The sequence below is a fragment of the Xenopus laevis genome, chromosome 7S (assembly GCF_017654675.1).
Source record: "Xenopus laevis strain J_2021 chromosome 7S, Xenopus_laevis_v10.1, whole genome shotgun sequence".
NCBI classification, from domain to species: domain Eukaryota; kingdom Metazoa; phylum Chordata; class Amphibia; order Anura; family Pipidae; genus Xenopus; species Xenopus laevis.
The window spans coordinates 39,864,927-39,937,015 of record NC_054384.1 but is presented as its reverse complement, the minus strand read 5'-3'; the positions used below and the strand labels follow the sequence as shown (position 1 = coordinate 39,937,015).

The following is a 72,089-nucleotide window of genomic DNA, read 5'->3' as shown; positions in this document are numbered from 1 at the left end:
GCCATTTACACCTTTTGATGCAAAGGACAAGACTCAAGCTATACTGCAAGTCCCTGGATGCAAATGCTGTATAAATGAGATCTATGGAGCTTGATTTAGTGTACAGGGCATTGATAAATGACCCCTTTAGATTTTATTTGTTTTCATACACATAATTCTTTGCCTAACCTATTTTATACCTAAATATTTTTTTTTTTTTCCTATTATAAAGGAAATAAAGAGGCCATTGGACCAAGGTCTAGAATGCTAAACTTTATGAGTAAGCATTTAAAATCTGACAATAAAACATTGCATCCAAGAGTTCATATTTTTGAAAGAACAATACCAAATTGATCTTAGCAAATGGTGGCCTTCTCCCTACCTGCATCACCTTTAGGTCCATTGACACCATCTCTACCATCTCTTCCATTTAAACCTGGAAGCCCTTGTACCACAGAGCACGAGGCTGGGGTTTCAGAGCCAGCTTTGGAGAACAGAGGCAGGAATATGGCAGTGATCACAGCAATAATCTGTTGGCAGTACCTCATGTCTGATTTGTTAACTGTAGAAAGAAAAGCAGCAATTAATTAATAATCAGTACCAATAGAATTTTGTGATAAATTTTGTTTTATGAGCATTAGGAAATGTTTCCAGTATTACCTCTGTGATTTTGTAGGTCGTGCAGGGCCGGAACTAGGGGTGGGCAGAGTAGGCACGTGTCTAGGGCGCAAAGCTTGGGGGGCGCCAGGCACGTACCTTCTAATACTGCCTCTGTGCCTCTGAATCCGGCTTTTTCCTGTGCACCTATGAGGTGAATGAGGTGGTTCAGCACTGTCACGATCGCCGCCCGGAGCAGGTCCTGGAGCTCCGGGCGGCGCGTCCTCCCCTGCCGGCGTCGCTCCCAAAATGGCGGCGCCCATGGCCGCCACGTGGGTAGCGGCGCCGGCGCGATGACGTCAGCGCGCCGACGTCGGCGCAAGGACGTCAATGACGTCACAATGGCGCCAAATTCAAAATAAAAACGCCATCTAGACGCCAGAATGGCGCCCAAGTATAGGAATACTTTCCCTAAGTGTATCCTGGGTTTCCTGTGAGCTTATTTGCTAAATCTTGTTCCTGATTGATATCCTGACCCTTTGCCTGGACTTTGGACTTTGCTGATTTCTGCCTGCCTGTGAACTCTTGCCTGGATCCCGACTACTCTTCTGATTAACCCTTTGGACACCGCGACCTTGCTCCCTCAAGAGGGCTTCCTCCTCGATCCTGACTACCTCCCTGGAGGGACCTCCCGGCTCCCTGACATTATACTTGGGCCATGGATCCTACTGAGGAAGCTACGCCTGATGTCGGACGAGTGCTCCGCGGACTGGCATCCCGCATGGAGGAATATGAAGCCCAGCAGTACCGCATAGGACAGGCACTCGATACCCTTCTCTCCCGAGTGCCTCCAGCGCCACCTGCTTCCCAAGCGGCTGTAAATCTTCCCATGGCGGACGTCTCGTCTAGCACAGGTTTCTCGTCTGGTGAGCCTCGTATTCCGCCTCCTCCTCGCTTCAGTGGGGACCCACAGGCCTGCAGAGGTTTCGCTACACAGTGCCAGATCCAGTTCGAATTTCAACCCTCGCACTTCCCCAATGAAAGTTCCAAGGTGGGGTATGTGATGTCTCGTTTGGTGGGCAAACCGCTTGAGTGGGCAACATCTCTTTAGGAGAAGAATTCTCCACTGACTTTTGATGCCAAGGCCTTTCTTCAAGCATTTTGTACTGTGTTTGATGCCCCGGGTCGGGTCACAAATGTCCCTTCTCGTCTTCTGCAACTCCAACAGGGAAACCGCAGTGTCAGTGATTATGCTATTGACTTTAGAACTTTGATGGCTGAGACTTCCTGGAATGACGATGCCTAAAAGGCCGTATTCTATCAAGGTCTGTCTATTCGCATTAAAGATGATCTTGTCTCCAGGGAGTTCCCTGATCTGCTGGAAGATCTGATTGCACTATCCATTAAGGTGGACACTCGTCTCAGAGAGCATCAAGTAGAGAGGGAGCGTTGTAAACGATTTCAACCCTTGTTGGCACCTCGCTTCCAGAGACCTCTCTTGCAAACTCCAGCTGCTCAAGCTTCTCCTTCTCCTCCGGAGGAACCGATGCAAGTTGGAAGGGCTCGTCTCTCCGAACAAGAAAGACTCCGTAGACGAATGGCTGGCTTATGTCTGTATTGTGGCGGACAGTCTCATTTTGCGAACTCTTGTCCGGTGAAGCCCACGAGTTCTGTTCCCCGAGGTATATCTAGGGTAACTCATGTAGGGGGCACTACTCCGAAGTCTCAAGAGAACACTCACAGGTTTCTCCTTCCTTTACAGATTCGCCTAGCCACGAAGACCATTGTCGGCTCATCTTTCATTGACTCTGGAGCTGCTGGACGCTCTTTTCGCCAAACACATGGAAGTTCCCTTATTCCCATTGTCCACTCCGCTTCGTGTCACTGCCATTGACGACAGACCCCTGGAGGCTGAATTTATCTCTAAGACGACTGGGGAATCGCCTGTGCAGGTTGGGACGCTGCATAAAGAAAGACTATCATTCCTAATTATTTCCTGCCCATCCGTTCCTGTTGTTTTGGGTCTCCCTTGGCTGCGCCTGCATAATCCCACCATTGGAGCCCATTTTGCCAGCAGCATTGTCTTCCTGCTGAACCTCTCCAGAGGGTGAATATCTCTATGTCTGATCTGAAGACTCTACCCTCCTTCTACAGGGAATTCTCTGATGTATTCTGTAAGAAATTCTTCCTCCACATCGACCATACGATTGTCCTGTCTATCTCCTGCCAGGAACCATGCCCCCTAGGGGTCGCACCTATCCTCTTTCTCCGGCTGAGACTTCCGCTATGAAAGACTATATTCAGGAAAATCTCCAGCGGGGGTTTATCCGCCCCTCTACTTCTCCTGCCGGGGCAGGTTTCTTCTTCGTGGAAAAGAAGGATGGAGGCCTACGTCCTTGCATTGACTACCGGGGCCTTAATAAGATCACTGTTAAAAACGGGTACCCCTTGCCTTTGATTGCTGAACTCTTTGACCAATTGAAAGGGGCTAAGGTTTTCACTAAATTAGATCTCCGTGGGGCGTACAACCTCATCTGCATCCGTGAAGGGGACGAATGGAAGACGGCATTCAACACTCGGGATGGGCACTATGAATATCTCGTGATGCCCTTTGGCCTCTGTAATGCCCCCGCTGTCTTTCAGGAGCTCGTGAATGACATTTTCCGGGATCTCTTGGGAAAGTCTGTGGTCGTGTACCTGGATGACATCCTAATCTTCTCGAAAGACCTTAAATCTCATCGCTCCCAGGTGAAAGAAGTGCTCTCTCGTTTGAGGAAGAACTCTCTCTTCGCCAAGTTGGAGAAGTGTGTCTTTGAGGTGTCTAAGATTCCTTTCTTGGGTTATATCATCTCCCCAGAAGGTTTCGAGATGGATCCCGTTAAGGTGTCAGCAATCCAAGAGTGGCCCCTTCCCTTGAGCACCAAGGCTATTCAAAGGTTCATCGGATTTGCTAACTACTACCGGCAATTCATCAGGGGGTTTTCTTCCCGTATTGCGCCTATCCTTACTCTCATCCGAAAAGGGGGTAATCCCAGGTCCTGGCCTCCAGTTGCTATAGAAGCTTTTCAGTCCCTAAAAGACGCATTTTCTTCTGCCCCAGTCCTCCATCATCCGGATCCTAACTTACTCTTTTGCATTGAGGTGGATGCATCTGAAGTAGGTGCTGGGGCTATTCTATCCCAGAGACATTCTGCTGATGGGAAATTGCACCCCTGTGCCTTTTTCTCCAGAAAGTTTTCCCCTGCAGAACAGAATTACGATGTAGGGAATCGAGAACTTCTGGCAGTCAAACTTGCTCTTGAAGAGTGGCGTCACCTCCTAGAGGGTTCTTCAATCCCGGTCACGATTTACACTGATCATAAGAACTTGGAGTTCATACATTCTCTCAAGAGACTGAATCCTCGTCAGGCCAGATGGACCCTGCTCTTCTCCCGCTTCAACTTTGTCTTGACTTTTCGCCCTGGCTCCAAGAATCGGAAAGCCGATGCTCTGTCTCGAAGTTTCACTCCGGTGGATCGTACTCCTGAAAGACAAGAGCCTATTATTCCTCCTGTCAAGATCATCGCTTCCTTGTACCCTCAATTCGCTGATCAAATTCTGGCTGGTCAATCTTCTGCTCCTCCTGATACCCCCATTGGGATGGCGTTTGTTCCCTCCGAGTTATGTCTGCCCATTCTTCAACAGACCCATTGTTCCAAGCAAGCAGGACATCCTGGTCCTGAAAAGACTCTTGAACTCCTTCGACGTTTAGTCTGGTGGCCGACTATCCGAAAAGATGTCAAAGACTTTGTTGCTGCTTGTACCGTTTGTGCTACATCCAAACCTAGCCATTCTCGCTCCAGTGGGTTATTACAACCATTGCCTATCCCATCTCGTCCATGGACTCATTTAGCAATGGACTTTATTGTTGAACTTCCCCCCTCTGGTGGTAACACTGTGATTTGGGTGGTGATTGACCGCTTTAGTAAGATGTCTCATTTCATTCCCCTGCGGAAGCTTCCCTCTGCTGTGGAGTTGTCTCAGCTCTTCATCCAGTATATTTTCCGTCTGCATGGTTTTCCTGTGGAAGTGGTCTCTGACAGAGGTTCTCAGTTTACTGCTAAGTTTTGGCGTTCCCTGTGCAAAGATCTGGGTATTACTCTCCAGTTCTCCTCCGCGTAAACCAAACTTTGGAACAGTTCTTGAGGAATCACATCTCCCTTTGTCAAGATGATTGGTCTGATCTCCTCCCATGGGCGGAATTTGCTCATAATAATGCATGCCACACTTCCACTGGAAGGTCTCCATTCATGTCGGTGTATGGTCAGCATCCTCAAGCCTTCCCCCAAGACTTTGTGTTGTCTGACGTCCCAGCTGCTGATGACCATGCAGCCCACATGTTAATTGGGCTGCAACCAAGTCGAACTTAGAGAAGAGCGCTCTGGTTCACAAGACGTTTGCAGATCGTAGACGTAGACCCTCTCCTCCCTACAAGGTTGGTGATAAAGTCTGGTTGTCTTCCAGGAACATTCGGTTGAAGGTGCCATCTCCTAAGTTGGGTCTGAAGTTTGTGGGTCCATTCTCCATCTCGGAGGTGATCAATCCTGTGGCTTTCAGACTTCAGCTTCCCCCTGAGATGCGAATTCCCAACGTGTTTCATGTCTCTTTGCTGAAACCCGCTACCTCCAACCGCTTTTCTGTGAATCAGTCTCCCCCTCCTACTATTTCTGTGGATGGTCAACAAGAATATGAGGTGGAGAAGATCCTTGACTCCAGAATCTCCAGGGGCTCTCTTCAGTACCTCATCAAGTGGAAGGGCTTTGGCCCTGAAGAATGCTCCTGGGAAGGACACTCTGATGTGCATGCTCCTCGTCTTGTGAGGGATTTCCACTCTAAATTTCCCCAGAAGCCAAGTCCTGGTGGTCCAGAGGCTCCCCCGTGAGGGGGGGGGGTACTGTCACGATCGCCGCCCGGAGCAGGTCCTGGAGCTCCGGGCGGCACGTGGGTAGCGGTGCCGGCGCGATGACGTCAGCGTGCCGACGTCGGCTTGGCACTTTTCAACTATCGGTAGCATTTAAAAAAAAAAAAACATACGGGGGGCGCATGCGCGCGCTGTCCAAGATAGCCGCACCTTGAGGCAGCTCCGCGCCAGCTTGGCACTTTTCAACTATCGGTAGCGTTATTAACGGTTTGAAGAAGTCACCGGCGACATTCTATTATCCCTTGAATCCGGTCTGGTATATGGCAAGTCAGCGGTCCAGACGAACCTGACGAAAAGGGGCTAAAACTCAACCATCGCCTACGACGTCACAATCTATGTCGGACTTTCTATTGCCGCAATAGCTCAGCAGGCCTCTCTGATGGCATTGCAACCTAGTCTATTTGACAGCCAACCTACATCAGCCCAGGAGGGTGAGGAAGCAGCTTGGACTTCTGATGAGGTACTGTTGGGTAAATTTAAGCTCTTATTACAGCAGGACCTAGACGCTATAGCGGCTAAAATTACATCAGACCTCACAAAGCAGGTTGCAGAATTAGGCCAACGCACATCAAATATTGAGTCTAAGGTTGATGATATTATCACGGTTGTAGACTCTCACGAGCAAGACATTATCTCATAACAATCACAAGTTCAAGAGATGCAGGACAGGATTGAAGATTCTGACAATAGATAAAGACGCAATAACATAAGGATTAGGGGCATACCAGAGGCCATTACAGATCGGCAGCAGGCTGTTACTGAGTTAATTCAGGCCCTATTGGCAGAAACTCAAGTGGCTCGGCTGGAAATGGACAGGGTTCATCGCGCTTTAGTGCCACGGAGGCCGGAAGACCCCCCCAGAGATATTATCCTGAGATTCCATTTTCATCAGACGCAAGTGGCTACACTTAAGGCTGCCCGCACTGCCAGTAAGCTGGAATTCCGTTCCCACCAATACCAGATCTTTGCTGATCTTTCACCTCTAACCCTACAAAAGAGACACAATATGGCTCCTACTACAAAAATCATGTCGCAGCATAAGATCTCCTATCTCTGGTTATTTGCATTTTGCCTGCTATTTACATTCCATAACAAGCAACACACTATATCTACTCCAGAGGAGGGTCACAACTTGCTTCTTAAACTGGGCCTTTTGGAACCGTCTTCTAAAGTTTCTTCACCGGCTCAGAGATCCCAGACAAAATTAACCCCTCTCTGGGAAAAAGTGAGCTCTAGATCTCAGGAATTGCTTGCTCGTCGAGAGATTTTGACCTGATTTGAAGGTCTACTCCACTTAAGGATGTACACAACAAGATGTTTACCAAATTTTTCCATGTCCAGTGTTTTTTGCGGTGTTTACGCATATTGGGACATTGTTTATTTTCTATACCAGTAAGTGCCGGCTGAGAAGTTTCCCAGGCTGGCCAGGAGACTTTCTAAAATGGTTTCTCTTATCCTCATTATACTACGGAAGTATCTGGATCTTGTAAACTGTTGGTTTATATGTTTTTATGTGTTTACTAATCTTGACGACAACCTGCTCTTGGTCATAGAGAGTGTATTTTTACAATGGGTATGCAGACTGACTACTTTAATTGTGAATCTCCCACTGATACATATTCCAGGTAAATTTTCCTGTCCTAGGGATTGTCATCTGAAGCTTAATATCAAGTCCCATTATGACTACTAAAATCCTTAGTGTTAATGCCCAGGGGTTAAATTCACCAGTTAAAAGAACTAAAGCTTTTACTTATTTCGCTTCATTGCATGTGGATATTTTATGTCTGCAGGAGACTCATTTTTCTCACTCCTCATACCCGAAATACTTCCATAAATGATACCCACGGGTACTTCTTGCAAAAAGTCAAACGAAATCCAAGGGAGTTGCTATTGATTTCCACTCTAGCTTAGCAGTTACTATTGAGAAAACTATTGTGGACCCAGAGGGCCGTTATACAAATTGTTTAATAAATGTAGGGAGCTGCAGAAAGGGCAATTAATCTTGTGTGGTGACTCTAACTTAATTTGGGACCAAACTCGGGATCGTATGATGATTACTAGAGATCAGGAATGCACTAAATATTGTAAAGAGCCAGTAGCATTTAAATCCCTGTTAAATTTACATAACATGATTGATGCGTGGAGGGAACAAAATCCTGATGTACTCCAATTTTCCCATTACTCAGCTCCACACAAGGTGTCGACCAGAATTGATCACATTTTTCTTTCCTCCACTTTGGTGCCTTCTATTCACTCTGCCAAAATGTTAAATATAGGGTGGTCGGATCACTGTCCGGTTATGATTACCTTGTCTTATATCAAGGAGAGACCCAGGATTAGGTTTTGGAGACTTAACGAATCTATATTGAGTATTTCTGAAGTGGTCTCTACAATACAGAAATCCTTGGGCGATTACTTTAGTGAGAATGAACACTCGGTTTCCTCTAGAGTACTGTTATGGGAAGCACATAAACCAGTTATCAGGGGTACATTTATACAGATTGGCTCTAGGCATGAGAAGGATAGAGAATCTAAACTAAAAATTTTGACACAGGAATTGGATAAATTGATTTCCCAGCGGATAGAATCCCCCTAGTGGACTATACTATGCAAATTAAACAGCTACAGAAAGATTTAGATTTGTTAATGACAACTAATGCTGAGAAAAAATTAAGATGGGCTAAAAATAAAATGTACTGTTGTATTGATAAACCAGGTAGGATGCTAGCACGCAAGTTAAATGAGCGTAATACCCCCCCTCAGATTCATAGAATTAGGTCCTCTCACGGTCCCTTGACGGGAAACCCTAGTAAGATTGCTGCTGAATTTGCAAATTTTTATGAAAATTGTATTCTAAGCCTGGGAATATATCTAAGGAGAAATATGATACATTTTTTAGGGGATTTACGATTCCATCTTTGGCTCCCTATCAAGTCCAGTTAATGGAAGAAGATATCACATTGGAGGAAGTTCAATTGGCAGTAAAACAACTAGATACTTGTAAAGCTCCTGTGTGATATCTTCTTCTGGACTTGATGGCCTCACTGAGTTGGGTCCCCATTTAACTAAAATGCTAAATGAGGGAAATTACAAAGGGAGACTTTGAAAGCTAAAATTTCCGCTATCCCTAAGCCAGATACTGATCTGTCTGATTGCAAAAACTACAGGCCAATTTCAGTCCTAAACACTGATGTTAAACTTTTGGGGAAAATCCTGGCCTATAGAATTAATTCCTTCCTCTCCCTAATAGTCCATAAGGACCAAGTGGGCTTTGTCTCTGGTCGTCAGGCAACAGATGCTATTTGGCGCCTAATATTGCTAGCTCATCACGCTAAATTATCAGGACTGCTAAAATTGGATATCCGCAAAGCTTTTGACTCCCTTCATTGGGACTATTTGTATTATACACTAGTGAGATGGGGTTTTGGGGGGAACTTTATAACTTGGGTCAAATCCCTATATCAAAATCCATCAGCAATAGTTAATATTATGAGATTTTCATCCAATGTTTTTCAGATCTACCGGGGGACACGACAGGGGTGCCCCCTCTCCCCGATACTGTTTAACTTAGCTATTGAGCCATTGGCAGCGGCAATTAGAGCAAATATAGACATCAAAGGTATTGAAGTAGCTGGTATTCAACACAAAGTTAGCTTATTCGCTGACGACTTGACCCTGGCGATCTCTAACCCATTAACCTCCCTCCCAAACCTGTTTATGCTCTTGGATATTTTTGGTACCGTATCTGGTCTCCAAGTCAACCATAATAAGATGGAAGCTTTGAATATCAATTTATCTCCTGTGGCTGTTAAATTACTGCAACTTAATTTCGAATTTACTTGGCATCCACACATTATTTAAATTTTAGGAGTTAAGTTGACTAATACATATGATACAATGTACAAATATAATTACCCCCCATTATTCAAAACTCTGTTTACCCTACTTAACAAATGGAATCATCACCATATTTCGTGGATCGGCAGAATACATTCAATTAAGATGACAATTTTACCAAAAATGTTGTACTTTTTCCGGACGCTACCCGTGCCAATCTCTATCGATGATTTAACCTGTTTTAACTCTAAAGTTCTCCAATTTGTTTGGGCTAAGAAGTCTTCTAGAGTACACCAGTCGATACTAACGTGCCCAAGAAGTAGAGGGGGACTTGGTCTTCCTAACTGGATATTTTATTATAAAGCAGCCCAAATATACCAGATTCCAGCACGCCATTCTAAAATAGATAGTCACCTTTGGGTTTCTCTAGAAGATGCTTATTCAGTACCATATTCCCCAGCTGCCTTGATTTGGTGTTCTCCTAAATTATGACCAACTAATGGGAGTGTCTGCCTACATCACACGTTGAAATTGTGGGACTCTGTTAACAAGAAATACAAGTTACAAGCACCTCATTCACCTGCTATGCCATTAGTGGGCAACCCTTTATTTAATCCTGGATTGCAGAATAAGGTTTTTGCATGGTTGTCATTAGCAAATATACATAATTTGGGACAGTTGTATACATTAACAAGGCCATATACTCCCCAGAACCTTATAGATAAGTATTCGCTTCCGCTGGCTGAACAATTTCATTTGAGACAATTATTACACTTCGCTCAATCGCAGTGGGACCAGAGCCAATTAGCAAATAAGACTCCCACCTTTTTCGAACAATGGTGCTTTAAAAATTCTCACACTAAGAAAGCGATCTCAATGTTGTATAATAATTTCTATGATGATGTTGAACCTTCCCATTTGGCATACATTGACTTGTGGCAGAAGGACCTAAAGTGTCAACTAGATAGGGAAGAATGGCAATCAATATGGTTCAACACTATGAAATCATCTAAAAATGTTTCTTTATTGGAGATTAACTATAAAGTTTTACTTAGATGGTATTTGGTCCCAGCTGGTATTGCCAAATTTGCCCCTACAGCGGACCCTACTTGTTTCAGAGGTTGAGGGCAGGTGGGTTCTATGTTCCACATTTGGTGGGAATGTCCATGCGCTCAAAGGTTCTGGATTCGAATTTACACCATGTTGCATTCTATATTCCAGGTGGTGATCCCTAAACGTCCCGTAACTGCTCTATTAGGCAAAAAACCTGAGGTACTTTCAAAGATTCAATTCCAATTGTTTATTGCAATTATGACGGCTGCAAAGAAAACCATAGCGTGTGCTTGGAAAACCAAACAAGTATCTATTGAAATAACTAAACAAAAAATAGATTGTAGAATGTCGCAAGAGAAATTGACTAGAATTCTTTTAGACTTACATAGTAAGTTTTTGAAAACGTGAACATCATGACTGGAATATAGATATGGGACAGATGGTCGTATAGAATTACTTTAAGTATTATGGATATGGGTTCTTTCTCAATCAAGATCGTGAATTAATAGGACTAGAGGTTTGTCTTTTTATTTTCAGATTATAAGGTTTAAAGTGCTTCAGCATAAGGTATAGAGTACACAGGATTAGTCATCGTCAGGTGTAATCAAGATATCGGAAAGGAATGTATATGATTTTGGCTTTACACATATTTGATTGTATTTGCTAAATGTACATGATCATTTTATCTTGAACCTATTTCTAGATTATGTAACTTTCGCGTCACTAAATTTTTTCCTTTGATTGCTGATGGATGCCTGTGTAATTGTGTTTTCCTGTTTGTAAAGTACAAATAAAAATTATTGAAATATATAAAAAAAAAACAGTTTGAATTATACAATTTTTTGAATTGCCACCCAAAAAACTTTTTGCCATAAAAACTTTAGTTTATCGAACAAAACCCAACAAAAACAGCCCAAAACTGTAAAGAATTCTGAAACTAAAAAGCATGTTCCAATTGTTAAAGGAGCCATCTGCCATTAACTTTTTCATGATTTCAATAGGTTTTAGCTGGAGAATTTTTGGATTCTAATTTTTAGCATCTGCAGAGCATACTAAATGTAAAAACTCTTCCCCTTTAAAAACTTCACACAAAAAAATGGAGTTTTAATAAATAGGCCCTTAATCTCACCATTGAGAAATTTCTGGTTACATATCGACAACATATTGACAACTACACCTACAGAAAAAAACTGTAGTATTGGCTCAGTAAACCATGAATAACCATAAAGCTAATGGAAAATGGGTGGATTCTCTGCAACTGCTGCCTCCCAAGGCTATTGACTTCAATGGGAAGAGTGGGGAGAGGCACTAGTGGAGAAATGCTATGTTTAACACTAACCTTATACTTTAACATAGTGCTGTCCAACTGGCGACCCTTGGGCAAAAAAGTCAGCCTGTTGTGACTTTAATCTTGTTGGGGGTGCTGTGTTATCCACAGTGGAGGAGGATGCATATGGATTTAAGGGTATGTTTTAATATTACTTAAAAGTTTCATATACAGTATGAGTAATGATATCACCTTTAATATGGACATGGTCTTGAGTGATTAAATGTGTGTGTGGCTTAGGGGGAGGTCAACACTGGCTTCCATTATTAGCCCTCCACTATGTAGGCCAGAAAAATTCCACCCCTCGTTCCATTGTAATACAATAAACAATAAATAATAACAAGAATCAAAGTATTTAGCAAAGATCACACCCAGGAACTCACAAAGATGAGCCTATATTTGGGCAAGGTCTGAAATGTTCTGGCGTCTTAAATAGGCCAGTTTTCATGCCAAACGGATGCGCTGGCATTGTGACACTGCGTGCTGATGTTGCGCACCTTAACGCGCTGGCGTCCTGATGCTGCGTCCATTTTCACACGCTGGTGTCAAAACGTTGCGCACGTTTGATGCGTCAGAACGTGCCAAGAGGGAATCCTTGCCGAAGAGGACCGGAGTGGTGAGTATTCCTTTCAGTTGGACAACACTGATTTCACTGATAAAATTAAGTTTTGACATATGTCCTTGGAAGGAGAAGGGTGGATGTTGTTTAATAATAATAGCAACAACGAAAAACTTCACTGAAAAAAATTGCATCTAGCTTTTTTTAATGTGTTTTTCCAATTCATATTTTTTTTTGCAAATATGCTGGCTCTCAAGAAATTCTGAGGTTGAGTTAATTTGAGTTTTTTGCAAATTCGAAAAACTAAAAATTTTAATTCTAGTGAATCAGCCTCCTTGTTTGTTGTAAAAGAGCCTTGTGTTGAAATGTACACAGATGGCTATTGGAATGACGAAGTTTGTAATCAATATCGACTGACTGCGTGTGAGTTTTAAATTATATATTAATTTGCAATAATATTTGCTTGTTAAAATAACTTATATTTATATATTTAATGAAATTTTTTCTTGCAACAGCATTTTTTGTGGGATGCTCAAAATCTGATCTCTGCTGCTGTAATGTAAATCTGATAGAGTAGGAAACACAGTCGTCAAGTCGGATGCGACGGAAGTAAGGTAAGATATACAAATGTTGGATGGGGTCACAGAGTTGATCCGACGCGACACGACTGTCAGATGCAGGCGCTGCGTATTAACGTATTGTATGAGGAAAAATTACATTTCCTTTACCACTAGGCTCATTGTTCTCCCACTTTGTGTAATCAACAGAAGTTCCATCTAAATAATGGAGCTGGTTGGCAAGTTCCCCCACTGTAATTCCCAGGTATGCATATGTGTTGTATTGCTTCACAAGGGTTAGGATTACATTGTTCTCTGCTTCACTCATTGGGGTGGCAATACGTCCACCCACTTCTTTACATGAAGCCACAGAGGCTTCAAAATTCAGTTCATTCCACTGCTGGCAAACATCTTTCCTTCTGCTATCTGAATCTTTCCTTCTAAATGTAGAGCTAGAATATATGGAGACTTGGGTTTATCATCAATGATGTAGCATATATAGATACAATTTTCTGTCAGTGTAACAGTTACAAAACAATGTAGAATACATTTGTATTGGCAATTATCTTTTTTTTTTGTATCTCCCCATCTTCTTCTTGGGATGTTTACATCTTATTAAAATTATTCAGTAGTTCTACAGGTATGAAATATAGTATCTTGAAACATTAAGATTCCATTTATTTCCCATAGAATCCCATTTAAAAGTTGGTCTTTTTTTTGTTTATTTTTTGTTTACTTTTCCCATAATACAACTAAATTTTAACTAAGGTAGTATCAGACCATGTAAATAGTGCTAAATTCATGAAAGGGGAGTACAGGGACTTTCACTCCATTCTGGTCCTGTGGTTGCTATTATTGATTCAGTGTGCAAAAAAATGCCAGCTTGCACCTGTTTTTTTGCATTTTGCACAGACCACCCCCCCCAGTGGTAAGTGACCTCTATAGTAGAATCTGCATAATGTGGCACTCTAGCAACGTACATAACCAGGCATAGGGTCAAAGCTTTCTTTAAGAGCCTTAAGGCAAATATCCCACATTGTGTAAGATCTTTTTTCTGGTAAACTCTAGGTCCCAAGAATCAAGATAAAAAAACCTTATTCTCGTACTACAAATATGTAAAGGTTATGTAACTTTAGGAGTAAAAGCTGACACACGCCTTTTTGTTTCATAAAATCTGTTGTTTTTTTTAGATCAGCATTATTATTACTAATAGTATTATTATTATTACTATTATTAATATTATGATCAATAAGTTTAAATAATACTAACAATATGGAGCCTCTTCTGTGCTACAAGGAGAGTCCTGTCTCGCTTTAAAGGGTAAGTAAACCTTTAAAATAAGTGAAAATTGATGAAGTTGCTATTCTAAGAACTTTTGCAATATACATTCTGAAGGAGGGAGGGGGCGCCAGAGGATGCAGGCCTCTGGGGGCCCTTGGGGAAATCCGTCCCTCTGCATACACTTTTATATTCAAGTTCACAAAATGTAAATTTAATACATGAAAATAGTGGTATAAAAGGGATACCTTTATTGATATAATGATAATCACAGCCAGTTTTCAGAACATTTCAGTTCCATTTTCAAAGCTGATAGTAAACACAAAGTTACTAAGAGAAAATGCCTCTACAGTGAAAGAAAATATTGAAAATATGCTTAGCAACCAGTGTGCATGTATGTAGGAAAAATTGGCTCACCCAGGATTTTCTAAGCCCTTGTTGTACTGTACATATTTAGAATTTGTTGAACATACAGTTGGAACACTATATTCTGTGACACAGAAAGACAATTGAAATGCAGCCTGCATTTAGGAAGCCTGCAGAAAATGTTGTAGACATTCATAAACTGCTTGTGGAATAGACATGACACTGTGGCTTTTAACTGTGTAGGGTAAAGTATAGGCATGCTGCTTGGGTCAGTTGTCATAGTACAAAGGTTTTCTCCGGTCGCATCTATGGTTCCACCTGAGAACCATGGGTACCTTCCTATAACTTGTTCCACACATGCCTTTCCTGTAACTTTGTTCCACACATGCCTTCTTCCCAGTTATCAACATTGGTAGTACTGTTTTACTGGAAAAGCCAGTAAAATACAAGCCAGATGTCTATCATATTCAAAAACTAATGGGACCAATTAGACCAGGGGTCCCCAGCCTTTTTTACACAGCTGAATGTAAAAACTGTTTGGGTACCACACAAACAACATTTTGTGGGGATGCCAAATAAGGGCTGTGATAGGAAAATTGATAGCCCTAATATGGACTGATATCCAGCACAAGGCTCTGTCAGAGTACACCTGTGTCTTTATGCATTCAAAACTTGAATTTAAGCCAGGAACTTTAAAATAGGCACTTGGTATGAGGCCAGTGGAGCAATATAATTGGGAATAATGATCAGCATGTTGCTCACGATGGTTGGGGATCACTGCTGTAGACAAAAGTGGTGTTAACAGGTCACTAACTAAATATTCTACAGTATTGATCTGTTTGGGACATGCCATTTAATTAAATTGTATTTAACTATTACAAGCCCCAATTATGCACAATATATTGCAGTTAATATGAATAAATGTAAGTTTAACAGCTACCATAAATACTGTCAGCATTATGAACATGCCCAATAACAAACATTTATCAAAATATTTTAGATTGCTGCTATCACGAAAATTTTCAGTGCTAGGCAAACTCGCAAACAGTTAAGCGTTTTAGCTCACAGCTCATATCATTCCATGTTCCATCTATACGCATTTCCACACAGTCTTCCACTCCATTGTGATCGTTGGGTTCACCAGGCTTCCAGTTAGAAAATCCAATTTTATCATTGTTTGAGTATGTAAAAGTGCCTTCCTTTTGTTTGTCATGAATACCAATGACTGGTGCTTTATTGTACAGCAAAGATAAACTTAATACAGCTTTGTTTTCTGCATCATTCCTTGGTGTTGGCAGCTGTCCCCCAGCCTTGGAGCATGTTGACATAGCATCCTCATATGTGGCCTCTTCACCTCTGGTGGCATACAATTTTTCACCAACACTTGCTCCTTTTGAAAATACCAAGGCTGGGAAAAAAAAAAATACAGCCATATGATTGTATATAAAAGTACATAGTTCTGCACTTATAAGGTCATCCTAAAGGTTCATTTATTTTTTAAAAAAAGGCTTTTTAACAAATCACTTAATATCTAAATACCCACCCCTGTAAATATGACACAAACAATTCAAGCTCTCATAGAAATACCTACAAACAGTTAAACGCAGTAGGGGCAAATGCACTAAAATGTATGCAATGTAGTGCGCATATCAACACAATTCAGGTGGAGTAAACCCTCCCCAAACCCCCAGAGTTACACAGTGGAGTTCACATGCCATATTTCTTATCCTGTCAGTTTGTCAAGTTGAAGTTAGGTCTGGGAGAGGGTTAGGAGAGGGTTTAGTTTTCCTTGAGCCCAAATATGCTCCTGTACTTCCACATTGGGCCCATCCTGTCTATTCTGATGAAAGGTATATATCTCCATATGCTGAAGCTGGGAACCCTGGAGCTACAGCCACCCTGCATCTGGTGGTAGCTGCAGGGTTCCACCGCTTGTTGTATTAAAAGGAGCACCTAACTGGTGCCCAGTGAATTGGATGTGAACACTATTTTAAACACTCCAAAAGTGTTCTTGGAACACTTCATTTCAGGTCTCAGCAGTTCGATTGACCCCCTGTACTTTTTTCCTCATGCCAGTTTTCTTCATCTGGCGCAAGATTTACAGTGACAACTAATAGATGCACTAAGGAAAACATTATTGTGCTCTTGCACTCTTTCTGGCGGAAACTAAAATAAACCCTCATGTGTTTAAACGGAGACAAACAATGTATTGGCAGAGGGTTATTCAGACTAACCTTATTATAAGAGTAGATTTTCAAAATACCGAATATATCAATTCTTTCATTTTTATTCAGTGGTAGATTAGTTATTTAAATATTGACTCTCTAATATTTATATTTCAAGACATTGAATTCAACAATTTTTTTAAACTTGAATATGCTTTTTAAGGGCAACATGTTACAATACAACACTAACCTTTCTTCTGTATGGCCACATTAAGTTTCAGATTTCTTAGTTCGGCCTCCATACTATTCACCTTGGCACGTAGAGTTTCTATTATAGAATCTGTAGGAAAAGATGTTTCTGAGAGTCAAAATATTTAATGAAAGTATTTATGGAGTTTATGCTAATTTTGCAATGCTATGTCGCATCATGTGGTTAATATTTAAATAACCCACCATTCCAATACTCTAATGCTTTACCTAGTTGAAAAAAAATGTTGCAAAGTTTACAAGTTTTTAGTTGTTTTTTTTTCTATTTTTACACAAATAATGTAATAGGTAATACATTTTAAAAAAATACTGCATTCTAGTTTAAATAATATTGTCTGTTTTTATTTTCCTGATAATGCTGCTTATCATTCCTTTTTAATGTATTGTAGTATGGTGACAAAAAGGTCCCCAGTTTCTTGGGGAAAAATCATTGATGGAATGTATGTTGGGCCACGGATTCTCAGATATTGTTACTGAGTTGAGACCAGTAGTGCTGTTAGCAGAGAAACACTATGGGACACATTTACTAAGGGTCGAATATTGAGGGTTAATAAACTCTTGAATTCAAACCTCAAAGTAAAATCCTACGAATTCGAATATCGAATTCGAAGGATTTACTGCAAATCCTACAATCGAATGATTTAAAGGATTTTAATCGATCGATCAAAGGATTTTCCTTCGATCAAAAGAACCTTAGAAAACTGATGGGGAAGGTCCCCATAGGCTAACATTGTACCTCGGTAGGTTTAAACTGTCGAAGTACGTATTCAAAGTTTTTTTTTAAAGAGACAGTACTTCGACTATCAAATGGTTGAATAGTCAAACGATTTTTAGTTTGAATCGTTCGAATCGAAGTCGAAATCGTAGTTGAAGGTCGTAGTAGCCTATTCGATGTTAGAAGTACCCAAAAAAATACTTCGAAATTATAATTTTTTTTACTTCGAATCCTTCACTCGAGCTTAGTAAATGTGCCCCTTAGTCTCTCTGCAAGGTTTTTGTAATGGATGATCCAGGACTGGTCTTACTGGGAACCCGCAAGAGTAGGGTGGGGAGGATTACCAAATCCGTAGGGCAGGTTTTCAAGAGGCCCTAGGCCTATTTAGTACACCTGATGCTGAGCAGAAGTGCTGAATGTGTGTGAGACAAACTGCTGGAGTGCTCAGCTTCAGGAGAGAAAGAAAAACATTCATTTTGTGTTAGCCAGGAGGCTGGATATTTCTGTTAAACTTCTGTTTTTCGGTTACCTTCCCCCTGCGAGGGGAAATTTCTGCAGCAGCTGGAAAATGAACGTGGGCAGGAAGCCCTTAAACCGATCCTGGTGCGTGTGTCGCCTCATTTGCAGCCTACCAGCGAGTGAACCCCCACAGTATATATATATATATATATATATATATATATATATATTTTTTTTTTTTTTTTTTTAATTCTTTATTTATGAATCATTGTAGGGAGGGGGTACAGAAAGCAGAGAGGAGGGAAAGGGAGGGTGGGGTTCATAATAACAAATTGACAAAGTAAATATACTAGAAGCAAGCAAGAAAACAGTAAGTCTTTTCTCAAAGCTTATGGGTAAAATATGTCCATATAACAGCATATGACAGCAATTTACATATTAAGTTTGGAGAAGTATGAGCAAAAATAGCATTGGGTTTCAATGTAGAAATTCCTGGTGCAAAGTGTTAAAAACCCAGAAGGGTCTTATTTAGACTCATGCATAAACCAAAGTTAAACTACTATCTATTGGTTAAAATCATAGACAGTGGGTCTTGCTGTTAATTTAATGACTTCAGGTAATTTAACCAAGGGAGCCAGATTTTCCAGTATTTTGCACTTTGATTGTGAATTAAGTGAGTGATTTCCTCCATCTTTCTCACTTCCTCTACCAAGTGTAACCATTCATTTAATGTGGGAGTTTCAGAAGCTTTCCACTTCTTGGGGATCAGTGATTTTGCTACTTGAAGCAGGTGCACAGTAAGAGGGTCTGAGATTATTGTTTTTGTATCTTGAAAAAAATTCAACATTATCACTTCTTTATTTTCAACCTTTATATTACTATTAGTCACCTGATTTATTACTGTTAATATTTCATTCCATAAGTTATGTATAATAGGGCACGTTAACCATATATGTGTATGGGATCCTTCTGAAGCATTGCATCTCCAGCATAGTCCAGAACTCGAGGGATACATTTTTTTAAGCTTTACCGGTGTATAGTGCCACCTCATGATTAGCTTATACATTGCTTCCCTAGTTCTAACTGCTCTGGAAGATTTGTGAACGGATTTAAGAATTTTAAACCATATGCTATCAGGAATTACCAAGTTCAACTCCTTCTCCCATTCTGTACCTATGGCTCTAGGGCTGGAAGATTGATTTTCTATCAATAAATTATACATTTTGGAGAGAGGTTTATGTAAGCCCGTTGATTGTAAGCCCGTAAAATTGTTTCCCAAGTTGTTTCAGGCCTATCCCAGTCCTTACTATCACAAGTTTGGATGTAAGCATGTACAGTAATTGGTTGTAACCCCAATTATCCCTTGGGTGGATACCCCACCTCTTTTGTATATCTGCTAAGGGGATTGTTTTATTATTTCTAATAAAGTTTCTGATTGTCGTTTGACTATCATTCCACTTACCCCATCTCTTAAATGCGCCTTTTTCCATACTAGGTTGAAATTCTGGGTTATCAATCAATGGTTGATGTATATACGGAAGTTTAATAAGACCAAGCTTTATTTTATTTTTATGCCAAGTTTGTAAAGTGGCCCGACCAGGGGGTGTTGTAACAGTTTTTTGTGCGTATTCTCTTTTTTAATCCATAGATTGCTAAGTAGAGTGAAATCCACTATCGTCTGTTCCAGAAAACGCCAATCTTTCTTATTTTCCCCATTTGACCATCCTAGTATCCGCACTAGGTGAACTGCTACATAGTACATGTAAGAACCTGGAAGGCCTAGGCCTCCTTTCTCTTTCCGAGAAGTAAGCAAAGTATGTTTTAGTCTAGGGTTTTTCCCTCCCCAGATAAACCTGGAAATCATCGATTTAACTGAGGCAAAGAAAGATTGGGGCAGAGAAATTGGTATGGTTTGGAGTAAATACAATAATTTAGTAGTCTTTAGTAGTTTTTGGAAGGATAGTAGAAGGGGCATGTAATTATCCTGGTAGAGTTCCCTAAGATCGGCCCTAATTTTAACTCCTAAATATTTAATTGATAGGGATGCCCATTTGAACGGAAAGTTTTTTTGGAGTAGTGTAGCCTTTGTGTCCGTAATGTTTATGTTTAACATCTCCGACTTTGAATAATTCACTTGAAAGTTTGAGAGGTGACCAAACTTTCCCATCAGGGATATTATTTTTGGGATAGAGATAGTGGGTTTTGTAATGAATAATAGGAGATCATCCGCAAATACAATTGATTTAAATTCTTTACCACTTGTTATAAGTCCTGAAATATCTGGGTCATTTCTTATATGAGCGAGTAGAATCTCCATAACCAAAATAAAAAGAATCGGTGACAAGGGGCAGCCCTGACGAGTACCATTGAATATTTGCACCTTGGGGGAAAGTATTCCATTAACTCTAATTCTCGCCGTAGGTTGATCGTATAAGGCCATTATATTATCTCGGGGCCGAAACCAAAACCTTTTAGCGTTCTATCAAGGAAGGGCCAGGACACTCTATCAAAAGCCTTTTCGGCATCGGTGGTAACAGAAGGTATCTTATGAAGTTTAGCATGTTCAATCAATGAGATAAGTTTAGTTGTGTTATCTTTACCTTCCCGTTTAGGTACAAAGCCTGCTTGATCACTGTGGATAATATTTGGTAAGTATACCTTTATTCTATTACTAAGCATCTTTGCATATAATTTCATATCTACATTGATCAAGGAAATAGGTCTATAACTTTGAGTTGGGGGTCCTTATCAGGTTTGGGTATTATGGTGATATGAGCTTCTTGGGCTTGTGCGTAAAAACTATTCCCATTTGTAACCCCATTGAAATAGTCCAATAACAGGGGAGTTAACTTGGTCTTAAATGTTTTGTAGAATAGAGATGTGTAGCTGTCTGGGCCAGGGCTCTTCCCGGGGGGTAAAGAGTCTATGCACTCTTCTAGTTCACTCATTGTAAAAGGAGTGTCTAAATTCTCCCTTATCTCTTGATTCAATCTGGTTATACCTGACTCATAAATGAAAGTATCCGTATCATTTAGTGTATCTGTGCTGGGGGTTTTTGATTTTAGTTTGTAAAGCTCTTGGTTGTATTTTTGGAAAGAATCAGCTATGCCCTTAGTATCATAATGAGTTATTTTTTCCCCATCTTTAATTGACATAACCTGTGTTTGTGGTTGGAGTTTTTTTAGTTTTCTCGAAAAATATTTGTTGCATTTATCTCCTAATTCATATGATTTCTGTTTTATTCTCATATAAGTTTTCTGAACTTTCTGATTGATTACAAAATACACAAAGTTTTTTGAGCTATGTTCTCTTTATGAGTTTGTTCTAGTTTAGATATGTCTTTTAATAAGTTGGAAATTTCTTTCTCTTTTTCCTTTTTCAGATGACTACTCATAGAAATTAGTCTGCCTCGGAGAACACAATTCAATGTTTCCCACAATGTCGCTGGAGAAATCTCCTCTGATTTATTATTGCTTAGTATTGATTCTATCCATGAGTGTATTTGGTTCTTCCTGTCTTCTGTGTGTGTAAGGAATTCATTTAGCCTCCATGTGAATTCTGCCCTTAATGTGCCTGGGATTGCAAATTTAATAAGTATTGGTGAATGGTCAGACAAAATGGTACTCCCTATATCTGCAGTTGTAAATAACCTTAACCAATATTGTGAGATGAATATGTAATCTATCCGAGAATAAACTAAATGTACTTTTGAAAAGTGTGTGTAATCCTTTTTCGTTGGGTTCAGAGCTTTCCATATATCCAATAACTGCATCTCAGCAAGTAAATTTTTAATTTCTTTTAAACCTTTGTAGGAAATAGACGATTTCTTAGACAAGGAATCAGTTAGCGGGTTCAAAGTTATATTGAAATCACCCCCTAAAATAGTGAGCCCTTCTCTGAAATTTTCAAGATTTTTTAAGAATTGTTTCAAAAAATTAACCTGCCCTGAGTTTGGTACATAAACGTTTGCTATCGTACGGATATGATCTGCTAGCTTCCCTTTTACAATAACATAGCGACCTTCTTTATCAGTGATAGAGTCCATGTATGTAAATGGAAGATCTTTGTGTATTGAGGTAATTACCCCGGTAGCTTTCTTCATTGGGTTATTACTACAAAATACATAGGGGTAGTGATGTAATTTCAGAATCGGAGTATGATTTTCTTTGAAGTGTGATTCCTGAATCAATACTATCTTGGCCTTATATTTAATACATTGGTGGAAAATTTGGGCTCTTTTAATTGGTTCATTGATACCATTAACATTCAGAGAGTAGATTACACCTTCTATATTATTTGTTTTAGCCATGGTCATGGAAAATTGTTAGATATATATGTAGTGATTGGTATTGACGCTTGCCAAAAGGAAAAGAGTAAAGGGGAACAAGAAAAGAAAAAGGCCACCTTAGGGCCTTGGAAAAGGGGGTTGTTGAGGGACAATTTTTGCCGCTGTAGACTTATCTTGGGAAACTCCAAATGCCGTGGTGTTGTAATTGCGGCGTGGGTGCAGTGCACCATGCTATAGGGGATGTGTGGCTGCGTGGGACTCAGAGGGATCACCATAGGTATCATTTAAGCTGCATTTTACCTGAACCTGTCCCAGCCAGAATTAAGCTAAAAATTATACCTTGTGTTACGATGGGGTCTTTTGGTTGAACTTTTTAATGACCCTTAAAACCAGTAGGTTAGAACTGAAGCCATAGAAATACCTGTTCAAAAGCCTGTAAAATAGCAATTAAAGAGGAACATAATCATAAAACTTCCAAACCATATAACCTTTGAAACTGTAAAGAAGCATTCTTTCAAAAATTATGTTCATTATAACACCTAAAGTATAACTACAATATAAATCGTTTGTCTTACGAAACAGTAGACGGCAATAACCATTATGACTTCTTGTGTCTTTATCAAAATGGGAAAGGTGAAGTGTAGATTATGAATAGGTATCCGTTTCACACACGTAGAGTCCAGTCAACTGAAGAAATGTAAAAGAGTCCATAAACATAAGTTCTTCATTGTGGTTCATATAAAGGTCCAATATTATATTGGTAATGAAGGTCGAAAGTCCTAAAATGTCTATTTCGATCTTTCTCTTGGGGTCCTTGGGGTCCTTGGGGTCCGAGGCATCTTTTTAGAATTGGGTGTGAGCATCCATTCTTCCTGTATGGAGAAGTCCAAATATTTAATCTTTCCAGAACTTGGAATCCATACTGGTAGTTCTACATCAGGTAAATGGAGTTTTTTCCGAAAATTTTCTGTGTCACTTGGATAACGCAGGATTGCAGTATAGCCGTCTTTATTGGCTGAGAGTGAAAAGGGGTATCCCCATCTATACAGGATATTTTGTTCTCTCAAAATATCTGTTAATGGCTTTAGCATCCTCCTCTTAACCAGAGTTATCCTGGAAAGATCCTGAAAAAGTTTTATATTATTATCCCCATAGGATAGTTGGTTCGCTTCCTTAGCGTTATTTAAAATTTCCTCTTTCAGTACAAAGGAGTGGAGACAACACAAAATGTCCCGAGGTACATTTAAAGGAGCCACTTTTGGTTTTTGGACCCTATGGGCCCTGTCAATTTTAATATCAGTATCAGCGTCCCTTCTCAAAATGGAGTTAAATATCTGTAGCAAGGCAGGACGAATTTCTTTAGAGTGAACGGATTCAGGGACCCCCCATACTCTAATATTGTTTCTCCTGCTCCTGAATAACAATATCTTGCTGCTGGATGTGCGTATATATGGCCTTTTGATTGTTGGTGCACTTACTTTGATTATGTTCTAAAGAGTCTGTGCGGGTAGCAAGGGTTAACAGATCCATTTTTATGTCTTTGATCTCCTCTTTAATTACTGCAGTAAAGTCTTGCAGCATTTCTTTAATATCGGACTTAGAAGGGAGATTAGCGATATAGGACTGCATGTCCATCTCTTCCTCTCCTTAACTGTCTGCCTCAGACTGTTCTCTATTATAGGCCGCCTCCTCCTCCTGGTCTGCCCTTGCGGCCGCCATTTTGGAGTCAGTACGGATCGATTTCTTTTTCAGAAATAGTGGGGCTATATCGCTGCTGGGCAGTTGTAACTTGCGCCCAGTACGTTTGCTCACCTCGGACCTGCTCCTGTGTGTTTTCCCCATCTGTGTAACTTCTGTGAGTGTCCGGTACAGGTCAGTGTGCACGGAGCGCTCACCTCACGCGACCATCCAGAGCCGCGTCAGGCAACGCCCCTAACCCCCACAGTATATTAATGACTATTGCTATCATGACCTTTGGAAAACAAAGTGAATTATCAGTGTTTATATCAATGCTTACATACACCATTAATAATAATAATACTACGCTAGTTTGTTCAAATGTATTTACATTGCAAGACAAAGAGACAGAACACAGGATCACCAGGAGACTTTTTTCTAGGACGTCACCATACCAGTGGTTTCTTTGAGTTTCAACCTCTTTTTAAACTGCAGCATTTAGTGTAGACTCCCTGACCATATAACAAGGTTGCAGTTATTATAAATATATAAATAATATATATAATATTATATATATAAGCCATTTGGCCATTAATATCTGATAAAGCAACTAAGGGGCAGATTTACTAAGCTCGAGTGAATAGTTTGAATGAAAAAATATTCAAATTTCGAAGTTTTTTTTTGTGTACTTCGACCATCAAATTGAATTGAAAGATTCGAACGTTTCGAAGTAAAAATAGTTTGACTATTCGATCATTCGATAATCGAAGTACTGTCTCTTTAAAAAAAACTTCAACTTCATACTTCGCCACATTAAAGCTCCTGAAGTACAAAGTTAGCCTATGGGGACCTTCCAGACCACTTTTCTACGTTTTTTTTTTTTGATAGAATAAAAATCATTCGATCGATCGCTTAAAATCCTTTGAATTCTATATTCGAATTCGAAGCATTTTACTTCTAGGGTCGAATTCGAGGGTTTTTTAACCGTTGAAATTCGACCCTTGATAAATCTGCCCCTAAGTGTTCACCCTAATTAGCATAGGTGGATTTTCATTAAGGCTAGGGGAGGCTAAGCGTCCCCAAAGGTATCTGAAACCTAAAACAAAAAAAACAAAAAAAAATAAAACCTGCTTCCTTGCTGCCTGCGCTGTTCCTTTAATTAGCGGTTGAAACTTAAGCTGGCCATAGACTCAAAGATTCGCTCGTTTGGCGACATCGCCAGTCGAGCGGATCTTTACCCGATATGCCACTAACGGCATGGCTATATTGTGGGTAATTCGAATGTTCGGCCATATGGCCGAACGATCTAATTACGATACACCAAGGGGCTCCAACGGGTCGGTTGGTTAAAAATCAAACCTTCCCAATTGATATCGTGGCCAGATATCGATCGGGAAGACCCTCGATCTTGGAACTTGGAATCCATTCTAGTAGTTCTACATCAGGTAAATGGAGTTTTTTCCGAAAATTTTCTGTGTCCCTTGGATAACACAGGATTGCAGTATAGCCGTCTTTATTGGCTGAGAGTGAAAGGGGTATCCCCATCTATATAGGATATTTTGTTCTCTCAAAATATCTGCTAATGGCTTTAGCATCCTCCTCTTAACCAGAGTTATCCAGGAAAGATCCTGAAAAAGTTTTATATTATTATCCTCATAGGATAGTTGGTTCGCTTCCTTAGCATTATTTAAAATTTCCTCTTTCAGTACAAAGGAGTGGAGACAACACAAAATGTCCCGAGGTGCATTTGAAGGAGCCACTTTTGGGTTTTGGACCCTATGGGCCCTCTCAATTTTAATATCAGTATCAGCGTCCCTTTTCAAAATGGAGTTAAATATCTGTAGCAAGGCAGGACGAATTTCTTCAGAGTGAACGGATTCAGGGACCCCCCATACTCTAATATTGTTTCTCCTGCTCCTGTTTTCTTGATCCTCCAATTGTCTCTGAAGCTCCTGAATAACAATATCTTGCTGCTGGATGTGCGTATATATGGCCTTTTGATTGTTGGTGCACTTACTTTGATTATGTTCTAAAGAGTCTGTGCGGGTAGCAAGGGTTAACAGATCCCTTTTTATGTCTTTGATCTCCTCTTTAATTACTGCAGTAAAGTCTTGCAGCATTTCTTTAATATCGGACTTAGAAGGGAGATTAGCGATATAGGACTGCATGTCCATCTCTTCCTCTCCGTAACTGTCTGCCTCAGACTGTTCTCTATTATAGGCCGCCTCCTCCTCCTGGTCTGCCCTTGCGGCCGCCATTTTGGAGTCAGTACGGATCGATTTCTTTTTCAGAAATAGTGGGGCTATATCGCTGCTGGGCAGTTGTAACTTGCGCCCAGTAGGTTTGCTCGCCTCGGACCTGCTCCTGTGTGTTTTCCCCATCTGTGTAACTTCTGCAAGTGTCCGGTACAGGTCAGTGTGCACGGAGCGCTCACCTCACGCGACCGTCCAGAGCCGCGTCAGGCAACGCCCCTAACCCCCACAGTATATTAATGACTATTGCTTTCATGACCTTTGGAAAACAAAGTGAAATATCAGTGTTTATATCAATGCTTACATACACCATTAATAATAATAATACTACGCTAGTTTGTTCAAATGTATTTACATTGCAAGACAAAGAGACAGAACACAGGATCACCAGGAGACTTTTTTCTAGGACGTCACCATACCAGTGGTTTCTTTGAGTTTCAACCTCTTTTTAAACTGCAGCATTTAGTGTAGACTCCCTGACCATATAACAAGGTTGCAGTTATTATAAATATATAAATAATATATATAATATTATATATATAAGCCATTTGGCCATTAATATCTGATAAAGCAACTAAGGGGCAGATTTACTAAGCTCGAGTGAATAGTTTGAATGAAAAAATATTCAAATTTCGAAGTTTTTTTTTGTGTACTTCGACCATCAAATTGAATTGAAAGATTCGAACGTTTCGAAGTAAAAATAGTTTGACTATTCGATTATTCGATAATCGAAGTACTGTCTCTTTAAAAAAAACTTCAACTTCATACTTCCCCACATTAAAGCTCCTGAAGTACAAAGTTAGCCTATGGGGACCTTCCAGAGCACTTTTCTACGTTTTTTTTTTTGATAGAATAAAAATCATTCGATCGATCGCTTAAAATCCTTTGAATTCTATATTCGAATTCGAAGCATTTTACTTCTAGGGTCGAATTCGAGGGTTTTTTAACCGTTGAAATTCGACCCTTGATAAATCTGCCCCTAAGTGTTCACCCTAATTAGCATAGGTGGATTTTCATTAAGGCTAGGGGAGGCTAAGCGTCCCCAAAGGTATCTGAAACCTAAAACAAAAAAAAACAAAAAAAAATAAAACCTGCTTCCTTGCTGCCTGCGCTGTTCCTTTAATTAGCGGTTGAAACTTAAGCTGGCCATAGACTCAAAGATTCGCTCGTTTGGCGACATCGCCAGTCGAGCGGATCTTTACCCGATATGCCACTAACGGCATGGCTATATTGTGGGTAATTCGAATGTTCGGCCATATGGCCGAACGATCTAATTACGATACACCAAGGGGCTCCAACGGGTCGGTTGGTTAAAAATCAAACCTTCCCAATTGATATCGTGGCCAGATATCGATCGGGAAGACCCTCGATCTTGGAACTTGGAATCCATTCTAGTAGTTCTACATCAGGTAAATGGAGTTTTTTCCGAAAATTTTCTGTGTCCCTTGGATAACACAGGATTGCAGTATAGCCGTCTTTATTGGCTGAGAGTGAAAGGGGTATCCCCATCTATATAGGATATTTTGTTCTCTCAAAATATCTGCTAATGGCTTTAGCATCCTCCTCTTAACCAGAGTTATCCAGGAAAGATCCTGAAAAAGTTTTATATTATTATCCTCATAGGATAGTTGGTTCGCTTCCTTAGCATTATTTAAAATTTCCTCTTTCAGTACAAAGGAGTGGAGACAACACAAAATGTCCCGAGGTGCATTTAAAGGAGCCACTTTTGGGTTTTGGACCCTATGGGCCCTCTCAATTTTAATATCAGTATCAGCGTCCCTTTTCAAAATGGAGTTAAATATCTGTAGCAAGGCAGGACGAATTTCTTCAGAGTGAACGGATTCAGGGACCCCCCATACTCTAATATTGTTTCTCCTGCTCCTGTTTTCTTGATCCTCCAATTGTCTCTGAAGCTCCTGAATAACAATATCTTGCTGCTGGATGTGCGTATATATGGCCTTTTGATTGTTGGTGCACTTACTTTGATTATGTTCTAAAGAGTCTGTGCGGGTAGCAAGGGTTAACAGATCCCTTTTTATGTCTTTGATCTCCTCTTTAATTACTGCAGTAAAGTCTTGCAGCATTTCTTTAATATCGGACTTAGAAGGGAGATTAGCGATATAGGACTGCATGTCCATCTCTTCCTCTCCGTAACTGTCTGCCTCAGACTGTTCTCTATTATAGGCCGCCTCCTCCTCCTGGTCTGCCCTTGCGGCCGCCATTTTGGAGTCAGTACGGATCGATTTCTTTTTCAGAAATAGTGGGGCTATATCGCTGCTGGGCAGTTGTAACTTGCGCCCAGTAGGTTTGCTCACCTCGGACCTGCTCCTGTGTGTTTTCCCCATCTGTGTAACTTCTGCAAGTGTCCGGTACAGGTCAGTGTGCACGGAGCGCTCACCTCACGCGACCGTCCAGAGCCGCGTCAGGCAACGCCCCTAACCCCCACAGTATATTAATGACTATTGCTTTCATGACCTTTGGAAAACAAAGTGAAATATCAGTGTTTATATCAATGCTTACATACACCATTAATAATAATAATACTACGCTAGTTTGTTCAAATGTATTTACATTGCAAGACAAAGAGACAGAACACAGGATCACCAGGAGACTTTTTTCTAGGACGTCACCATACCAGTGGTTTCTTTGAGTTTCAACCTCTTTTTAAACTGCAGCATTTAGTGTAGACTCCCTGACCATATAACAAGGTTGCAGTTATTATAAATATATAAATAATATATATAATATTATATATATAAGCCATTTGGCCATTAATATCTGATAAAGCAACTAAGGGGCAGATTTACTAAGCTCGAGTGAATAGTTTAAATGAAAAAATATTCAAATTTCGAAGTTTTTTTTGTGTACTTCGACCATCGAATTGAATTGAAAGATTCGAACGTTTCGAAGTAAAAATAGTTTGACTATTCGATCATTCGATAATCGAAGTACTGTCTCTTTAAAAAAAACTTCAACTTCATACTTCGCCACATTAAAGCTCCTGAAGTACAAAGTTAGCCTATGGGGACCTTCCAGAGCACTTTTCTACGTTTTTTTTTTATAGAATAAAAATCATTCGATCGATCTCTTAAAATCCTTTGAATTCTATATTCGAATTCGAAGCATTTTACTTCTAGGGTCGAATTCGAGGGTTTTTTAACCGTTGAAATTCAACCCTTGATAAATCTGCCCCTAAGTGTTCACCCTAATTATCATAGGCGGATTTTCATTAAGGCTAGGGGAGGCTAAGCGTCCCCAAAGGTATCTGAAACCTAAAACAAAAAAATAAAATAAAATAAAACCTGCTTCCTTGCTGCCTGCGCTGTTCCTTTAATTAGCGATTGAAACTTAAGCTGGCCATAGACTCAAAGATTCGCTCGTTTGGCGACATCGCCAGTCGAGCGGATCTTTCCCCGATATGCCACTAACGGCATGGCTATATTGTGGGTAATTCGAATGTTCGGCCATATGGCCAAACGATCTAATTACGATACGCCAAGGGGCTCCAACGGGTCGGTTGGTTAAAAATCAAACCTTCCCGATTGATATCGTGGCCAGATATCGATCGGGAAGACCCGTCGGAAGCCCTCATACACGGGCAGATAAGCTGTCAAATTTGTCCAAATGACAGATATCGCAAGCTTTATCTGCCCGTGTATGAAGAGATCATTTGCGCTCTGATTGGATATTTGTGGGTTTGCAGCTTGTCCAATCAGAGCACAGCTGACTTTACAGACAGGAAAATGGACCAACCAGGTACAGAGTAGACGGGGCTGGGAAAACTTCACTGATTGAAGGCATGGCAGAAGGAAGAAGCTGAAATATTGAACTGGGCATATTTGCAGCAATTTTCATTACATTCACAGGTACAATATACATTCTGAGGCACTATTCCACCAGCTCTAATAAACAAATTATTTTTCTCAGCCAGCATCAGTCCAATCCATGTCATGAATCTTTCCCCTGAAAAAAATGTTTTCATAGGTCTTCTTTTTTGCAGCTCTTCTTTTTGGTTTCTACTAGTTTTTCTTACTTTTTTCATGGTTGTTTTCATGCAGTTGGCACTGTGTTATTAAATACTATTTTTCCTGAGGCTCTTATATGTTAACTAGCACTTCATTTATCTTATTTTAAGTTCTGATGGTATGCCTACTAATATCAATACTGCATGTATGTTATCCTGTCATTTTTAAGGGGGTATTTATTTGCAATTAGTCACTCATTACTTTGGGTGCATCCAACCCTTATTTTCCACTGCCTCTCATAATGAGCCTGGTGCTGTCCCGGAGTAACAATCTGCAAGTTTTAGCAAATGCCAGAGGGGCTGCTGTAAGATGCCATAGACAGTCACTAATTATTGGGTTGGTGGGGGATGTTTGGGCTTCTGTGGAATGCCAGGGCCTGTTTTGATTCCTAGTCTGAACCTGGAATGGTGTGCCAGGAGCCACTGTCTACCACTGGGTATAATGTGCCAGGAGCCACTGTTTCCCTCTGGGTATAATGTGCCAGGACCCACTGTCTCCCACTGGGTATAATGTTCCCGGATCCACTGTCTCCCTCTGGGTATAATGTGCCAGGAGCCACTGTCTCCCACTGGGTATATTGTGCCAGTACCCACTGTCTCCCTCTGGGTATAATGTGCCAGTACCCACTGTCTCTCACTAGGTATAATGTGCCAGTACCCACTGTCTCTCACTGAGTATAATGTCTCTAACTGAATATAATGTACCAGGAGCCAGTGTCTCTCACTGAGAATAATGTGCCAGTACCCACTGTCTCTCACTGAGTATAATGTGCCAGTACCCACTGTCTCTCACTGAGTATAATGTGCCAGGAGCCACTGTCTCCCACTGGATATAATGTGCCAGGAGCCACTATCTCCAGGTGGGTATATTGCATATGGTGTTTTACTACCCACTGCCATACATTGTTTATAATGTGAATCTGACATTACCTGTAAAGGGCACCAGTCACCCTGAATTTGGTTGGCTGGTGGGAGCTATTTTTTTTTATTAGCTTGCACCTTTGGTTGTGTAAAAAAATTTAGGGTGATGGTTCCCTTTAAGTTAGCCAGTATATGGCCAACTTTAGCCTCTCCAGACAAAAAAATCACCCTCCGCCTATACTAAGTAGTCTTCAGTCTCTCTAGCCCTTCACCGAGGCACTGCAGTGAGCCTACAAACAGCTTCACAGTTTCAGAACTGTTGTCTTAGACTGACTGGTTCAACTTATGCTAGAGAGACCAGATATGCCTCTGTCATATTTAATAGATAGATGATAGGGGCTAGGGGTAGGCAAAAGAGGCATGAGCCTAGGGCACAATGCTGAGGGGTGGGGGGCTTTGGGGCACTAGGCATGTACCTTTTGCCTGTATAATCCTAGTCTAGGCCTCAAGTCCCTCCAGTACTGCCTGCTCCTCACTGCTCCTACTCCTTCATCTCTTCGCAGTGCAAGGTTGTCGACTGGGTTGCCTAGGGTGCCGAACCCTGTATGTGAGTGTATAGATAGGTTGTTATAAGTATGTGTATACTGTATATTTGAACTGGCGTTTCAATTGGAGGTGTTGTAAATACTTTTGTCAACCCAACTTAACTATGTAGCTATATGTCATTTCATTAATGGGTGATATTTCGGTTCACGTGACTCATTTTCACCAGGCTCTGCACACCTTCACTGCTTTGTAAGGATAAACTAGACTGGTGCTTTGCATTCTACTGTTATGTTATGTTCTTCCTCTAATTCATTTTGCTTTACAAGAAATTCACAGTATCATAAAATTATTTGCAATTGGTTTTCACATTTTAACATGTTAACAGTAACAGGGACTTATTTAGTAATGAACGCAAAAAACTTAAAAATATTGGCAGCATCAAAATGAGGTTTCCCCTATGTCATGTGCCTTTTACCTCTTTTTTCTGGGGCCGAAGGGTAGGGAGAGCATTTCCAGCATTCAGGGTCTGCAGGGTCATAAGGTCTGTGGCACACAGGGTTTTTTTCCTGGCATCCCAGTCCTACAGTGAACGGCACAACTGTCTAGTATTCCACTATTTCCACTAAAGTCTGTTTCTGTTATTTTATTGTATAAACTATTTGAAACCTCACTTACTAGACAACATTGATAATTGTATCATGTTAAAACCCTTCATTATAATTATTGACATGTTCACCAAACAGAACAACTATTATTAGGTTATTATAAGATTATTAATAATAATATTAAATATCACTTATATGTTTCAGTAATTAAACTTTACAGGTTTATTAATACACAGAAAATAAAGTTACCTGAATATCCCTTCTCTCCTTTTGGTCCAGGAACGCCTTGTGGGCCTGTAAATGTAAAGAATAGTATCACATTTTATGTTACCGAAGTTTAGATGACAGAAAATAAATGCTGGCAATATAAAGAAAATACAGGTATGGTATCTCTTTTTCCAGAAACCTGATATCCAGAAATGTTTGTAACTATGGGGAAATGTGTCAGTCACAGTTGGCTGAACAAAGCTAATCCTCTGGTTACTATAGGTCAAGTACAAATTTGGTGTGGTCAGGTACAATGTGGCTAAACCATTTCAAATTAACCACAATATGTCCAGCAACATTTCTGTAACCTCTATTTCGTCTCAATAACGGCCTTCGCAAAGTGGAAGAGGAATGTGAGGATGTACAGCTCTCATATGTGGGTATATTTGATCACTGATGCTATATATTGGCCCCTCAGTGTGTGTTTCCTCAGTGTAGTAGAAGATTGTTTATTGCATCCTTTTACATTTATCTTTCTTTCCCTTTAGTTTCATATTATAGGCATCTAAGCTTAAAAACAAGTGTCACTGGTTGTTTAAAACTAGTAGGCAATGGTCACCAATAGGTCTGGAGAAAAAAAAAACCTGTCATGTAGTATAATGTGGTAAATAAAAATGCACATTTACCTGCATTTCCTTTGAGTCCAGGCATTGCTGGAAATCCCTTTTCTCCCTTGTCTCCTTGGTTTCCTTTAGGCCCTACTTTTCCAGGAGGCCCAGTGTTGCCTCGTAAACCTGGGGTTCCCGGATCTCCAGGTAATCCCTGTGAGCCTGCAAATGTAACCCATAAAATAAATGACTTGTCTCTGTTTCACTTTTGACCCCAAAATAACCAGTTGAGTAATAACTGTAACATAAAGAAGTTATTTATTAAAGGGGAAACAAACATCCCACGCCAAGTTCTGTTTAACAGCAAGTAATGTACTATATGAAAGGCTTACCCAGTGCCATTTCAGTTTAAAAAAATCAATTCACCTTTTTGGTTTAGATACCATGTACTGTGAGTGCAAAGCTGCATGAAGCCCATAGAACTGCCATTTATACCTTTTGATGTAAAGGGGAGACTATTTTATACCTAAATATTTTTTTCCTTTCCTATTATAAAGGAAATAAAGAGGCCGCTGGACCAAGGTCTAGAATGCTAAACTTTATGAGTAAGCATTTAAAACCTGACAATAAAACATTGCATCCAAGAGTTCATATTTTTGAAAGAACAATACCAAATCGATCTTAGAAAATGGTGGCCTTCTCCCTACCTGCATCACCTTTAGGTCCATTGGCACCATCTCTACCATCTCTTCCATTTAAACCTGGAAGCCCTTGTACCACAGAGCACGAGGCTGGAGTTTCAGAGTCAGCTTTGGAGAACAGAGGCAGGAATACGGCAATGATCACAGCAATAATCTGTAGGCAGTACCTCATGTCTGATTTTTCAACCCTAGAAAGAAAAGCAGCAATTAATTAATAATCATTACCAAAGGAATTTTGTGATAAATTATGTTTTATGAGCATTAGGAAATATATCCAGTATTACCTCTGTAGGTCGTTGAAGAAAATGCATTCAGAATACAGTTGTTAGCAAGGACAAACCTTACCTATTAACACAGTGTGTTCCCTCCCCAAAAATAATAATTTATCAGCTTTATGTGCTAAAGCAAAAAAAAAAAAAAAAAACTAGAGATAACATCTATCTCTTAAATTAGAAGATACTGACTATTTGCCAGTATCATGTTAGTTTGGTCAAAGTTCAGTGTCAGGCCATACGCAATAAAATACACAATATTGTGAAATGGTACTTTGTGAAGCTTGTTTTACTTTGCTTATTTTTACATGTTTTTTTATTTTATTTGTATACTCTGCTTTCCCTATGCTCCGTGTGTGATAAGAGCCTTGTAGAGTTTGTTAGCATTTGATAGTTGTTGTTAGGGGCCCCTAAGGTGTTTAATTATGTGTTGGGGCTCCTGTGTTATCCACAGTGGAGGAGGATGCATATGGATTTAAGGGTATGTTTAAATATTACTTAAAAGTTTCATATACAGTATAAGTAATGATATCACCATTAATATGGACATGGTCTTGAGTGATTAAATGTGTGTGTGGCTTAGGGGGAGGTCAACACTGACTTCCATTATTAGCCCTCCACTATGTAGGCCAGAAAAATTCCACCCCTCGTTCCATTGTAATACAATAAACAATAAATAATAACAAGAATCAAAGTATTTAGCAAAGATCACACCCAGGAACTCACAAAGATGAGCCTATATTTGGGCAAGGTCTGAAATGTTCTGGCGTCTTAAATAGGCCAGTTTTCACGCCAAACGGATGCGCTGGCATCGTGACACTGCGTGCTGATGTTGCGCACCTTAACGCGATGGCGTCCTGATGCTGCGTCCATTCTCACACGCTGGTGTCAAGACGTTGCGCACGCTTGATGCGTCAGAACGTGCCACGAGGGAATCCTTGCCGAAGAGGACCGGAGCGGTGAGTATTCCTTACAGTTGGACAACACTGATTTCACTGATAAAATTAAGTTTTGACATATGTCCTTGGAAGGAGAAGGGTGGATGTTGTTTAATAATAATAGCAACAACGAAAAACTTCACTGAAAAAAATTGCATCTAGCTTTTTTTAATGTGTTTTTCCAATTCATATTTTTTTTTGCAAATATGCTGGCTCTCAAGAAATTCTAAGGTTGAGTTAATTTGAGTTTTTTGCAAATTCGAAAAACTAAAAATTTTTAATTCTAGTGAATCAGCCTCCTTGTTTGTTGTAAAAGAGCCTTGTGTTGAAATGTACACAGATGGCTATTGGAATGACGAAGTTTGTAATCAATATCGACTGACTGCGTGTGAGTTTTAAATTATATATTAATTTGCAATAATATTTGCTTGTTAAAATAACTTATATTTATATATTTAATGAAATTTTTTCTTGCAACAGCATTTTTTGTGGGATGCTCAAAATCTGATCTCTGCTGCTGTAATGTAAATCTGATAGAGTAGGAAACACAGTCGTCAAGTCGGATGCGACGGAAGTAAGGTAAGATATACAAATGTTGGATGGGGTCACAGAGTTGATCCGACGCGACACGACTGTCAGATGCAGGCGCTGCGTATTAACGTATTGTATGAGGAAAAATTACATTTCCTTTACCACTAGGCTCATTGTTCTCCCACTTTGTGTAATCAACAGAAGTTCCATCTAAATAATGGAGCTGGTTGGCAAGTTCCCCCACTGTAATTCCCAGGTATGCATATGTGTTGTATTGCTTCACAAGGGTTAGGATTACATTGTTCTCTGCTTCACTCATTGGGGTGGCAATACGTCCACCCACTTCTTTACATGAAGCCACAGAGGCTTCAAAATTCAGTTCATTCCACTGCTGGCAAACATCTTTCCTTCTGCTATCTGAATCTTTCCTTCTAAATGTAGAGCTAGAATATATGGAGACTTGGGTTTATCATCAATGATGTAGCATATATAGATACAATTTTCTGTCAGTGTAACAGTTACAAAACAATGTAGAATACATTTGTATTGGCAATTATCTTTTTTTTTGTATCTCCCCATCTTCTTCTTGGGATGTTTACATCTTATTAAAATTATTCAGTAGTTCTACAGGTATGAAATATAGTATCTTGAAACATTAAGATTCCATTTATTTCCCATAGAATCCCATTTAAAAGTTGGGTCTTTTTTTTTGTTTATTTTTTGTTTACTTTTCTCATAGTACAACTAAATTTTAACTAAGGTAGTATCAGACCATGTAAATAGTGCTAAATTCATGAAAGGGGAGTACAGGGACTTTCACTCCATTCTGGTCCTGTGGTTGCTATTATTGATTCAGTGTGTAAAAAAATGCCAGCTTGCACCTGTTTTTTTGCATTTTGCACAGACCACCCCCCCCCCAGTTGTAAGTGACCTCTATAGTAGAATCTGCATAATGTGGCACTCTAGCAACGTACATAACCAGGCATAGGGTCAAAGCTTTCTTTAAGAGCCTTAAGGAAAATATCCCACATTGTGTAAGATCTTTTTTCTGGTAAACTCTAGGTCCCAAGAATCAAGATAAAAAAACCTTATTCTTGTACTACAAATATGTAAAAGTTATGTAACTTTAGGAGTAAAAGCTGACACAGGCCTTTTTGTTTCATAAAATCTGTTGTTTTTTTAGATCAGCATTATTATTACTAATAGTATTATTATTATTACTATTATTAATATTATGATCAATAAGTTTAAATAATACTAACAATATGGAGCCTCTTCTGTGCTACAAGGAGAGTCCTGTCTCGCTTTAAAGGGTTAGTACACCTTTAAAATAAGTGAAAATTGATGAAGTTGCTATTCTAAGAACTTTTGCAATGTACATTCTGAAGGAGGGAGGGGGCGCCAGAGGATGCAGGCCTCTGGGGGCCCTTGGGGAAATCCGTCCCTCTGCATACACTTTTATATTCAAGTTCACAAAATGTAAATTTAATACATGAAAATAGTGGTATAAAAGTGATACCTTTATTGATATAATGATAATCACAGCCAGTTTTCAGAACATTTCAGTTCCATTTTCAAAGCTGATAGTAAGCACAAAGTTACTAAGAGAAAATGCCTCTGCAGTGAAAGAAAATCTTGAAAATATGCTTAGCAACCAGTGTGAATGTATGTAGGAAAAATTGGCTCACCCTTGTTGTACTGTACATATTTAGAATTTGTTAAACATACAGTTGGAACACTATATTCTGTGGCACAGAAAGACAATTGAAATGCAGCCTGCATTTAGGAAGGCTGCAGAAAATGTTGTAGACATTCATAAACTGCTTGTGGAATAGACATGACACTGTGGCTTTTAACTGTGTAGAGCAAAGTATAGGCATGCTGCTTGGGTCAGTTGTCATAGTACAAAGGTTTTCTCCGGTAGCAGCTATGGTTCTACTGGAGAACCATGGGTACCTTCCTGTAACTTGATCCACACATGCCTTCTTCCCAGTTATCAACATTGGTAGTACTGTTTTACTGGAAAAGCCAGTAAAATACTAGCCAGATGTGTATCATATTCAAAAACTAACGGGACCAATTAGACCAGGGGTCCCCAGCCTTTTTTACACAGCTGAATGTAAAAATTGTTTGGGTACCACACAAGGAAGAAAACATTTTGTGAGGATGCCAAATAAGGGCTGTGATAGGAAAATTGATAGCCCTAATATGGACTGATATCCAGCACAAGGCTCTGTCAGAGTACACCTGTGTCTTTATGCATTCAAAACTTGAATTTAAGCCAGGAACTTTAAAATAGGCACTAACTATGAGGCCAGCGGAGCAATATAATTGGGAATGGTGATGAACATGTTGCTCACGATGGTTGGGGATCACTGTTGTAGACAAAAGTGGTGTTAACAGGTCACTGGCTAAATATTCTACAGTAGTGATCTGTTTGGGACATGTCATTTAATTAAATTGTATTTAACTATTACAAGCCCCAATTATGCACAATATACTGCAGTTAATATGAATAAATGTAAAAAAGTTTTACAGCTACCATAAATACTGATAGCATAATGAACATGCCCAATAACAAACATTTATCAAAATATTTTAGATTGCTGCTATCACGAAAATTTTCAGTGCTAGGCAAACTCGCAAACAGTTAAGTGCTTTAGCTCACATCTGATATCATTCCATGTTCCATCTATAAGCATTTGCACACAGTCTTCCATTCCATTGTGATCGTTGGGTTCACCAGGCTTCCAGTTAGAAAATCCAATTTTATCATTGTTTGAGTATGTAAAAGTGCCTTCCTTTTGTTTATCATGAATACCAAGGACTAGTGCTTTATTGTACAGCAAAGATAAACTAAATACAGCTTTGTTTTCTGCATCATTCCTTGGTGATGGCAGTTGTCCCCCAGCCTTGGAGCATGTTGACATAGCATCCTCATATGTGGCCTCTTCACCTCTGGTGGCATACAATTTTTCACCAGCACTTGCTCCTTTTGAAAATACCAAGGCTGAGGAAAAAACAAAATACAGTCTTATGATTATATATAAAAGTACATAGTTAATCACTTATAAGGTCATCCAAAAGGTTCATTTATTTTTAAAAAAAGGCTTTACAACAAATCCATTAATATCTAAATACCCACCCCTGTAAATATGACACAAACAATTCAAGCTCTCATAGAAATACCTACAAACAGTTAAACACAGTAGGGGACATTTACAAATGCACTAAAATGTATGCAATGTAGTGCACATATCAACACAATTCAAGTGGAGTAAACCCTCCCCCAAACCTCAGGCCCCCAGAGTTACACAGTGGAGTTTACATGCCATATTTCTTATCCTGTCAGTTTGTCAAGTTGAAGTTAGGTCTGGGAGAAGGTTTGGAGAGGGTTTAGTTTTCCTTGAGCCCAAACATGCTCCTGTACTTCCACATTGGGCCCATCCTGTCTATTCTGATGAAAGGTACATAACTCCATCTGCTGAAGCTGGGAACCCTGGAGCTAAAGCCACCCTGCATCTGGTGGTAGCTGCAGGGTTCCACAGCTTGTTGTATTAAAAGGAGCACCTAACTGGTGCCCAGTGAATTGGATGTGAACACTATTTTAAACACTCCAAAAGTGTTCTTGGAACACTTCATTTTAAGTCTCAGCAGTTCCATTTACCCCCTGTACTTTTCTCCTCATGCCATTTTTTTTCATCTGGCGCAAGATTTACAGTGCAACTAATAGATACACTAAGGAAAACATTATTGTGCTCTTGCACTCTTTCTGGCGGAAACGTAAATAAACCCTCATGTGTTTAAACTGAGACAAACAATGTATTGGCAGAGGGTTATTCAGACTAACCTTATTATAAGAGCAGATTTTTACAATACCGAATATATTAATTCTTTCATTTTTATTGAGTGGTAGATTAGTTATTTAAATATTGACTCTCTGATATTTATATTTCAAGACATTGAATTCAACAATTTTTTTAAACTTGAATATGCTTTTTAAGGGCAGCATGTTACAATACAACACTAACCTTTTTTCTGTATGGCCAAATTAAGTTTCAGATTTCTTAGTTCGGCCTCCATACTATTCACCTTGGCACGTAGGGTTTCTATTATAGAATCTGTAGGAAAAGATATTTCTGAGAGACAAAATATTTAATGAAAGAATTTAGGTAGTTTATGCTAATTTTGCGATGCCATGTCGCATCATGTGGTTAATGTTTAAATAACCCACCATTCCAATACTCTAATGCTTTACCTAGATGAAAAAAAAATGTTGCAAAGTTTACAAGTTTTTAGTTTTTTTTTTTATTATTACACAAATAATGTAATAGGTAATACATTTAAAAAAAATACTACATTCCAGATGAAATAATATTGTCTGTTTTTATTTTTCTGATACTGCTGCTTATCATTCCCTTTTAATGTATTTTGGTATGGTGACAAAAAGGTCCCCAGTTTCCTGGGGAAAAGTGATGGATGGAATGTATGTTGGGCCACGGATTCTCAGATATTGTTAGTGAGGTGAGACCAGTAGTGCTGTTAGCAGAGAAACACTATGGGGCACATTTACTAAGGGTCAAATATCGAGGGTTAATAATCCCTCGAATTCGACCATTGAAGTAAAATCCTACGAATTTGAATATCGAATTTGAAGGATTTACTGCAAATCCTACGATCGAACAATTCAAAGGATTTTAATCAACCGATCAAAGGATTTTCCTTCAATCAAAAGAACCTTAGAAAACTGATGGGGAAGGTCCCCATAGGCTAACATTGTACCTCGGTAGGTTTAAACTGCCGAAGTATGTATTCAAAGTTTTTTTTAAAGAGACAGTACTTCAACTATCAAATGGTCAAATAGTTGAACAATTTTTAATTCGAAACGTTCGAATCGAAGTCGAAATCGTAGTCGAAGGTCGTAGTAGCCTATTCGATGGTCGAACTACCCAAAAAAATACTTAGAAATTATAATTTTTTTTACTTTGAATCCTTCACTCGAGCTTAGTAAATGTGCCCCTTAGTCTCTCTGCAAGGTTTTTGTAATGGATGATCCGGGACTGGTCTTACTGGGAACCCACAAGAGTAGGGTGGGACGGATTCCCAAATCCGTAGGCCAGGTTTTCAAGAGGCCCTATTCCTATTTAGTACACCTGATGCTGAGCAGCAGATTTTCCTTCCATCAAAAAAACCTTAGAAAACTTGGCTAACATTGTACCTCAATAGGTTTAAACTGCCAAAGTATGTATTCTATGTTTTTTTTAAATAGACAGTACTTCGACAATCAAATGGTTGAATAGTCGAACGATTTTTAGTTTGAATTGTTCAAGTCAAAGTCGTAGTCGAAGGTCGTAGTAGCCTATTCGATGGTCGAAGTACCCAAAAAAATACTTAGAAATTATACGTTTTTTTACTTTGAATCCTTTACTCGAGCTTAGTAAATGTGCCCCTTAGTCTCTCTGCAAGGTTTTTGTAATGGATGATCCGGGACTGGTCTTACTGGGAACCCGCAAGAGTAGGGTGGGACGGATTCCCAAATCCGTAGGCCAGGTTTTCAAGAGGCCCTAGGCCTATTTAGTACACCTGATGCTGAGCAGCAATGTTGAATGTGTGTGAGACAAACTGCTGGAGTGCTCAGCTTCAGGAGAGAAAGAAAAACATTTATTTTGTGGGAGGCTGGATATTTCTGTTAAACTGCTGTTTTTCGGTTACCTTCCCCCTGCGAGGGGAAATTTCTGCAGCCGCTGGAAAATAAACATGGGCAGGAAGCGCTTAAACCGATCCTGGTGTGTGTGTCGCCTCATTTGCAGCCTACCAGCGAGTGAACCCCCACAGTATATTAATGACTATTGCTTTCATGACCTTTGGACAACAAAGTGAAATATCAGTGTTTAAATCAATGCTTACACCACCAATAATAATAATAATACTACGCTAGTTTTTTCAAATGTATTTACATTGCAAGACAGAACACAGGATCACCAGGAGACTTTTCTCTAGGACGTCACCATACCAGTGGTTTCTTTGAGTTTCAACCTCTTTTTAAACTGCAGCATTTAGTGTAGACTCCCTGACCATATAACAAGGTTGCAGTTATTATAAATATATAAATAATATATATAATATTATATATATAAGCCATTTGGCCATTAATATCTGATAAAGCAACTAAGGGGCAGATTTACTAAGCTCGAGTGAATAGTTCGAATGAAAAAATATTCGAATTTCGAAGGTTTTTTTGTGTACTTCGACCATCAAATTGATCAAATTCGATCGAATTGAAAGATTCGAACATTTCGAAGTAAAAATAGTTCGACCATTCGATAATCAAAATACTGTCTCTTTAAAAAAAAACTTTGACTTCATACTTCGCCACATTAAAGCTCCCGAAGTACAAAGTTAGCCAATGGGGACCTTCCAGAGCACTTTTCTAAGTTTTTTTTGATAGAATAAAAATCATTCGATTGATCACTTAAAATCCTTAGAATTCGATATTCGAATTTGAAGGATTTTACTTCTAGGGTCGAATTCGAGGGTTTTTTAACCCTCGAAATTCGACCCTTGATAAATCTGCCCCTAAGTGTTCACCCTAATTAGCATAGGCTGATTTTCATTAAGGCTAGGGGAGGCTAAGCCTCCCCAAAGGTATCTGAAACCTAAAACAAAAATAAAATAAAACCTGCTTCCTTGCTGCCTGCGCTGTTCCTTTAATCAGCGATTGAAACTTAAGCTGGCCATAGACTCAAAGATTCGCTCGTTTGGCGACATCGCCAGTCGAGCGGATCTTTCCCCGATATGCCACTAACGGCATGGCTATATTGTGGGTAATTTGAATGTTCGGCCATATGGCCGAACGATCGAATTACGATACGCCAAGGGGCTCCGAAGGGTCGGTCAGTTAAAAATCAAACCTTCCCGATCGATATCGTGGCCAGATATCGATCACGAAGACCCGTCGGAACCCCCCATACACGGGCAGATAAGCTGTCAAATTGGTCCAAACGACCGATATCGCCAGCTTTATCTGCCCGTGTATGAAGAGATCATTTGCACTCTGATTGTATATGTGTGGGTTTACAGCTTGTCCAATCAGAGCACAGCTGACTTTACAGACAGGAAAATGGACCAACCAGGTACAGAGTAGACGGGGCTGGGAAAACTTCACTGATTGAAGGCATGGCAGAAGGAAGAAGCTGAAATATCGAACTGGGCATATTTGCAGCAATTTTCATTACATTCACAGGCACAATATACATTCTGAGGCACTAACAAATGTTTTCATAGGTTTTCATAGGTCTTCTTTTCCTTTTTTGCGGCTCTTCTTTTTGCTTTCTACTAGTTTTTCTTACTTTTTTCATGGTTGCTTTCATGCAGTTGGCACTGTGTTGAATACTATTTTTCCTGAGGCTGTGACAGGAGCCACTGTCTCCCACTGGGTATAATGTGCCAGGACCCAATGTCTCCCACTGAGTATAATGTGTCAGGAGCCACTGTCTCTCACTGAGTATAATGTGCCAGGAGCCACTGTCTCCCACTGGGTATAATGTGCCAGGAGCCACTGTCTCCCACTGGGTATAATGTTCCCAGATCCACTGTCTCCCTCTGGGTATAATGTGCCAGGAGCCACTGTCTCCCACTGGGTGTATTGTGCCAGTACCCACTGTCTCTCACTAGGTATAATGTGCCAGTACACAGTGTCTCTCACTGAGTATAATGTCTCTAACTGAATATAATGTACCAGGAGCCACTGTCTCTCACTGAGTATAATGTGCCAGTACCCACTGTCTCTCACTGGGTTTAATGTGCCAGGAGCCACTGTCTCCCACTGGGTATATTGTGCCAGGAGCCACTATCTCCAGGTGGGTATAATGCGTATGGTGTTTTACTACCCACTGCCATAAATTGTTTACAATGTGAATCTGACATTACCTGTAAAGGGCACCAGTCACCCTGAATTTGGTTGGCTGGTGGGAGCTATTTTTTTTATTAGCTTGCACCTTTGGTTGTGTAAAAAAATTCAGGGTGACGGTTCCCTTTAAGTTAGCCAGTTTATGGCCAACTTTAGCCTATCCAGACAAAAAAAATCACCCTCCGCCTATGCTAATTAGTCTTCAGTCTAGCCCTTCACCGAGGCACTGCAGTGAGCGTACAAACAGTCTAAGACAACAGTTCTGAAACTGTGAAGCTGACTGGTTCAACGTATGCTAGAGAGACCAGATATGCCTCTGTCATATTTAATAGATAGATGATAGGGGCTAGGGGTAGGCAAAAGAGGCATGAGCCTAGGGCACAATGCTGAGGGGTGGGGGGCTTTGGGGCACTAGGCATGTACCTTTTGCCTGTATAATCCTAGTCTAGGCCTCAAGTACCTCCAGTACTGCCTGCTCCTCACTGCTCCTACTCCTTCATCTCTTCGTAGTGCAAGGTTGTCGACTGGGTTGCCTAGGGTGCCGAACCCTGTATGTGAGTGTATAGATAGGTTGTTATAAGTATGTGTATACTGTATATGTGAACTGGCGTTTCAATTGGAGGGGTTGGAAATACTTTTGTCAACCCAACTTAACTATGTAGCTATATGTCATTTCATTAATGGGTGATATTTCGGTTCACGTGACTCATTTTCACCAGGCTCTGCACACCTTCACTGCTTTGTAAGGATAAACTAGACTGGTGCTTTGCATTCTACTGTTATGTTATGTTCTTCCTCTAATTCATTTTGCTTTACAAGAAATTCACAGTATCATAAAATTATTTGCAATTGGTTTTCACATTTTAACATGTTAACAGTAACAGGGACTTATTTAGTAATGAACGCAAAAAACGTAAAAATATTGGCAGCATCAAAATGAGGTTTCCCCTATGTCATGTGCCTTTTACCTCTTTTCTCTGGGGCCGAAGGATAGGGAGAGCATTTCCAGCATTCAGGCAGAGTGGACTTGGGTCTGCAGGGTCATAAGGTCTGTGGCACACAGGGTTTTTTTCCTGGCAGCCCAGTCCTACAGTGAACGGCACAACTCTCTAGTATTCCACTAAAGTCTGTTTCTGTTATTTTATTGTATAAACTATTTGAAACCTCACTTACTAGACAACATTGACAGTTTTATCATGTTAAAACCCTTCATTATAATTATTGACATGTTCACCAAACAGAACAACTATTACTAGGTTATTATAAGATTATTAATAATAATATTAAATATCACTTATATGTTTCAGTAATTAAACTTTACAGGTTTATTAATACACAGAGAATAAAGTTACCTGAATATCCCTTCTCTCCTTTTGGTCCAGGAACTCCTTGTGGGCCTGTAAATGTAAAGAATAGTATCACATTTTATGTTACCGAAGTTTAGATGACAGAAAATAAATGCTGGCAATATAAAGAAAATACAGGTATGGTATTTCTTTTTCCAGAAACCTGATATCCAGAAATGTCTCAATAACGGCCTTCGCAAAGTGGAAGAGGAATGTGAGGATGTACAGCTCTCATATGTGGGTATATTTTATCACTGATACTATATATTGGCCCCTCAGTGTGTGTTTCCTCAGTGTAGTAGAAGATTGTTTATTGCATCCTTTTACATTTATCTTTCTTTCCCTTTAGTTTCATATTATAGGCATCTAAGCTTAAAAACAAGTGTCACTGGTTGTTTAAAACTAGTAGGCAATGGTCACCAATAGGTCTGGAGAAAAAAAAACCTGTCATGTAGTATAATGTGGTAAATAAAAATGCACATTTACCTGCATTTCCTTTGAGTCCAGGCATTGCTGGAAATCCCTTTTCTCCCTTGTCTCCTTGGTTTCCTTTAGGCCCTACTTTTCCAGGAGGCCCAGTGTTGCCTCGTAAACCTGGGGTTCCCGGATCTCCAGGTAATCCCTGTGAGCCTGCAAATGTAACCCATAAATAAATTACTTGCGCATGCGCGACATGGCGTGAGGCAGTCGCATCGGAGCTGAGCTCTGACCGGATCCGGAGAAAACCTGCTTATAAGCTGACATTTAACTGCACTAGACGGCAGGTTCAACAGAGGGACTCAGCGCAATCATGGGGAAGAAAAAGCAGAAGGAAACGGCGGGGACGATGTCTCCCTACTTGCATAAATATGCCGTCACAGATCCCCAGGTGGCTTCCCAAGATGGCGGCGATGCTCCCGCTCAGTCCCCCGGCTCTGCCTACGCGATGTCGGAGGAGGATAGTAGAAGCCCTCGTGGCTCTGCACAACAGGTACTTGACACAGAACTTTCTACCTCAGCTCCAGTTACGGAGGCAGTACTGACGCAGCACCTAACCGCATTGAAAGACATGCTGACAGCCACCATTACAGATACAGTGGCGCAGGTGCTAAACACGTTAAAGGCGGACCTGACTTGGAAAATAGGAACAGGAGGTCTAATGTTAGAATTCGAGGCGTACCGGATACCGTAAAACAGCCGGACCTCAAGGCCTACTTGAGAAATTTATTTTCCACCCTGGTGCCGGATTTACCGCCAGAAGCATGGCGTCTGGATAGGGCGCATAGAGCTTTGGGAAATCCGCCTCCTAATTCTAAATTGCCTAAAGATGTCGTCACAAAATTCCATTACTTTGAAAGCAAAGACAGGGTGATGTCAGCGACCCGGATGCGTCAAAACATAGAGCACCAAGGAGCACAACTCCAATTGTACAACGATATATCATCTATTACATTAGCCAAAAGGAGGGCTTTACGGCCGATTACGCAAGTTCTCCGGGATAGCAAGACGCCTTATCGCTGGGGATATCCCTTTAAGCTTATCGCAACCAAAGATGGCAGACAGTACACTTTGACGGAGATATCACAGCAGGAAAGGTTTTTATCGGCGCTGGGAATTACACAGAAACCACCTGCGACATCACCCGCGACATCGCCTGTTCGGCACAAATTGCAACCCATATGGGAAACGACACCGAGGAAAGGGATGCAGCACAAGGAATTAGGGAACACCTGTCCTCGCAATATGGCGCCTACTTGAAATCTTCCGCAGACGATGGGCTGCAACCCGCAGCAACACACGTCCTTCTTTTTTCTTTTTCTTCCGTTGGATCGGATGCCGCTCGGTTCTGATGGGACTCTTTATTTACCTGGATCTTGCTGCTACCCCCACATACGGAACACTGTGGATTGATTTGTTCCACTGAATCCCCTGGGAAGGTGCCCTGTAGGGGCATACAGGTTTTTTTTTCTGCCCAACTTGGGACAAGGAATGTCTATCCCTCTATGAAACATCCACGAGGGTATGATATGAACATAAAGTTACTCACATGTTTTTGTTATTTTGGTTATTTGGTTAATTTACTGTTTATGTTTGAACCTATTTTCACTGCTTTTTTGCTCCACGATGAAGGTATAATAACTCCATGTATGCAGCAGGGTAACACTATGCTCGGTTTTGCACTAACCCCAGGGATCGCCGCTGGCATGTACTTACCATTTAAGATATACTGTAGCTTTGCCCTTCCTAGGTTTAATGGTTAAATTATTGTCTCTTAATGTTAAGGGCTCTAATTCCCCAATGAAAAGGCGGCTAATATTATCGGAGCTGCAAAAACAACATGTGGATATAGCATTATTGCAAGAGACCCACCATGCGAGCGGCGATGTCTGGCGGTTACAAAATTGCCACTTCCCTCATTGTTACCATGCCTCGAATCAAAAGAAAAAAGCAGGGGTGGCGATCTTAATTAGCAAGCGTATACCTTTCCAACTTATGCGAAAAACCATTGACCAAAATGGACGTTAATTTATATCAAACACGAAAGCTAATAGTTGGCGGGGATTTCAATATGGCAGTCTCCCAACTGAGAGATGTACTGCGACCTACGGCCTCTATGGTGAGTAGGGAAACCGATCTTAGATCCCGAAACTTCCGGAAAATACTCAGGAAAGCCCTACTAATAGACATATGGAGAGTCAAACACCCTCTACAAAAGAGTTACACTTTTTATTCGCATCCACATAAAACTTTTAGCCCTATAGATTATTTCTTCGTCTCACCTCAATTAAGCACCCCACATATCATAGCGGATATTGATCAAATTACCTGGTCGGATCATGCCCCCATTATTTTGGACATACCTCAATTGGCAAACACTCCCTCCCCGAATGTCTGGAGACTGAATGAGTCCCTATTAAATTCGATAGAAACCCAAACGATTTTTCAGGGGAAATTACAAGAATACTTTAAATTAAATGTGGGATCCATCCAAGACCCAACTATATTGTGGGAGGCTCATAAAGCTTGTATTAGGGGAGAACTACTAGCTTATGCAAGCACTGCTAAAAGAGAGAGGATTAAAGTGGTGAATGGCATGAAACACTCACTTCACCAATTAGAATACAAATATTTTCGCTACCCAACACGAAACCTCTTACTTAAAATACAACAATTGAGAAACGATATTAAGGATAAAACGATCCATAGTGTAGAAAAATCTCTGCGATGGACACAGCAGAGGTACTATGAATTTGCGAATAAATCGCATACCATGTTGGCTAATAAGCTACGGGGGGAGAAAGCATTAAGTACCCCTTTAGTAATACAATCCAAGGGGAAGCTCGAATCCAACCCGGAGGGGATTGTAGAATGCTTTCGGCAATATTACCACCGATTGTATAACCTCCCTCAATCCACTAAAAATCCGACTGATGCGTATGACAGTTTTTTGAAGGAATGCCATTTACCCACTTTAACTGATATTGAAAACAAAATATTAAATGCACAGGTAACAGAGGAAGAAATAACCGAGGCTATTAAAAGCTTTCCCACCAAGAAGGCACCTGTCAGGGGTGCCAGGAGGGTAGGAGCCACTGGAGAAGAGCTTAGCAGTTAAAACTGCTTTAGTGTACAGCAGGAGCTCACAGGTGGTGGTAGCAGGCCGTGTTAGAGTAGAGAAGAATCCGTAGACAGGCAGAGATCGAAGGGCAGGCGGAGTTCAAGCAAACCAGAAACAGGCCGAGGTCAGAAGGCAGGCGGAGTACAAGCGGTAGTCAAAACAAGCAGGGTCGATAGGCAGGCAGAAGTCAAGCGGTGGTCAGAAACGGGCCGAGGTCAAAATCCAGGAATCAAGTTCAAAGAGAGGTACAACAGCAAAGGTTCAGGAGCAAGGAAAATAATCACCAAGCGCTGTTTGCTTTTTTCGACAAGGATAAATAGGGACAGATTGGCGCCAAACGTAAGGACGCAGCGTCAGGACGCCGTGCGTCAACTTTAGCGCGCCCGCGACCGTCGCGACGCGCGCGCGCCCGAATGAACGGACGCGCGCCCGCGCAAAGACGCGGGCGCCGGAAACAGACGCCAAGGATGCGCAGAACCCTGCACACCCCTGCGCCTGCGTCCACGAGAAGACTGAGCTGCGACCAAAGGTACCTTACATTGCCCCCCCCTGAGGGGTGGCCTCAGGACGTCAAAAGCAGGCTTGTCAGGATATTTCCTATGAAAGGCTGTGGTTAACCTCGGAGCATGAACATTGTTCTTTGGTTCCCAGGAATTCTCTTCATTTGGAAAACCTTTCCACTTGACGAGGTACTGCAACCTTCTGCCACGAACTCTGGAGTCCAAGATCTTTTCCACTTCAAACTCAGCCTCGCCTTGACAAGAGATAACTGGAGGAGGTGGAGACACACGACCTGGAAAGATGTTAGGCACAAATTTTTTAAGCAGAGCAGCATGAAACACAGGATATACTTTAAGAGAGTCAGGAAGTTCTAATTCAAAGGACACAGGATTAATGACCCTCTTGATAACGAATGGACCCAGAAACTTTGGAGCCAACTTCTTGGAAGGAGTAGCGAGCCGAAGATTCAAAGAAGAGAGCCAAACCTTGTCACCACTCTTGAATTCAGGATCCTTCCCTCGTTTTCTGTCTGCGAAAGTTTTGAAATTTTGTTGAGCCTTACTTATCTGTTCCTTCAAAAAAGACGTATTTTGTTTAAGTAACTCCAAACGATCTTGTAATGCAGGAAGGGTCACCTCAGAAAGGACATCTGGAAACATGATAGGATGAAAACCCAGATTAGAAAAGAAAGGAGTCTGGCCAGTAGAAGAGTGCATAGAATTATTATAACAGAACTCAGCACATGGAAGAAGTGACACCCAATTGTCCTGCAAATAGGAAGAAAAAGTACGAATGTATTGCTCCAGCGTCTGATTAGTCCTCTCGGTCTGCCCATTGGTCTGTGGGTGATAGGCTGAAGAACGAGACAAAGAGATACCAAGGGATTTACACAACACAGTCCAAAACCTAGATGTGAATTGGGTACCGCGATCAGAAATAATTTCTTTAGGAAGACCATGTAATTTAACTATTTCTTTAATGAACACATCCGCAGTCATGGCAGCAGAGGGGAGCCGGGGAAGAGGGATAAAATGTGCCATCTTGGTAAGGCGATCGACAACCACAAAAATAGTATTACACCCATTGGATGGAGGCAGTTCAACGATAAAATCCATGGAAATAGAACTCCAAGGTCTCTCAGGAAGGGGTAAGGGACGGAGAAGACCCACAGGTTTGTTGCAAGAAGACTTGGATCTAGCACAGGACTCACACGATCGCACATAAGCAGTGCATTCTTTTATTAACGAGGGCCACCAAAAAAGACGTCTGGCCAATTCTAAGGTCTTTCGAATACCAGTGTGCCTAGCTAAAGGATGATCGTGAACTATTCTCAAGGCCTCCACCCGAAGATTTGGTGGAACCACCAACTTATTGTTCCTCAAAAGTAAATCATCTTGAGCAAAAATATCTTCAACACCAGGATAATCTGTTGGAGCTTGAGGAACCTTCTTTAGACGATCAATAAAAGAAGACTGCAGAAGTAAAAAATGTCCAGACTGAAGAATTGTATCAGGAACCATGGACACCTTCTCCACCGGAAAAACTCTGGACAGGGCATCAGCCTTTGCATTTTTGGCCCCAGGTTTGTAAGTTATATGAAATTGGAAACGAGAGAAAAAGAGTGCCCATCTAGCTTGACGAGGATTTAAACGCTTTGCAGATCTTAAGTATTCCAGATTCTTATGGTCAGTGAAAATGATAAAAGGATGGACAGCTCCTTCCAATAAATGACGCCACTCTACCAAAGCACCTTTAATCGCCAACAACTCACGATCTCCAACATCATAGTTCCTTTCAGTAGGAGTTAACTTCTTAGAGAAGAACGCTACCGGATGTAAGTTGTCTTTGGGGCCAGCTCGCTGTGAAAGAATTGCTCCAATAGCTACCTCAGAGGCGTCCACTTCAAGAACGAAAGGTTTGGAAACATCGGAATGGACTAAAATGGGAGCAGAAATAAAAAGTCTTTTAAGAAGTTCAAAGGCTTGTTGAGCAATTGGGGACCAGGAAAATTTAATTTTACAACTTGTAAGATCTGTGAGAGGTTTGATGATGGAAGAGAATTTATTGATAAACCTTCTATAAAAATTTGCGAATCCCACAAAACGTTGAACCCCTTTTCGGTCATTCGGGGGTGGCCAGTTAATAATCGCCTCAACTTTCTTAGTGTCCATCTTGAAACCTTGACTAGAAACTCGGAATCCTAGAAATTCAATGTGAGATCTCTCAAACTCACACTTAGAAGCTTTGGCGTAGAGAAGATGTTTCCTAAGACGAAGCAGAACCTCCCTCACATGAGAACGATGATCTTCTAAAGAATTGGAGAAAACAAGAATATCATCCAGGTATACGATGACAAATTGATCCAGTAAGTCATGAAAAATATCGTTGATAAAATATTGAAACGTGGCAGGAGCGTTACAAAGGCCAAAGGGCATGACGGTGTATTCAAAATGACCATATCGGGAACGAAAGGCAGTCTTCCATTCGTCCCCTTCACGTATTCGAATCAGATTGTAAGCACCCCTCAAGTCTAACTTAGAAAAAACTGTAGCACGACCAAGTCTTTGAAAAAGATCAGAAATGAGCGGCAACGGGTAACGATTCTTAATTGTCACCTTGTTGAGTTCACGAAAGTCAATGCAGGGTCTTAGGGAGTGGTCTTTTTTCTCGACAAAAAAAATACCTGCACCGGCAGGAGAGGAAGAATGACGTATGAAGCCTTTAGCCAGATTCTCATCAATATAGTCCTTCAAAGTAGCTAACTCAGGCTCAGATAAAGGATATATTCTTCCAAAAGGGATGGATGCGCCAGGGAGAAGATCGATCGGGCAATCATAACTCCTATGGGGAGGAAGTGAGTCAGCCGCTTTCTTGTTAAAGACATCAGCGAATTCATGGTAGACTTGTGGGACAAATTGGAGAAGTTCATCATCGGAAATGGTTGCACCCAGCATCTTTGGAGGAAAACAATTCAAACGACAGTAATCCGAGTTGAAGAAAACTGTTCCAGCCTGCCAGTCAATAGTTGGATTATGACCCCTCAACCAGGGAATGCCAAGAATTACGGGAAAAAGAAGGTTTTCCATCACATCAAACTTTATTAACTCAGAGTGACCTCTTAAAGAAGAAGCAAAAATATATGGGGTTTCTTGTGAAACAGAACCAGAAGAAACAAAATTACCATCAGCCATTTTAACAGGTATTGGCTGGGCCTTGGAAATAAAAGGAATCTTGTATTGACTCGCGAAGTCTTGGTTTATGAAGCACCCACAAGCTCCGGAGTCGATTACGGCATCCACCTCAATCTTTCTTTGGTTCCACTGCAAAGAGAGACGTAGAAGAACATAAGACTGGAGAGAGGGAACCAAGGGAGTATTAGAAGATTGTTGTGAGAGGAAATTACCATTGGGTCCAGTGGGGCAATTCCTTAACAAATGTCCAGAAAGACCGCAGTATAGACATAAATTTAGCCGTCTTCGTCGCAGTCTTTCCTCCGTGGACAGGGTCTTGCGTACCACCCCGATTTGCATGGGCTCGCCATCAGAAGAAGGAGAAACAAGGACTGGAGGAGGAGCTGTAGGAAGCACCCATTCATGGCCCCATGCCTGACTTGGCATACTGGACCCTCTTTCCTGACGTCTCTCCCTTAATCTTCTGTCAATCTGGATGGCAAGAAGAATCAACTCTTCCAAAGAACCAGGAAGACCCACTCTAGCCAACTCATCCCTGAGTTGATCGGACAAACCCTTGCGAAACTGATGCCGGAGGGCCCTGTCATTCCACAAGGTGTCTGGTGCCCAACAACGAAAGTCCGTCACGTATTCTTCCACAGGTCTACGGAGTTGACGTAAATTACTGATAGCCGCTTCAGCAGTCTCTACTTTATGAGGATCCTCATAGATCTTGGATAACGCCTGGATAAAGGAATCAGTGGAGGCAAGAAGAGGGCTATTCTGTTCCAACAAACGATGGGCCCAGGCTTGTGGTTGTCCTTGCAAAAGGGAAATCATAACCCCCACTCGGATTTGATCTGTGGCATGAGAGTGGGGCTTGAGGGTAAAGAGGAGGCGACAACCATTAATAAAAGTTCTAAAAGTCTTAGGATCGCCAGAAAACTTGTCGGGCATCGCTACCTTGGGTTCCCCATGTGATGCACTAGCAGCTGCAGTTCCCGAATCCGACTGTCCTGAAGAGGAAGGAGGCGAGGCAGCAGTGGACATCCGAATGTCTTGAAGTTGTTCTTGGACATTTCTGATAGTCTCCCCGAAGATCCCTCACAACGTGGGTCAGAGCAGCAATCTGTTGAGACAGATCGACTAGAGTTGGCAACTCTTCTGATGGCTCCATTCTGGCTTGGTGATTCTGTCAGGGGTGCCAGGAGGGTAGGAGCCACTGGAGAAGAGCTTAGCAGTTAAAACTGCTTTAGTGTACAGCAGGAGCTCACAGGTGGTGGTAGCAGGCCGTGTTAGAGTAGAGAAGAATCCGTAGACAGGCAGAGATCGAAGGGCAGGCGGAGTTCAAGCAAACCAGAAACAGGCCGAGGTCAGAAGGCAGGCGGAGTACAAGCGGTAGTCAAAACAAGCAGGGTCGATAGGCAGGCAGAAGTCAAGCGGTGGTCAGAAACGGGCCGAGGTCAAAATCCAGGAATCAAGTTCAAAGAGAGGTACAACAGCAAAGGTTCAGGAGCAAGGAAAATAATCACCAAGCGCTGTTTGCTTTTTTCGACAAGGATAAATAGGGACAGATTGGCGCCAAACGTAAGGACGCAGCGTCAGGACGCCGTGCGTCAACTTTAGCGCGCCCGCGACCGTCGCGACGCGCGCGCGCCCGAATGAACGGACGCGCGCCCGCGCAAAGACGCGGGCGCCGGAAACAGACGCCAAGGATGCGCAGAACCCTGCACACCCCTGCGCCTGCGTCCACGAGAAGACTGAGCTGCGACCAAAGGTACCTTACAGCACCGGGTCCAGACGGTCTGACATATAAATACTATAAGGTGTTTCAGGGTGAGCTCCTACCGATTATGCAGTCCCTGTTTAATGACTATTTACAGGGGACCCCTATTCATAGGGAAACACTAAAATCTTATATCACTGTGCTTCCAAAAGAGGGGAAAGACCATACCTCTTGTGCAAACTATCGGCCTATCTCTCTTTTGAACTCGGATCTGAAAATCTTTACCAAGATTTTAGCGAACAGATTGAATCGTATCCTTCCGCGCCTGATTCATCTGGATCAGGTTGGATTCATTAAAAATAGGCAATTGGGGGATAACACGAGGCGGGTCATAGATTTGATTGACTATTTCAATAAAACATCGGAGGAGATCATCCTGTTAAGCCTAGATGCCGAGAAGGCGTTCGACCGTCTGGACTGGGGCTTTATGTTTGCTACTCTAGAAAACATGGGCTTTCACGGTCCTTTTTTGAGGGCTTTAAGGTCGCTCTATGCCAAACCGACAGCTATTGTGAAGACTGCAGGGTTGATCTCACAACCACTAGTTATTAGCAATGGGACCCGACAGGGGTGCCCCCTTTCCCCTCTCCTTTTTGTACTCTGTATAGAGCCATTGGCAGCTCGCATTCGTAATGACCCAAACATACGGGGAATCAAAATCAAACAACAGAAGTATAAGATCTGTTTATATGCTGACGATGTGTTATTGACCGTTGCGAAACCGTTAATATCACTTCCAAATTTACACCAAATTATAGATCAATATGGGCAGCTATCCGGTTATAAGATTAATCAAACGAAAACTGAGGCCCTCCCGATCCATGTCCCGGACCCTAGATTGAAACTGCTAAAGCTCAACTTTAATTATAATTGGCGGAAAGATAATATCAAATATTTGGGAATATATTTAACTACCAGCTATAATACCCTATATAAGTCCAACTTCATTCCGCTATGGAAAAGGATTCATGCAGATTTAAACACTTGGCAGAAGTATAATATTTCCTGGTTTGGTAAGATGGCATCTATAAAAATGAATATATTGCCCAAGGTGTTATATTATTTTGAGACACTGCCCATACCTGTCCCTCGTATAGCATTAAGACAGTTTCAAAGTGCCTGTCTTAGGTTCATTTGGGGCAGGAAACGTCATAGAGTAAAAGGGGAATTGCTACAGACTAGCCGATCGCAGGGGGGCATCGGCTTTCCGGATTTCCATAAATACTATTTGGCGACCCACATGCGTCAGATTATATATCTGTCACAAAAGGAAGCCTACACAAAATGGGCGGAGATTGAAATACTAGCTTCTCTGCCGCTACATCCTAGCACATTATTTTGGGGGATGGCTATGAAATGGGACATGAACACTTTGCCGAAAACAGTGCAATTTACGTACCATTTATGGAACCAAAGATGTAATAGATTGAACCGGAAAGGGTCTGCATCCCCCTTAACACCATTTTTGTTTAATCCGGCCTTTAGTATGGGTGTGGAGGGGCACTTTATTAGGATGTGGGAACATACTAATGTCTTTCAAATATATAAGCTGTTTGATTCCAAAACTAACAAATTTTTGGGGAAAACTGAGTTGATACAGACCTATCAGCTGCAAGGCATGAGGGACTACATGTATTATAGGCTGCGGCATTATGTAAGCTCCTTATGCCCGACTCTTACGAAAAAAACCCCATTGTACTTTGAAAATCTCTGTATGCATATGGTAACGAGAAAAAAGTTGATTTCGACTTTATATAATATTCTTAATGAGCGGCAAGTGGAGGAGACACCACACCCCTACATGATCCATTGGGAATCAGAAATAGGCACTCCCATCTCCATAGAACAATGGGGGAAAATCTGGGAGAATGCAACTAAATCATCAATATGTACCACCATGAAGGAGAATATATATAAAATTTTATTTGAGTGGTACCATACTCCTGCTTTGCTGCATAAACTTTTCCCAGACACTTCAGCTAATTGTTGGCGTTGTCATCAAAGCCCGGCGACGCTATTTCATATTTATTGGACTTGCCCAATTATAACACCACTATGGGACACAACGACCGATATATTATCAAGGATCACTTGCCTAACAATAGCGAAAGATCCTCTAACCCATCTATTGGGGCTACCGCTTGGGAATGTCGGCAAACAAATTCAAAAAGTCGCACGGAATATACTGATGGGTACACGGTGCTTGATTGCGGCCCATTGGAAGGTGCAAACGGCTCCAACTACGCTAGCTCTAGTGAACAAAATACAGCAAATCAGGAGAATGGAATATTTAACTGCCCTGTTACACGATAACTCAACGTCCTTTATGGAGGACTGGTATCTTTGGGATTCATATCATGACCAAATTCCACGGTGAACCATGGATTCTCGTGGGGGGGGGGGTGTGGTGTCACTCTGCAACTATAATGCAAGGTTCTTTTCTTTTCTTTTCAATACTTGATTACTGTATAAAGGAACAGTTTACATGTATATATTATTCTTGATGGTCTTGCATGTCTAGGGTTGTACTGGATGTGCGTGGGAATATGATGCTCCCCTTCTCTAGTGGCATCTATTTATGAAAATGTAACAGATGCACAGTGTACCTTTTGTTATTTGTCACAGATTGTAACATTGGGGTTCATTTTTGTATCCTTCGCATTATCTTATTGAGGTACGTTTTGTCTTATGCTGTCATGTATTGTGATTTAAAACCAATAAAAAATATGGTTAAAAAAAAGAAATTACTTGTCTCTGTTTCACTTTTGACCCCAAAATAACCAGTTGAGTAATAACTGTAACATAAAGAAGTTATTTATTAAAGGGGAAACAAACATCCCACGCCAAGTTCTGTTTAACAGCAAGTAATGTACTATATGAAAGGCTTACCCAGTGCCATTTCAGTTTAAAAAAATCAATTCACCTTTTTGGTTTAGATACCATGTACTGTGAGTGCAAAGCTGCATGAAGCCCATAGAACTGCCATTTATACCTTTTGATGTAAAGGGCGAGACTATTTTATACCTAAATATTTTTTTCCTTTCCTATTATAAAGGAAATAAAGAGGCCGCTGGACCAAGGTCTAGAATGCTAAACTTTATGAGTAAGCATTTAAAACCTGACAATAAAACATTGCATCCAAGAGTTCATATTTTTGAAAGAACAATACCAAATCGATCTTAGAAAATGGTGGCCTTCTCCCTACCTGCATCACCTTTAGGTCCATTGGCACCATCTCTACCATCTCTTCCATTTAAACCTGGAAGCCCTTGTGCCACAGAGCACGAGGCTGGAGTTTCAGAGCCAGCTTTGGAGAACAGAGGCAGGAATACGGCAGTGATCACAGCAATAATCTGTAGGCAGTACCTCATGTCTGATTTTTTAACCCTAGAAAGAAAAGCAGCAATTAATTAATAATCATTACCAAAGGAATTTTGTGATAAATTATGTTTTATGAGCATTAGGAAATATATCCAGTATTACCTCTGTAGGTCGTTGAAGAAAATGCATTCAGAATACAGTTGTTAGCAAGGACAAACCTTACCTATTAACACAGTGTGTTCCCTCCCCAAAAATAATAATTTATCAGCTTTATGTGCTAAAGCAAAAAAAAAAAAAAAACTAGAGATAACATCTATCTCTTAAATTAGAAGATACTGACTATTTGCCAGTATCATGTTAGTTTGGTCAAAGTTCAGTGTCAGGCCATACGCAATAAAATACACAATATTGTGAAATGGTACTTTGTGAAGCTTGTTTTACTTTGCTTATTTTTACATGTTTTTTTATTTTATTTGTATACTCTGCTTTCCCTATGCTCCGTGTGTGTACCATACTCTGCCTGCCCTATGCTCCCTGTGTGATAAGAGCCTTGTAGAGTTTGTTAGCATTTGATAGTTGTTGTTAGGGGCCCCTAAGGTGTTTAATTATGTGTTGGGGCTGCTGTGTTATCCACAGTGGAGGAGGATGCATATGGATTTAAGGGTATGTTTAAATATCACTTAAAAGTTTCACATACAGTACGAGTAATGAGTAATGAGTAACCATTTGTTGTTTTTTTTTGTGTGTGGTACCATCATTAATATGGACATGGTCTCGTGTGATTAAAAGTGTGTGTGGCTTAAATTAGGGGGAGGTCAACACTGGCTTCCATTATTAGCCCTCCACTATGTAGGGCATAAAAATTCCACCCCTCGTTCCATTGTAATCCAATAAACAGGCCGAGGTCAATAATAAGAATCAAAATATTTAGCAAATACATACTCAGGAACTCACAAAGATGAGCCTATATTTGGGCAAGGTCTGAAATGTTCTGGCATCTTAAATAGGCCAGTTTTCATGCCAAACGGACACGCTGGCATCGTGACACTGCGTGCTGATGTTGCGCACCTTGACGCGCTGGCGTCCTGATTCTGCGTCCATTCTGATATGCTGGCGTCAAGAAGTTGCGCACGATTCACGCACTTGTGTCAGAACGCGCCACGAGGAATACTGGAAACCGATATCTTGCTGAAGGGGAACGGAACCACCATCTTGCCGAAGAGGACCAGAGTGGTGAGTATTCCTTACAGTTGGACAGCACTGCTTTCACAGATAAAATTAAGTTTTGACAGATGTCATTGGAATGAGAAGGGTTGAAGTTGTTTAATAATAATAGCAACAACGAAAAACTTCACTGAAAAAAATTGCATCTAGCTTTTTTTAATGTGTTTTTCCAATTCGTATTTTTTTTTTTGCAAATATGCTGGCTCTCAAGATATACTGAGGTTGAGTTAATTTGAGTTTTTTGTAAATTTGAATAACTAAAAAATATTAATTCTAGTGAATTAGTGAGTTAATTTGAGTTTTTTGTAAATTTGAAAAACTAAAAAATATTTATTCTAGTAAATCAGCTTCCTTGTTTGTTGTAAATGTAATTTGATAGTACTTTCCAGTAGAATGTTAGTTCTTCCTTCTGGAAAATGTGAAAAATGATAGTACAGTGAAAAGACCCAAAACTGTATAAAATCTTCATAGGTGGTATAGCAGGTCCCTGCAGAGAATGAAGATGACAACAAATATATTCTAGGTAAATGTGGCTTTATTTTCAGCAGCTGTGAAAGACTTTTTTTCCTCATACAATACATTAATACTCAGCGCCTGCATCTGACAGTCGTGTTGCATCGGATCAACTCTGCGACACCATCCAACATTTGTATATCTTACCTTTCTTCCGTCTCATCCGACTTGACGACTGCATTTTTGCGAAGCGTGTTGAAAACGCCCATGTAATCCTACCTTAACTCTCAGATGTAAATGCACAAGCAAAACAGATAGCAGAAGGAAAGATGTTAGCCAGCAGTGGAAAGGAACTGGATTTTGAAGCCTCTGTCGCTGCATGTAAAGAAGTGGGTGGACGTGTTGTCACCCCAATGAGTGAAGCAGAGAACAATGCAATCCTAACCCTTGTGAAGCAATACAACACATATGCATACCTGGGAATTACAGTAGACGAACTTGCCAACCAGCTCCATTATTTAGATGGAACTTCTGTTGACATAGGCGGAGGGTGGTTTGCTTGTGTGGGGAAGCTAAAGGTGGCCATACATGGGTTGACCATCAAAAATTGTACTGATGTAAATTCTCCTCTGGTCACTTTTTTTTATTTAATTCCATCTTTTATTTTTATTTGTTTCTGAGATTTTAGCAATTTTATATAGTTGAACTGCTAACAACTGGCTTCAACTCAGCAGCTCTCTATGAAGTGGTCTTTAAGTGACCCAAACAGTCTATGCACTTTTTATGCACTTCCTTTGGGGCTAGTCCACATGAGGAGATTCGGGGAGATTTTGTCGGCTAGCGACTAATCGCCTCGTCTTTTGAGCGACTATCTCCCCGAACTGCCTCAGCGTTTTTCCCCATAGGCTGCAATGAAAAGTCGCCTGCGCTAATGCACACGCGGCAATGCGTTTTCAATAGTAGCCCAAAGTTGCCTCAGTCAATCCCCTTTAAAAACTACCATTTGAATGGCTTATTACACTGTATTTGGCCATTCACTTCACATGAAAGGAAGTTTACTTTTAAGATAACACTTTGTAAGTTCTAGAAAGATTACTTTGAGTCTTTTCATTTGATCTTTACTTTTTAAATTGTTTTCCTTCTTAACCTGCAAATAAAACAACTCTCTGGTTGATTATGTAACTGTCCTGACTACCAAACAGCAGATACAGCAGGTACAATTTTGGTGTTTTTATTTATCTCTCTTTTATTTATCTCTCTGTTAACGCTTTTACTTTCTCATCATCCATTCTGATAAGAATACTGTTCTCTGTGCAGGTGACAGACCTTACTGCCATATTGTTTTGTTGTTGTTTGAGTTGTTTGGTGCCAGGGCTGGAACTAGGGACAATCGGAAAAGGCACATGCCTAGGTCATAATGTTGGGGGACACTAGATACATAAAGTTTCTGTCTGCCTACTCCAGCGCCGATCCTTGCCTTAATGCCGCCTGAGGCGGCCTTCCGCAATTGCGCTCTCTGCACTAGAAGAGCCGGATCTCTGGGTTGAAAACCGGAAATTCGGCTCTTAGTTACCAGGAGCAGCATTTTTGCTGCCCCGGCAACCAGGGGGCGCTGCCACCTGAGGCAAGTGGCTCAACTCGCGTCATTGGTGGAGCGCCCCTGGCGTACTCCATAGTTCAAGGCCCTGGAGAAATGCTGGTTCCAATTCAGCAACAAGTGGGGAGTAATCTGGACTTCTACTCACTCAGCCAACCCCCCACTGCTAAATAAATACTTCATTTTCCATCACATATAATTGGTTATACTTAAGTTTGTTAAGTACTGTGTTAATTCCACCTTTGTTTTTTGCACTCATGCTGCATAGTGCACCATAAAATATAATCCTTGCAGATTTGACACATACCAGATACTGCCAGGCGATTTTGCAAGAGACAGAAGGGCAAGGATCAGCTCAGCAGACCAAAGTTACTCACTCACGGCACAGGCTGCTCCAAAGGGAACTAAACGTGCTTAGGAATGTCTGAGATCCAACGCCAGTGACCTGTGACGTCACCTCTTTACCCGGCTTCAGAACGTAGCGTATTTTCTGCCTCAATTTACGGAAGGCAAAAGCTATTATTTATGAGGGAGGCAGGCAAGCTTCCGATTAAGAGCTGTATAAAAACCCTTGTTTAAACAGGCATAATGTAAGTCACTTTTTTTTTTTTTCTTTTTACATTTTTTTTTATTTATTCTTATAACATAACAGGGAAGTTTGGGGAGGCTTAGCCTCCCCAAGCCTTGGTGAAAATCCGCCCATGTGACTGTTGATTACACAAAGTGGGAGAACAAGATCCTTTCCTAACCAGAAGAACAGCAGAGTAGCCCTCTTTCTTTCTCCTGACAACTTCCTTGACTACTTGGAGGTAGGGTTGCCACCTTTTATAAAAAAATTTACCGGCCTCCGGTGGCGGGGCCTCAAAGGGGCGGGACGTGATGGCAAAAGGGGTGGGGCGTGACATCAAAAGGGGCGGGGCCACGCCACGGACGCTTGAAGAGGCAAAAGAAAAGGTAAGTTTACAGGGGATTAGGGGCAGGCCGAGGGGGTCTTTTTCAGGGTATTACAAATTTACCGGCAGTTACATTGCCAGTAAATTTGTAATACCGGCCCCGACCTTGGCAGGTATTTTACCGGCTAGGCCGGTAAAATACCGGCCGGGTGGCAACCCTACTTGGAGGTCAAAATGGTTAGAAAATGACCAGCAGGTGTCACTGTTGTAACAAAATTAATTCATGTCAACATTACATGTATCCCTTATTTTCTTGGAATTAAAAAAAAAAGAGTGAGCGAATGTGAGAGAGTATGAATTTAACAAATTTTCTTCTGTATTTCTTAGATAGAACATTCCACTGCATTGTTCTGGTTACAGCATTTCTGTGGATATAAATGCATCTCTCATCTATTACATGTGGCTGCAGCCTCAGTGCAATTGTAATGCCTGATGTCAGGGACTTGACTCGCCTTACCTATGAATGGGCAGGAAGAGAAACGACTGAGATGAGAGCACCAGAATAAAAGCAGGACATTGATTCTTTCCTTCTGATGTGTCTGCATGTTCCTTTCCTATATAATTACTATTAGCTAACAGTTGTCTGTTATAATTAAAAAAAATAGGTTCTAACTCTGTATAATGGGGAACTCAAAGTCAATGACACCATGACATCTTAATCGTAAATTGTTCCAGAACAGCTGCATTTCCCTTGCAACTTCCTGCAATTAAACATAAATTGTCTCAGAACTGCTGCATTTATTCCGTTGCAGCTCCCTGCACCTGATCATATATCAATATGGAGGAAAACAAATGTATACTATTTGTATAACTTGTAATGTAATAGAGGCAGAGAAGTGCACGGTGTATAACAATGCATTATGGACTATATATTATGTCCAGTTGGGCATGTACATTTGTGAATAATGCCTATTTGCTGTGTAACACAGGAGCATACAGTTGTTTAAATAAAATAAAATAAAATATTACTATTACAGTATGTATTAACCTTCACAATTATCGCTTTCTGCTGAACATTTAAAGTATATTGTTATAAGTGAATGATCAGGTAGCAGCATAAGTCAGCTAAGTGCAGGCTGGGAACACACAGGCCAGAGAGTGGGAGGGGCGGAGGTTCCCTGCAGAGTTCAGCCTGTCAGTCAGTGCTGGGACCACTTCCTGGGGAGATTGAAGAGACATTGTTTCTATGCATAGCATGGTAGTTATAGGGGCAGCCCTTGCATGCCTATATAGTAAATAGTAAAAGTGCAAAAACAATCCCTGCCTATTACCACTGAATATTTGTGACTTGGACAATGTTAAGAACAGGAACGTCTGTGCATGCAATGATAACTGAAACAAGGGTATGGGCTGATGTGTGGTGCCAAGGGCAGCCCTGACACAATCGATCTTGGCATTGGTGCAAGAAGTGGCTTTAGCATGGCAGTGCCCATTGTGGCTTTAAATGTGCCCTCTCGTGGCAAATTATACCATCTGACGATACCCCTGCAATCTGAAAGTTTCTCAAAATGCATACTATTGGCCTCATTTGCAAAGCAGAATCCATCATACAAAAGTGCAAAAAAGCTGCATTCATCTATTTTTTGGTACTTTGCTGTGCGCATATAGTGGTGTAACTAAGGGGCCCATGTGCTATGCGCAACAAAACGGATGATACACAGGCACTTCCTCGCCCACCCCTAACTTGCATGTGCATTTGTTCTGCTCTCTGCACTGAGCGTCTGAGTGCAGAGACCAACAACCCCGGGGGCAGACTTACCACTTAGTACTCCTATGCTCCCACCCCCAGACCCTTATACCGTATATCAGTGATCCCGAACTAGTAACTCGTGAGCAACATGTTGCTCTCCAACCCCTTGGATGTTGCTTTCAGTGTCCTCAAAGCAGGGGCTTATTTTTGAATTCCAGGCTTGGAAGTGAGTTTTAATAGTATAAAAACTAAGTATAGTGCCAAGTAGAGCCTCCTGTATGCTGCCAGTCCACATAGGGCTACCAAATCACAGCCAATCACAGCCCCAAGGGACTTTTTTCATTCTTGTGTTGCTCCCCAACTCTTTTTACATTTGAATGTGGCTCATGTGTAAAAAAGGTTGGGGACCCCTGCTGTATATCATGGTGCGATGTCCGCATTTCACAGCCGGTGAATAAATTAGTGAAAATTTGCCAGCGACAATAAAGTTGTAAGATATAAACAATGAACTTTGCTGTCTATTATACATACCATGTCAGTAGTCGAAAGGGCATTAGTCTCAGTAATTTCTTTTATAAGGTGACCTTTTAATAGTAAATTGGGTATGCAGATTTTATTTCAGTGAGACATTTCTTTTAATAGCTCCCATTTTCTTAAGTGGCTTAAACATCTTAAGTGGGTGCTCATTATCCCTTAATCAAACAAAATATCTAAGCTTGCTGGCAACAATATGACTTGAAGCTTTTGTCGATGTCAAAATGTTCACATTTGTGAAATCCATCCTTTCTAGGGTTTATGGATAAGGGATTCCATTACCTGAATATGCATTCGACCATATTTGTACATTTCAATGTACATTTGATACAGAAAAAATATCTAATCCCTGAAAATTAAAGAACATTGCATTCCTATTTATTAGGGATGCACCAAATCCAGGATTTTGTTTGACATTGAACCAGGATTTGTTTTTGTCACAAAACAAGGAAGTAAAAAATGTTTTCCCCTTCCCACTCCTAATTTGCATATGCAAATTAGGATTTGGATACAATTCGGTATTCGGCTGAATCTTTCGTGATGGATTCAGGGTTGGCCGAATCCAAAAATCGGGAATTCGGTACATCCCTACTGTTTATGCAAGATTATGGGGTATAAACAAGTCATAAAAGCTCTTTTATGCACTCAAATTAATCATTTTTTATTTTTTTTTGGTTCAAGTGAGGTTTATTGAATTCAAGATACATGACAGTGAATATATCAGCATTATTAAACAATTTGCCAATACGCAGATTGGGCATTCATGTATATTCAAAAGGAACAAAACAGCAATGTATCAGAATAAATATAACTATTCAAGTGAGCTGTTTTTTGGTTATTATTCATTAAATCGTGGTTGCTACCAGTGATTACCTAAAACCATTATTTACATAATAAACAACAATTTTTTTAATCCTGTATAAGTATGTTATTTCTGTCTATGCATAAATTCAATCAGCTGATTTTGCTTTGTTCAATAAGGAGTAGTTAACCTTTGCGTACACATGACCCTATTCATAACACACGACACCAACTTATGACATGGTACCAGTATTACCCAACCTAGCAGGCCCCATCTTAATATTTACTGGGGAGAGTAGCCATTGAACGCTCATTCATTTTCCAAAATCCACAATTGCCATACCTTCATATTAAGGTAAGAGGAGCCTTTCCACCTACGTAGCTATTAGTTCCTGGACCGCCTTTAGCCAAACCTGGCATGTGGGGAGAGGTCAGACACGTTCCAGTTCTGTGTAATGATCTTGCGGGCCAGTAATTTATGAACCATCAGTTGGGCTGCGGGGTTGGGGGATCCATACCTAGTAATAACCATTGGGGGTCTAATGGTATTTCAAACCCTAACAGCTTAGTAATACGAGCCTGTATGTTTAACCAATAAGGTTGTATTTTGGAGCATGACCAGAAGGTATGAAGTATCGTTCCCTCCTCTGTGTCACACCTCAAGCAGGTAGATGGAATTTCTGGATTTAGCTTATGCAACAATGTCCGTGATTAGTACGCCCTATGCATTAGGTAAAGTTGCAAAATCCTATACCTGTAGATGGGGGAGATCTGTAGGGGTGTTTGGAGTACCTGTTTCCACTGCTCATCTGAGAAAGGCCTCAGATCAGCCTCCCAACGCTCTCTGGACTTCGGTGGGACCTTCGGTAAATTAATGTTCTGTAAAGCTTTATAGAAGGAAGAGATTTTATGACAAAGTTGATCTTGTCAGAACACCTCTGCCACCAGTGTGCTAGACAGGTGAAAATCACAGGTCTTAAGCACCTTCCTCACTGCACCTCTCAACTAATGATATATCAGCCATTGTGAGGGGGGGGGGTAGCAAACATTTCTATAAGGCTGGCAAATGAAACCATTCCTTGTTCATTCCAAACTTGATCCAAAGTATAGACCCTGCTTCCAGCCAGGCCTGAGGTGGGTTCATCCTATCCAGAGGGGGTTAGCTTGGTATTGTACCATAGTGGTGTCAGGGGGTCTAATCCCACCGGATTGGAAAGGTGATGAACTGTATTAAGAACGTTTATTACGTTAATATAGGGTTATTAGGTGTCTTAGGTTTCTTAGGAGCTTTAGCTGCTAGGGCATGGAATGGGGTTTAATTCATTTTAGCTTATTGTTTGCCATAGTTGGTATACAGCCTCTGTAGGTCCTGCCTGCTTCAGTGACCATAATTGTGACAACTTTGCAGCTAAGTAATACAAATGCATGTCTGGCACTGCCGTTCCCCCATCATCTTTTGGTCGATAGAGTGTTGCTAAGGATAAACGACTCCTAGATTGACCCCATATGAATTGCCTGAATAGAGAGGCTAGGTTGGAGAAGAACCGGCTTGGTATTTTAATAGGGGTATGCCATAGTAAATAGAGAAGTTTTGTTGCAATGATCATTTTAATGGTCTGTATACGGTCCGTAGAACCTAGCGGTAACTGTGTCCAAACTTGAAATTTAGCTTGAACCCATTGCAGCAGTGGGGCTATGTTAAGTTCGTAATATGTGGTGACCAGTAAGGCCACTTTAACCCCCAGGTAGGTAAACTGGCAGACGTTAGTAATGGGGTGCCTGACCTACTACCTTTCCCAGCTGCTGAGTCTATGGGGAAGAGAGTAGATTTATTTGGGTTAGTTTTTAGGCCCAAAATGCCTCCAAAAGTGCGGGTTAAGTCTAGAAGTGCGGTCAGGGAGGTTTGTGTGTCCCCTAGGTACACCAAAGTGTCATCAGCATACATCTGTATTTTTTCCTCCCTGCCTAGCACTTGAAGCCCTTTTATCCGTGGATTCTGGTGAACCGCTAATCCCAGTGGCTCTATTGCCAAGGCAAAGAGCAATGGCAAAAGCGGGCACCCCTGCCTCGTTCCTCTGGCCAATGTAAAGCTCTCAGTTAAAGAGAAGTTGACTCTCAAAGAGGCGGTAGGTGAGGCATAAAGCAATTGAACTAGTGAAATAAAATGAGGACCGATCCCAAAGGCTTTCAATACCCTCCAAAGGTATGCCCATTCAACCGTATCGAAAGCCTTTGCTACATCTAGCACAGCTATGGCCCTCTGTCCTGAATTTGAGTGCTCTATGGTCAGATTTAGCATAAGCCTCCTGATATTGTGCACTGTGGTCTTCCCAGGTATGAATTTGAGTTTGGTCTTCCGTAACTAGTTGCGTAACCACCTGTGCCAACCTCCTGGCTAAAACTTTTGCCAATATTTTGACATCAGTCGTTAACAAAGATACTATATGCCTCTGGGTGGGTTGGGTCCTTCCCCAATTTCTGTAATAGTATTATAGTGGCTGCATACATAGAAGCTGGGAGGTGCTGGTGTTGGAGGGAGTAATTTTATGTTTTAAGAAGATTAGGGCTTAAGGAGGCAGAATGAATTTTATAAAGCTCTATGGGTATCCCATCTGCCCCTGGGGCTTTACCTACTGGGAATGTGCCTATTGCTTCCGTTTTTTCATCGGCTGTAATGTGTTTAACCAGATATTCCCTAGCCTCTACCGTCAAAGTTGGGAAGTCTAATGAATTTAGAAAGGTCTCCACTGTGTGTCCCTGTGGGTCCAACCTGGATTTATATAAGTCTTCATAAAACGTAACCATAGTTTGTTGAATGACCCTGGGGTCGGTGGTGACCGAGGTATCCCCCATTCTGATTTTGCTAATTATGGGAGGAGTAATCTGTTCTCTAGTAAGAATAGCCAACATTCTTCCTGCTTTTTCCCCTTGTTCCTGCCTCATGTCTACTAATGCAGCATCATTAACAAAAGCCAGATCAATTCTAGAGAGTACCGAGTGGGAGGCTGAGAAGCAGGAGTATTGCTTGGCAGAGGTGTGAAAATGCCTCCATATTTCAGTAAAACCCATCCCCTGAGTAAGGTCTGCCAAGTTTGACTGTATATCTACTCCTTCATAGGGCCGGATCCTAAGCCTGTCTATTTTAACATCTAACATGGTATTAAAGTCTCCTGCTGCTATGACTCTTGCATGTGGGTACTGAGCACTAAATTGCAATAACTGTTGTATGCAGGCAGGGTCATATGGTGACGGGATATATATGTTTGCTATAATATATTCTTGTGGTATATTCTAGCATGAAGAAAGAGAAATCTACTCTCCCATCTGACTGCAAATCAAGTAGCTGAAAGGGTACCCGTTTAGCTACGATTATTGCAACACCCGAAGAATGCGAACTATATGTGGCATGGAAGTGCCAGCCCACCCAGGGTTTTTTCAAAGCATGTACCTTGCTCCCGGTTATGTGGGTTTCTGGGAGCAACAATATATTAACCTTTTTATGTCTTAAGTAATCCATAACAAGCCTACGTTTAATGGGGTTGTTAAGAACCCTTACGTTCCAGCTTAGGAGAGTTAATGTCATGGTGGATGGAGTCTGGGCATGAGGCCCTCATGTGTACGCATACATATATCTGTCACATATCCTATGAGCAAAGCAGAATAGGCACATGAACCCAATAGCCAAATGAAACAAGAACAATTAACCTACCCCTATCCCTCCCCTTCTACCTTTTCCCCAAAATATAGGTAGAACTGAGCCCATAACTAACAATATAACCAAACTGGGGTGACCAGTGCAGTACACTCTCAAGGAGCTGTGAACTACTTTAAGGTGTTCCCTTCGGTGTCTTCCCTCCTTCTTCTGAGATGCCTATAGTCACTAGCCCAATGTGAGGAAATGCGGCTTACCCCATTTATTATGGCAGCCTATGGGGATGATGTGAGGATGTAATTAACCCAATAAGGATCTAGAGTTCTGGGTTGTTCCGAGTCATTGGGGTGGCAGAGGGTGCCAAGAACATTCATAGTTTCCTTGCCCCTTCTGTTAGGTATATCATAGGATAAATGTACTTACAGAGTCAGAAGAATAAGTAGAGACACTGGCAAGCTCTTACTATAACGGAGAAAGTGCCACAGGAGCCGCCACCGAATCTTTATTGAGGCTCCTGAACGTTGTTCTCCCGCTGACCCTTGCCATCCCGCCAGGCGCTAAGATCTTGGGTGAGTGGAAGAAGTGTGTGTTGCCATCTTCAATTACCCGCATTTTTACCGGGTACAACATAGTGTATTGGATGTTAAAGGCACGCATTCATTTTTTGCAATCCATAAATTGCATTCGTTGTTTCTGGACTTCAGCAGAAAAAGTCTGCATATATATAAACTTTGCTGGACTGGAACATAATGGATTCCTTTTGCCGCGCTGGTCTCAGGATCTTATCCCGGTCCCTCGCATTCAGAAGTCGAGCTATTAGCGGCCATGGCGGGGTCCCTGGCGGTCCACGTCTCGTAGGTATGCGGTGTGCCCTTTTAATCGTAAAGGATGTAGAAGGGGACAGTTCCCCAAAAGCCCCTCTCAGCCAATTCTCCAGGAATTGTTCCGGAGCAGTCCCTTCCGCATTTTTGGGAAACTCAACAAAGCGAAAATTATTCCGACATAGTCGGTTTTCCATGTCATCGGCTTTCTGTTGGGCTTGTAGCAGGTCTCGCTGTAGCTGTTGTACCCTATCTGGAAGGGGTAGGCAGGCGTCTTTTAGGTCGCCAATCCTTTGTTCCACAGCTTTGGCTCTTTCTCAAAACCTCCCTGACCACCTTTATTTCCTCAGTTTTAGAACTGATTAGCGTAGAACATGTCTCTCTGGTTGCCCATATTTCTGCCAGCAGTTCCGACAGTGTAGGCTCGGCGGATTCATTCTGCGTCGCATGGTTATCAGTGCTCATGGAGGGAGGCCACGATGTTCTGGTGCCATCTTGTGCTGCCTTTCCTTCGCAGGCATATTTTTCAAGCTTAGCTGCTGCCTCAGAGGCCCGTTTCTGAGCACGATTTTGCCCCATCAAATGTCTCTGCAAGCACTGCTCCTCACTTTGCTCCACTTTTACCGATGTTTGTGCGGGTATTATAAAATAAAGCAGGATAATTAGGTGGTCAGTTACCGGAGCTCAACCCAAGTTTGACTGTCCACATTCGGCTGTTAGCCATGCCCCCCCACTCAAATGAATCATTACAGTGCAGGAAATAGATAAATCAGAAAGCATTTTATGGTAACCATTGTTACTACTTCGTAAGAATTAACAATGCCAGAAGTGACTCATTCCCAATCCTTAAAATATTAGTAACTTGCACTTGATTGCAGTGGTGTAACTAGTGTGTGCTGAGCTGAAAACAAATCTTCAGAGGGGCCCGCCACACAGAGATCATTCCCTGGCCCCTGCACGCCCCATGTCCACTCGCCCACTCCCCTCTTGCCACAAACCCACTTTACGCCTACCGCCAGTGTCTTAAGCTTGCTGTGTCCTCCCTCCCCACTCACAGTTAGGAAAGTGGCTAGGAAGGCAGGAATTGTATTACTGCTACAGAGGAAGCAGACCCTGTGATCTGGGCTGCCCTGTCCCCCGAGCCCCACTTGATGTCTGCTTACTCTATAGTTACACCACTACACAATTTGCAAACACACTCATACATAATTGCATATGTTTGGATTTATCTTGCTCAATTGCAGTGGGGGCAGCTCCCTGCACATCTGCAATTATGTTGGAATTCTGGGATAAAAAAAACCTCATAGCGGGATGACACAGAGTCTATTTCATATATAAATACCCCATAACTCATAGTAGGATGGCACAGAGACTATTTCATATATAAATGCCCCAGAACTTTGAACATGGGAACAAATGCAGTCGCATACTGGCTTCTGCTCTTAGGAAAAAAACAACTCAGAAATCACATCATCAAATGTGAGAAAATGTGAGAAATGTGAGAAAACCCGGAGGAAATATGATGATTTCTACCACAGATATAGCTGACACATTCACACACTTCTATACCAAACTCTACTAGATTCATTCTCCCCCAAAGATCCAGCACCCCATCTCTTAGCATGTAAAGAATTTATTAAAGAGGCAGCCCTACCCAAGATCACAGAAGATGCGAAACACACAGAGCCTATTTCATATATACATACCCCAGAACTCTGAGTATGATAGTACAGAGACTATTTCATATATAAATGCCCCAGAACTCATAGTAGTATGGCACAGAGACTATTTAATGTATAAATAACACAAAACCCATAACAAGATGGTACAACTGCAATTTTTGTTAAGGAAAGCAAGAAAAAGGTTAAACACCACAAGGCAGTGTAATAAATGCGAGGCAGTGATTTGTTTCCTTGGGGGGGGGGCTGCTGCATTCTTTCTGCATGGATAACCTGGATGGAAATGGGGAATCTACAGCACCAGCATCCACCATGCATCCTGCTTTGGCTTCATTCTCAGCTTCAGGACCTCTGTGCTACTGTCCCCCCTGTTTCCCACTGATGGTGAACCTGCATGCTATAACATAGTGATTAGAGTGGTATGTAAGATTATCTTGTTCACTGTTTAATCTAGTGAGAGTTTCCATTTGGTAAGGCATGCTACAGGAAGTAAAAAATGAGTGTGTGCATATCCAAGAAACAGGGCCGGAACTAGGGGTAGGCAGAAGAGGCAGCTGCCTAGGGCGCAATGATTGGGGGGCGCTGGGAAGCTTCCTCTTCTGCATACCCCTAGACCGAACCCACCTGGAAATCTGTTTGCAGTAAGCGATGCACGCTCGAGTGAACGTGAATTTCTTTACTGCACATGCGCCCGGGAAAGCCTTTACTGCGCATGCGCGCCGGGAACGTCTTTACTGCGCATGCGCGAGTGATGGGAAAAAGGAAGGGGCGAGCAGGCTGGCTGGGCTGCCTAGGGCGCCTGGCCTGCTTGGCCCCTCCTCTGCCAAGAAATATTAAGAGAGGTGACCAGTTTTCAAAACTTTAGCTGGAGAAATTGTGCCATTAATTGTGGGCACTTTTGATGGTGCAGCTTCACTTTCTGAGAGACATTAAAGAGACATTAAAGAGAAATACAACAAGTATCATAATGACTTTCATCAAGATGATGCAAGTCCATTGTCTTTTATCTGGCTTGGCTTGGTGCCTATTACCATAGCCCAAGTAGACTTGATGATCATGTCACAGATACTTTGAGTCTTCACCTGATGTGGGCCTACTACCTTAGTAAACCGAGGTCCCTGAAACTTAGGTAATGCAGGTAAAGGGGCCTTATGACTTACTTATGAAACGGATGGTAGAGGGGTATTATTGCAATGGGGAGTTGGAATCCCATCAGCTACCCATTAACCTTCACTACAGTCTCAGTGGTTAGCAAGACTTAATGTGGTCCATTCCAACTCAAGAATGCAGTTTGGTCAGTTCCATGTCCTAAATGATATATTCAGATATACTTCCATATTTAATTAAGTAGTAGGAATTGAGAGAAAGCAATCAAGGCAGAACTTGCTGCTAAGTGTTTTTTATTTCACACAACATGTTTTTGGG

At 41.2% G+C, this 72,089-nt stretch overlaps 2 protein-coding genes across 2 annotated transcripts; both read right to left on the bottom strand.

The window, feature by feature from the left end:
• Nucleotides 1-14,375: 14,375 nt before the first annotated feature.
• On the bottom strand, nucleotides 14,376-34,078 carry LOC101027275 (surfactant protein D). Its single transcript, NM_001280629.1, is given in 5 exon segments — nucleotides 14,376-15,921; nucleotides 16,929-17,018; nucleotides 32,622-32,666; nucleotides 33,266-33,409; nucleotides 33,895-34,078. Coding segments are annotated over 5 exon segments (825 nt in total). The 5' UTR covers nucleotides 34,061-34,078; the 3' UTR covers nucleotides 14,376-15,541.
• Nucleotides 34,079-38,144: 4,066 nt separating this feature from the next.
• Nucleotides 38,145-57,506, bottom strand: LOC121396304 (pulmonary surfactant-associated protein D-like). Its single transcript, XM_041571150.1, has 6 exons — nucleotides 57,423-57,506; nucleotides 57,145-57,326; nucleotides 45,371-45,514; nucleotides 44,891-44,935; nucleotides 39,661-39,750; nucleotides 38,145-38,639 (listed from the first exon to the last, which is right to left on the bottom strand). Exons 2-6 carry the CDS (start codon nucleotides 57,308-57,310, stop codon nucleotides 38,260-38,262), a joined length of 825 nt encoding a protein of 274 aa, XP_041427084.1. The 5' UTR covers nucleotides 57,311-57,326; nucleotides 57,423-57,506; the 3' UTR covers nucleotides 38,145-38,259.
• Between the last annotated feature and the right edge of the window lie 14,583 nt (nucleotides 57,507-72,089).

Coding starts and splice junctions, on each gene's coding strand:
- LOC121396304 (XM_041571150.1), bottom strand. CDS start 57,310: ATGAGGTACTGCCTACAGATTATTGCTGTGATCACTGCCGTATTCCTG. Junction 45,515..57,144: donor TGGACCTAAAGGTGATGCAG/GTAGGGAGAAGG, acceptor TTACATTTGCAG/GCTCACAGGGATTACCTGGA. Junction 39,751..44,890: donor AGGAGAGAAGGGATATTCAG/GTAACTTTATTC, acceptor CTTTTCCTACAG/ATTCTATAATAGAAACCCTA.